At 39.2% G+C, this 72,089-nt stretch overlaps 1 protein-coding gene across 2 annotated transcripts; it reads right to left on the reverse strand.

Annotated features, from left to right (window-relative positions):
* Positions 1–7,133: 7,133 nt before the first annotated feature.
* Positions 7,134–31,305, reverse strand: ERI1 (exoribonuclease 1). 2 transcript variants are annotated; one of them, XM_047772559.1, is made up of 7 exons: positions 31,020–31,305; positions 25,079–25,257; positions 21,539–21,749; positions 17,776–17,859; positions 16,141–16,250; positions 11,944–12,058; positions 7,134–7,910 (listed from the first exon to the last, which is right to left on the reverse strand). In XM_047772559.1, exons 1-7 carry the CDS (start codon positions 31,125–31,127, stop codon positions 7,668–7,670), a joined length of 1,050 nt encoding a protein of 349 aa, XP_047628515.1. In that variant the 5' UTR covers positions 31,128–31,305; the 3' UTR covers positions 7,134–7,667. The 2 variants fall into 2 exon arrangements, with proteins under 2 accessions (XP_047628515.1, XP_047628516.1); XM_047772560.1 differs by lacking the exon at positions 25,079–25,257.
* Between the last annotated feature and the right edge of the window lie 40,784 nt (positions 31,306–72,089).

Raw genomic sequence — 72,089 nt, forward strand, 5'->3', positions numbered from 1 at the left:
TAAAAACTGACAAGAGTAAAGTATCAACTAATATTTTTGATTTTCTGGAATATTAAACATTTGTTTCTTAAGCAGTCCCTGGGGAATTATGGCACAAGATCAAGTGAAACAATATTTGCATTATAGAAATCTGAGGAGAGAAGGGAGTTCCCATTGTAGCTCAGTGGAAACAAATCCAACTGGCATCCATGAGGTTGTGGATTTGATTCCTGGCCTCGCTCAGTGGGTTAAGGATCTGGTGTTGCCATGAGCTGTGGTGTAGGTTGCAGACATGGCTCAGATCTGGCGTTGCTGTGGCTCTGGTGTAGGCCGGCAGCCATAGCTCTGATTAGACCCCTAGCCTGGGAACCTCCATGCGCCGCGGGTGTGGCCCTAAAAGGACAAAAGACAATAAATAAATAAATAAATAAATCTATTTGAACTCAAGCATAAAGATTAAGGTACAAAAGTATTAAAAATAAAATACTTTGTTAATGTATACGCAACATAAAAAGACATAAAATGAAACAACAACATAAAATGTGGGGGTAGGATAAGCAAATGTGCAGAACTTTTTTATGCAATTAAGTGCAGTTGTTACCAGCCTGTTTAAAAGACTATCATAACTATAAAATGTACAGTTGACCCTTGAACAATGGAGAAGTTAGGGTTGCTGACCCTCATGCAATTGAAATTCTGTGTATAACTTACAGTTGGTCCTCCATATACTTGGTTCCTCCATATCTACCATTCCATATCCACAGATTTAACCAAATGCATATCATATGAGGACTGTAATATTTACTACCGGAAAAAAAATCCACATATAAATGGACCCATGCAGTTCAAACCCACATTACTCAAGGGTCAACTTTATAATGATAGCCTCATGGTAATCACAAAGACAAAGCACAGAACAGACACACAAGTGATAAAAAGAAAAGAGTCAAAGCATACCACTACAAAAATATCATCAACTCCCAAAGACAAACACAAAGAGAGGAACAAAGGAATTACAAAATAATCACAGGCAATTAACAAAATGGAGATAATAAATTCTTACCCAACAATAATTAATCTAAATGTAATTTTTTTTTTTTTTTTTTTTAGGGCTGCACCCTCAGCATATGGAAATTCCCAGGCTAGGGGTCAAATTGGAGCTATGCCACAGCTCACAGCAACACCGGGCCCTTAATCCACTGAGCAAGGCCAGGGATCAAACCTGCATCCTCATGGATCCTAGTTGGGTTCGTTACCAATGAGCCACGACAGGAACTCCCTGTAAACTGTTTTTATAACTGAAAGACATAGAGTGGTTGAATAGGTATAAAAACAAGACCTAATTATATGCTCACTACAAGAAACTCACTTATGCTTTAAGGACCCTTACAAGCTAAAAGTAAAGGGAAGGAAAAAGATAGTCCATTAAAATGGAAAACAAAAGAGAGGAGTAGCTATAATTATATCAAAAAAAACAGACTTTAACTTAAAGCTTAACAAAAACAAAGCTCATTATATAATTAAGAGGTCTGAATTAATTTTAAAAGGATATAACAATTGTAAATATGTACATACCAATACTGGGGCACCTAAATATATTAAACAATTGTTAACAGATCTGAAAGCAAAAACAAAGCAATGCAGTAAGAGTAGAGGATTTCAAAATTCCACTGTCAACAATGGGATCAATGATTATTCAGACAGAAAATCAATTAAGAAAATAATGGACTTGAATGACACTTTAGGACAAGTGGACCCAGCATACATATACAGATCGTTCCATCTAACAGCTGCAGAATACAGGCATACCTCATTTTGTTGCACTTTGCTTTATGGTACCCCACAGATACTGCACCTTTTTTTTTTTTTTTTAATTGAAGGTTTGTAGCAATGCTGTGTTAAGCAAATCCATCAATGCCATTTTTCCAACAGCATTTGCTCACTTTGTGCCTCTGTGTTATATTTTGGTAATTCTTGCAACATTTCAAACATTTTCATTGTTATGTTTGTTACAGTGATCTGTGACCAGTAATCTTTGCTGTTACTGCAGTAATTGTTTTGAAGCACAGACGGTGTCCATATTAAACAGTAAACTTAATCCATAAATGTTGTGTGTGTTCCGACTGCTCTACAGATCACCTGTTCCCATGGCTTTCCCTATCCAGGCCTCCCTATTCCCTGAGACACAACAATATTGAAATTAGGCCAATTAAAAACTCTAATGGCTTCTAATTGTTCAAATGAAAGGAAGAATTGCACATCTCTCACTTTAAATCAAAAGCTAGAAATGATTAAGCTTAGTGAGAAAGGCATGTCAAAAGCCAAGATAGGCCAAAAGCTAGGCCTCTTGCACTGAACAACCAACTTGTGAAAGCAAAGGAAAAGTTCTTGAAGGAAATTAAAAATGAACACATGAATTGATAAGAAAGTGAAACAGCCTTATTGTTGATAAAGTTTTGTGGTCTGGATAGACCAAACTAGCCACAACATTCCCTTAAGTCAAAGTATAGCCCAAAGTAAGGTCCTCTTTTCAATTCTACGAAGGCTGAAAGAAATGAAGCTGCAGAAGAAAAGTGTGAAGCCAGCAAAGGCTGGTTCATGAGGTTTAAAGAAAGAAGCTGTCTTCATAATATAAAAGTGTAAGGTGAAGCTGCAAGTGATGATGTAGAAGCTGCAGCAAGTTATGCAGAGGATCTAACTAAGATACTTAATCAGGGTGGCTACACCAAACAACAGATTTTCGATGTAGATAAAACTACCTTCTATTGGAAAAAGATGCCATCTAGGGCTTTCACAGCTAGAGAGAAGTCAATGCCTAGCTGCAAAGCTTCAAAGCGCAGGCCGACTCTCTTCTTAGGGGATAATGCAGCTGGTGACTTAAAGCTGAAGCCAATATCTGCCACACTGAAACTCCCAGGGCCTTCAAGAATGATGACAATCTACTCTGTCTGTGCTCTATAGAACAACAAAACTTGGATGACAGCACATTTCTACAACATGGTTTACTGAATATTTTAAACTCACTGTTGAGACCTACTGCTCAGAAAAAGATTCCTTTCAGAACATTACTGCTCATCAACAAGTCACCATGTCACCCAAGACCTCTGATGGAGATATACAACAAGATCAATGTTGTTTTCATGCTTGCTAACACAACATCCATTCTGCAGCCTATGGATCAGGGAATATTCCTACTTTAAGGTCTCATCCTTTAAGGAGTTCGCCTCATGGCACAGTGGAAACAAATCCGACTAGGAACCACGAGGTTGCGGGTTCAATCCCTGGCTTTGCTCAGGGGGTTAAGGATCTGACGTTGCCGTGAGCTGTGGTGTAGGTCACAAATGTGGCTTGGATCTGGCGTTGCTATGGCTGTGACGTAGGCCGGCAGCTATAGCTCCGATGAGACCTCTAGTCTGGGAACCTCTATATGCCGTGGGTGTGGTCCTAAAAAGACAAAAGACAAAAAAAATAAAAATAAAAAAGAAATACATTTCCTAAGGCTATAGCTACAATCTGATGGATCTGGGCAAAGTCAATTGAAAACCCCCTGCAAAGGATTCACTTCTAGATGCAATTAAGAACATTCAAAATTCGGAGTTCCCGTTGTGGCTCAGTGGTTAACGAATCCAACTAGGAACTATGAGGTTGGGGGTTCAATCCCTGGCCTTGCTCAGCGGGTTAAGGATCTGGTGTTGCTGTGAACTGTGCTGTAGGTTGAAGACGCGGCTTGGATCCCGAGTTGCTGTGGCTCTGTTGTAGGCCGGCGGCTACAGCTCTGATTAGATCCCTAGCCTGGGAACCTCCATATGCTGCAGAAGTGGCCCTAGAGAAGGCAAAAAGACCAAAAAAAAAAAAAAAGAACATTAAAAATTCATGGGAACAGGTCAAAGTAGCAACATTCACAGAAATTTGTAAGAAGTTGATTCCAACTCCCAAAGATAACTTTGAAGGGTTCAAGACTTCAGTGGAGGAAGTAACTGCAGACGTAGTGGAAACAGCAAGAAAACTAGAATCAGAAATGGAGCCTAAAGATGTGAATGAATTGCTGAAACCTCATGATAAAAACCAATGGATGAGAAGCTGCTTTGTACAGATGAGCAAAGAAAGTGGTTTCTTGAGACAGAATCTACTCCTGGTGAAAATGCCATGAAGATTGTTAAATGACAATAAGGATTTAGAGTATTACAATTAGCTGATAAAGCAATGACAGGGTTTGAGAGGACTGATTCCAGTTCTGAAAGGTAGATAAAATGCTACCAAACAGGACTGCATGCTATGGCGAAATTATGAAAGCAGGAGTCAATCAATGTGGCAAACTTTTATTGCTGTCTTAAGAAACTGTCACAGCCACTTTAACCTTCACCAACTACCACCCTGATCAGTCAGCAGCCATCAACATCAAGGAAGGATCCTCCACTAGCAAAAAAAATTACAACTCACTGAAGGCTCAGATGACGTTAGAATTTTTTAGCTTTAATAAAAGTTTTTTTTTTAGGGCTGCACCCATAGCATATGGAGGTTCCCAGGCTAGGGGCTGAATCAGAGCTGCAGCTGCCAGCCTACACCACAGCCACAGCAAATCCCAGGAATCGAACCTGTGTCCTCATGGATACTAGTCAGATTCAGTTGCTAACCCACTAAGCAAGTCCCAGGAATCGAACCTGTGTCCTCATGGATACTAGCCAGATTCATTTCCACTGAGCCATGACGGGAACTCCAATGAAAGTATTTTTTAATTAAGGTATGCACATTTTTTAGACATAATGCTACTGCACCCTAAACTACAATATAATGTAAATACACCAAAAAATTCATGTGACTCACTTTATCATAATCACTTTCTTGTAGTGGTCTGGAACCAAACCTACAACATCTCTGAGGTATAACTGTACATATTCTTCTCAAGCACACAAGGAACATTCTTAGGATAGATATGTGAGGTCACAAAATAAATCACAACAAATTTAAGACAACCGAAACCACATCAATTATCTTTTCTAACTGCAATCATATAAAACTAGAAATCGATAAAAGAAGGAAAGGAAGAAAGTTCACAAATATGCGGAAATTACACAACACACTTCTGAGCTAACTAATGGGTCGAAGGAGAAGTAAAAAATGAACTCTCAAAAGAGTACTTTTATACCTTGAAACAAACAAAAATGGTACACACACACACACACAGAGGAATTTATTTAGCCATAAAAAAATGAAGGATATCCTACCATTTGTGACAATGTGGATGAACAGGGAGGTGTAAATGAAATAAGCCAGATGGAGAAAACAAATACTGTATGGTATCACTTACATGTGGAATCTAGAGAAAAAGAAAAAAAAAAAGCAATTTCACAGAAACAATAGAACATCTGTTGCCAAAGGGTGGGGACGGTAGAAGTGGGGCAATGTAGGTCAAAGGATACACATTTTCAGTTTTACAATGAATAATCTCTGAGAATGTAATGTACAGTATTGTGATTATTGTTAATTTGGTATTGTATACTTGAAAGCTGCCGAGAGTAGACCTCAAGCATTCTGACCATCAAACAAAAACAAACAAAAAAAAGCAGCAGCTAACTACATGAGGTGTTGTGTTAATTATCTTGACCTTGATACCATTCCACGATATCTATCAAATTATCACATTTAAACTTAAATATATACATATCTGCTAATTATTCCTCAGTAAAGTTTAAAAAAATTAGTATAGTAAAGCATCACAAGACATTTGGTTGAGCCAAGAGGATAATGAACGCTTATAATGTTGAAGGTCTTAAAAAGACATATAAAACGAGCTTGTTGGTACTTGGCAACAAGAAAAATAGGCAAAAAGATTAGCAGCTTAACTTAAAAACAAAGGAAGAGGGCAATGTAATATTCCCATTTGTAGAATTGTAATATTGCAATTTTTTGCTATTGTGAGTAGCTCTGGAAGTTGCAGCATGAATTTGAATTCTACGGTAAAAAAGCTATGTGGAAAAATCCCCCAAGGAGTGTGAGTGGATCCACACCTTGGTAATGATTTGCTGTTCTCTACTACTTGGCCCTGGCACAGTAACTCAGGATTTAAAGGACCTGCTTTAAAATGTCAAGTAATACTTTATGGTATATCGTACTACGCTATTAGAGAGTCACAAAAATCTTTAGCTTATATCCACTTCACCCCTAGAGTTTATTGTGTAAACCTGAAACATCTAGATTTCATGGTTTTACTATAATCTGTATCTAAGTTTGTCTAAGGGCATCGTATATTCTTGTACCGTCTGTTATCCACTTGTTATTCATTATGATGCTGATTCTACAACTGCTGCTTAAAAGCAGAAATTCACTCTTTCAAGCAAAAAGCCTATAGCACTGTGTGGAGAATTCTCATACCAAGAAAAATGCCTACTTTTATCCTATGCATCTGTGTTGGAAAACCCAATACAATTCATTTGATTATAATGCATAAACCATTAAAAAAAACTAGCATTACAAATTTGGGGGGAGGGGAAGTTAAGGAGAAAAATATAGCTTTATTGCTTTGCCAGGCAAAAGGGGACACAGCAGGTTAATGTCTTAAAGACTGTGCCCCACATCACAATTATTATTAGAAAGTAAATGATAAGAAACAATGCCAATGAAATTGTTCCAAGAAAGCTATAGGGGGAAATCTAGTTCCAAAGATATGCATTTTTAGCTTCTAGGTAAGGTGAATTTTACTTTCTAAATTCCATAAACAACTTTTGTTCTCAGAATTAGTTAAGAATTAACTATTCAACATTTTGTGGTCACTCACTATGTAAAATCAATTTATAATAATAAAATATAAGATATAGTTTAAAAAAAAATTGACTTTATTAGCCTCACTCTTAATGTTCAATACAAATACAAAAATTAAGTCTAACTCGAAACGTGGTCTCTTAGATTTAAGAATTAGGACAGATATATGACCTAAGAGGAAGGGGAACAACAATAAAATAAAAAACCCCACTAATCCAAAAACCCCCAATGATTTATTTATACATTATAAAGTTTAAGCTGTAGCCTTTATATTTCCTTAGATGGTATTTTCTTTTGACTTTCTATTAACCTCATGAGTACCTGCATCTCTAATCAGATCCTATAATCTATCACAGGTCTTTCAATTATGAAAAAAAAAACCCCACAGGCAGATATGTGTACCAAGTACTTTATGAAATTCACCACTCGCAGCTGACCTTCACAAAGAAACTCCAAAAACCAAAAAGACTATGATACTCTTAAAAACCAAAGGCTATATAAGGCCTATATCTTTCCCATCTTTTCTGTATTTTAAGAAATGATCTGATCTAATGCTGTTAATGTAGAAATACATTTTACATATTTTAACATCAATAAGAAATAACATTCAAGGGGAGAGCCAACATTTTAAAACCAAAAGGAACACATCTTGGACACCTTAAATTACAAATTCAGTTCTAAGCAGGAACTGCTACTGTGTAACAAATACTGCTCATATCAAAAGTGCTGATGACAAAAAATTCAATATGCCCTCCCCACAGAACTGTTCACATATATATGCATCTATCTATAACTGAAATAAGATTTTAAATGTTTAAGGTGCTTAAGTTTTGCACTGCAGGACTAATTCAATAAGTATTCATCTGCTACCTCTTTGTAGCAGCTCCAGTTAGAGTGAATGATCCAGGGGCAAAAGAGCAAAAGTGCTGTTATTTTCTGGAATGGGGCATTTGCGGAGCTGGGGTGCCCTCTATTGGTAGCGAAGAGGACACACTCATTAGCTGTCCTGCATGCATTTTCTCATTAACCCGGAGTTCACACCCATCCTGAAGCATTCGAACAGCTATTCGGGCAATGTTCTTAGAGTCATCAAGACCACTGTGAGGTCGCCCATCATAATCCATTCCGAGTTTTTCAAGCATTATTGTTAGCTTGGTTTGGCTTCTGGGAACCTGAAAAATAAACAAACAGCTTAGAAAATAATTCGATAGTATTCTGCATGTCACTGTGAAGTGGAAAAAGAAGAAGTTGCAAATTAATAGTAATAGCTAAATAAAGTTAGGCAAAGGGCAAATACTCTGGGTTAAATGAAGCAAATAAAGAGCAAACCTTCAGAGCTTTAAAAATACATTAGAATTTTACCAAAAAAAAAAAAAAAAAGGAGTTCCCGTCGTGGCACAGTGGTTAACAAATCCGACTAGGAACCATGAGGTTGCAGGTTCGATCCCTGGCCTTGCTCAGTGGGTTAAGGAACTGGCAATGTCATGAGCCGTGGTGTAGGTCGCAGACATGGCTTGGATCTGGCATTGCTGTGGCTGTGGCATAGGCTGGCAGCTACAGCTCCGATTAGACCCCTAGCCTGGGAACCTCCATATGCCGCGGGAAGTAGCCCTAGAAAAGACAAAAAAAAAAAAAAAAAGAATTTTAGATAAAAATACACTTAACACAGATAGAATCCTTAAGACATCTAAAAAGTCTACAATTTTGTAATTTAATGAATAATTTATGAAAAGAAATGATTGTTCTGAACATCTACCATTTTAACCCAAACTAATTCTTTTGAATGGCATTTTTCCATAATGTATTATTTTACTTGACTGACTCCTTAGATACAGTGAAAGAATATCTGGCTTTTCTAGATGACTAAAGGTAATAAAGGTCCAGAATGAAAGAGAACATATGCTATTTTAAACCTATTTAAATACTTGCTCCATTTTGATAAATAAAAAATCTCAGACACTCCCCAAATTCCAACATGTCCTCCACTTTTGAGAACCACTACTTTGTCTTCTGTATATCCCTACCAGGAAGAAAATTTGATAAGTTTGACATGGTGTGGTTGTATATAGCTGGCTTTGTCACCTATGCATCTTAGAGCCACTATAAAATGACAGTAATAGTTATACTGTTTACTCACTGGGCTACTGGGAGAATCACAGAGCAAATGACATAAAAGCACCAAGATAAACATCAACGATTATCCTAAACTGCAATACTGCCAATGCATCCTGAGCCTTCCACTAAATATCATCCAGAAAATGCACTTCTAAAAGTAACTTTTCTAACACACTGAGTAACTTGAAATGGACTATTCCTAGAAACACACAACCTATCCTACGAATAGAAGAAATCCAAATGACTAATAATCATAGGGAAAAGACCTCAACTTCATGCATTAATTAGACAAATGCAAATTAGAACCTCAATGAGATGGCAATACACATACATCTAACAAACATTTCAAAACATGGAGCAATTGTAAACTCATAGACACTTCTTGTGAGAGTATAAATTGGAACAACCACTTTGGAAACTACTTTTGCATTATCATGTAATGTCAATGTGGTACATATTCTGTAACTCAACAATTCAGCTCCTAAGTTTATTTATTTATTTTTGTCCTTTGTCTTTTCAGGGCCTCACCTGCAGCATACGGAGGTTCCCAGGCTAGAGGTCTAATCGGAGCTGTAGCTGCTGGCCTATGCCACAGCCACAGCAATACCAGATCCGAGCCTCATCCGCAACGTACACCACAGCTCATGGCAACACAGGATCCTTAACCCACTGAGCGAGGCCAGGGATAGAACCCGCAACCTCATGGTTCCTAGTTGGATTCGTTTCCACTGCCCTATGACGGGAGCTCCTTAGCTCCTAAGTTTATACTCTGGAGAAATGGGTGCACAATGAACCAGAAGATATGAACAAGAATGTTTATAGCACCACTGTTCACAAAAGCCCCAAAATGAAAACCATCAAATGGTCAGCCAAAGTAGAAGAAATACACTCTGGTACAGTCACAATATAATTCTATACAATAATAAAATAAACAAACTACAGTTGCTACATACACAAGGATGAACATCAAACATAATGTTTAGGAAAAAGCAAAATAAACAATATACCCACTGTGATACTAATATACCTTGTTCAAAAACAGGCAAAACTGAACTATATGCTATAAGGATCAACACAGAGATACTAAAGTTATAAGGAAAACCAGAAAATGATTCCCGTGAAAGTATGGATTACAGGAGTTCTGGGAGGAAGGAAGGGAGTTAAGCGGGTGGAATTTACAAGGGATTTTAGGAGCTCCTGCTGTGGTGCAACAGAATAGGTGGCATCTTGGGAATGCTGGGACACAGGTTCAGTCCCCATCCCGGACAGTGAGGTAAGGACATAGTGTTGCCCCAGCTGCAGCTTAGGTTGAGACCACAGCTTGATCTAATCCCTGGCCTTGGAGCTTCATATGCCAAGGGGCGGCCAAAAATGAAAAAAACAAACAGAACAACGACAGCAAAAAAACAAATACAAAAGTTTTACTTTAAAACAGTCTGTCAAAATCTACTTTTCTGTAGGCATAGCTTTCAATTTTTTTAAATGCTAAAACCACAAAAAAACCTGTTTTTAAACAACAGCACCTTTTTCATGAACCTACGTTAGGATATGCCTCACCAAAATGAGGTTGTAAAGGTAAAAAGATGACACAAGAATAACACATAATAGTGAAGCAAAAGGAATCTAGGATGATTTCAGAAGAAGCCCAAACAGTTCAGATTAGAACAGAATTAAAGGCTCCAGAAAGACAGTCTCCAAGGAAAAGCGGGGGGAGGGCAGAAAAACTGACAGATCACCTGAGTGTTTTGAAAACTGAGAAGTGATTAACAGGTTGAGTGGAGAGAAACGGGGTAATAAAACAACTAAAGAAGTCAATTATTAAATCTGGGGAGAAGTTGTGAACACTCTCTACAGTTAAAACAAATGTAAATACTGGAGTTTCCCTTGTGGCTCAGCAAAAGCGAATGTGACTAGCATCCATGAGGATGCAGGTTTGATCCCTGGCCTTGCTCAGTGGATTAAGGATCTGGCATTGCCAGGAGCTGTGGTATAGGTCACAGACGGGGCTCAGATCCCATGTTGCTGTGGCTGTGGTGTAGGCCAGTAGCTACAGCTCCAATTCAACCCCTAGCCTGGGAACCTCCATATGCTAAGGGTGTGGCCCTAAAAAGACAAAAAAAAAAAGGAAATGGAAATACTGAAATAGTGATTTGATTATAAAGCTAATGTAACTCAGAAAGATGCAGGGAGGGGAAGGACATCCGGGAATGATGGCTTTTTAACAGAGCTACACCTTCACTTTCCATTACAGGAACTCAACAGACACCTGAGACTTTAAAATCAAGAAGCAGGAGTTCCCCTCGTGGCACAGCAGAAAGGAATCCAACCAGGAACCATGAGGTTGCAGGTTTGATTCCCTGGCCTTGCTCAGTGGGTTAAGGATCCGGCGTTGCCGTGAGCTGTGGTGTAGGTTGCAGACATGGCTCGGATCTGGCTTTGCTGTGGCTGTGGCATAGGCTGGCAGCTACAGCTCCGATTAGACCCCTAGCCTGGGAACCTCCATGTGCTGCAGGTGAGGCCCTGAAGAGACAAAAGACAAAAAAACAAACAAAAAACAAGAAGCAGCATAACCATATAATTTAGATAAAGGAAAGTTAATATGAGAAGACATAGCTTTAAAAAGTTGAAAGTGTCTGCCTCTGGAGAATAGGAAGCAGTACTGGTAAAGGCCATAGTGAAAAAACTGCCATTTGTTATAAGACATGCAGTACTATTTTTAAAAATTTAAACTATTCACAAGTATTAACTTTAATAAAATTAAAATTAAAAATCAGCATTTGTCTCACACACAATTCATGTACTGAATACCCCCACAGGTTCAAATCTGTTACTGAAGATTTTATATATATATATATATATATATATATATATATATATATATATATAGTTGCCCTATTTAAGTAACAGGTTGAGTGAGGAAAATAGTTTATTTTTCTAAACTCACAATAACATAACTAATTTGGAATCCAAACAATAACAATGAATTATATAACCTTTTTCTGTGTAAAGCACACAGTAAATTATAACTTTATGTACCCACAAAGTATGATAAACTTATCAAGAACACTATAATCAAAATAGAAATCTTACCTTGTAAAAGTTTCCATATGACTTCCGAATATTGATCCATTTTTTGGCAAAAGGTGGATATTTAAGCCTACTTAGCCGGCACTGAATGTTCAGGAACTTACTCATATCCCATGAACTTAAAAACAGGGGGAAAAAATGGATTAAATAAATGATATACTATTCTTTTTTTTTTTTTGGTCTTTTTTTTGTCTTTTTGCCATTTCTTGGGTTGCTCCTGTGGCATATGGAGGTTCCCAGGCTAGGGGTCAAATCAGAGCTATAGCTACAGCCACCGGCCCACGCCACAGCCACAGCAATGCGGGATCCGAGCTGCATCTGCAAACTACACCACAGCTCATGGCAACACCGGATCCTTAACCCAGAGCAAGGCCAGGTATCGAACCCGCAACCTCATGGTTCCTAATCAGATTCGTTAACCACTGAGCCACGACAGGCACTCCAATGATATACTATTCTTAAAAATGAGGATTTTAAGTCATTCTTAAAATGTGTGAATATTCACCCATCACCATAACATCAAGCTTATAAAATTAACCTCTTCCTCCAAAATAATAATTCAAAAATATTCACACATCACCATAACATCAAGCTTATAAAATTAACCTCTTCCTCCAAAATAATAATTCAAAAATAAAATTTTAGGAGTTCCCACTGTGGTGCAGCAGAAACAAATCTGACTAGGAACCATGAGCTTGCGGGTTCCATCCTTGGCCTTGCTCAGGAGATTAAGAATCTGGTGTTGCCGTGAGCTGTGGTATAGGTCACAGACATGACTCCGATCTGGCACGGCTATGGCTGTGTTGTAGGCCGGCAGTTGTATATCCGATTTGACCCCTAGCCTGGGAACCTCCATATGCTGTGGGTGCAGCCCTACAAAGCAAAAAACAAATAAATAAGTAAACTTTGAAAAACAGGAGTTCCCTCATGGCTCAGTGGGTTAAGAAACCAGCATTGTCAGTGTTGGGGCTCAGGTCACTGCTGTGGTGAGGGTTTGATCCCTGGCTGGGCAACTTCTGCATGCTGCAAGTGAGGCCAATAAATTAATTAATTAATTTTGAAAAACAAAGAAAAGTGGAAGTTGAATATATTAATTTTTTTCACAAACTAATTCTCATTGGGCTTATCTTGACCATTTTTAAGGTTCTGATTACCTGGGCACAATTTTTTCACAATTCTAAAATAACTGCTCAGCTTAATTTCAATGCCAGGTTTATCATAACATGAATTTCTCTGAGTATGTTTTGGGTATCAGGGTATGTTTTGATATAAAACAAAAGATACAAACAAATGAACACAATAGTTGAGAGAGAAAAGTAGCTGGTTATCAAGAAGTTGCAAATCAAAACTACCATGAGGTACCACCTCACACCAACCAGAATGGCCATTATTAACAAGTCCACAAATAACAAGTGCTGGAGAAAAGGGAACCCTCCTGTACTGTTGCTGGGAATGTAAACTGGTATAACCACTATGGAAAACAGTATGGAGGTACCTTAGAAATCTATACATAGAACTACCATATGACCCAGAAATCCCACTCTTGGGCATATATCTGGACAAAACTTTCCTTAAAAAAAACACATGCACCCACATGTTCATTGCAGCACTATTCACAATAGCCAACACATGGAAACAACCCAAATGTCCTTTGACAGATGACTGGATTAGGAAGATGTGGTATACATACACAATAGAATACTACTCAGCCATCAAAAAGAACAAAATAACACGATGTGCAGCAACATGGATGGAACTGGAGACTCTCATGCTGAGTGAAGTAAGTCAGAAAGAGAAACACCATATGATATCACTTACATCTGGAATCTAATATAAGGCACAAATGAACCTTTCCACAGAAAAGAAAATCATGGACATGGAGAACAGACTTGTGGTTGCCGAAGGGGAGGGAGTAGGATGGACTGGGAATTTGGGATTAACAGATGCAAATATTGCCTTTGGAATGAGGTCCTGCTGTACAGCACTGGTAACTATATCTATTCGCTTATGATGGAGCATGATAATGTGAGAAAAAAGAATGTATACATGTATGTATAACTGGGTCACCTTGCTGTACAGTAGAAAATTGACAGAACACTGTAAACCAGCTATAATGGAAAAAATAAAAATCATTATAAAATTTAAAAATAAGTTAGGCGTTCCTGTTGTGGCTCAGCAAGAACCCAACTAGTATCCATGAAGATGTGGGTTTGATTCCTGGCCCCACTCAGTGGATTAAGGATCCAGCATTGCCTGTGAATTGTGGTACAGACTGCAGAAGCGGCTAGGATCTGGCATTGCTATGGCTGTGGCTGGCAGCTGCAGCTCCATATCAATCCCTAGTCTGGGAACTTCCATTTGCTGCAGATGCAGACCTAAAAAGGAAAAAAAAAAAAAAAAACCCACAATGTTTTGCCATAGCATGTGTTTCTACAACACCAATAAACCTAGGTAGTTTAGGATAATCCTGACTATACAATGTAGAAACTGCACTAGTTCACACATGGTTTCTCCTAGTCGAATGGAGTCAGAATCACAGCAGTAGAAATTATAACCTTTAGCAGAAAAGAAAAAGCTCTCAGCTAAGATGCTGTACCAGCAACAGGAGTACTTGTAAGTATATGTTAAGAAAATTAAAAACAAAATGCCTATTCCCAAGCTTCTCTGGCATCTGTGCATTTGTAACATCCTTTGAGGCAACTTCCACAGACCCCAAGCTGCTTGCCTGGGCTGTGCAAACTATTTCTAGGAGTATCAGTTATTGTTTTGTTAGTGATCTGGCTGTAAAATTGCACAGGTTTTGAATGCTCTGCTCCAGAACATGAGGTTTTTACAGAAGTGCATACACTCTGTTACAACTCCACCAGGAACACTGCTCATTCATGTTGAAAATCAGTAACAGATTTCTTAAGAGACCCATCAACATTTTCCCAAAGTTCTATTTTGATGTGATGTTCTCCTATTGTACGTGAGGGCCTCTAAACCCTTCATGTACATGACACCTCATCTTTACTGTCCAATTATCCACAATTTGAAATGGCTGTTAATTGGGACTTTCTTCTTCAACCAACAGCATGCAGTATAAGAGCTGCTTCAGCACAATGCCTATAATCCTTGTTTAAAGCTCTCTCATCTCCCCACTTGGCTTTTCATTTAATGCTTTTGGAGCATGTTTTTAATCCCCTTGCAAACATAAGTCTTACACACATTAAGTTATCAGACTACTTAGTCAGATGCCAACATGAATGGTCCATATCACAGAGGTTGTAGGACTCAAGAAAAAGATCAATGTGAGTCAGAGTGTCTGGAGTAAAAGACACTATAAAGGGCTTTGAGTAATAATAAAGAAATAGGAGTTCACGTCATGGAGCAGCGGAAATGAATCTGACTAGGAACCATGAGATTGTAGGTTCAATACCTGGCCTCACTCAGTGGGTTAAGGATCCAGTGTTGCCGTGAGCTGTGGTGTAGGCCACAGACGCAGCTGGGATCTGGCATTGCTGTGGCTGTGGCACAGGCTGGCAGCTGTAGCTCCGATTTGACCCCTAGCCTGGGAACCTCCATATGCCTCGGTTGTGGCCCTAAAAAAAGAAAGCTAACAATAATAATAATGAAATAGTCAAGGAAAAGAATCTTCCAGAAGAAAGGAAAGCTGTATGAATACACAAAGAAAGGATAGGCTATGTGATTCATGAGTCATCCTGACTGGAATAAAAAAGAAAAATGGCAGGAAGATTAGATTACACAGGTAGGGTGGGATTAGATGAGAGAGCCTAGAAAACCAGACTGAAGAGTTTGGACTTTTTTAAGCAAGGAAGTGTTCTGATAAAAACAATGTTTTGGTAAAGTCATTTTAGTTTTACACATTAATATTTACTCTTCTTCTGGAGTTCCCATCGTGGTGCAGTGGAAACAAATCCAACTAGGAACCATGAGGTTTCAGGTTCGATCCCTGGCCTCGTTCAGTGGGTTAAGGATCCGGTGTTGCTGTGAGCTGTGGTGTAGGTTGTAGTTGCAGCACAGATCCCGCTGTGGTCAGCAGCTACAGCTCCAATTCAACCCCTAGCCTGGGAATCTCCATATGCTGCAGGTGAGGCCCTAAAAAGACCAAAAAATAAAATAAAAAATAAAAGTTAAATGAATACAGATATCTTTAATTTTTAAAAGTATATTAAAAAGATAAATTTCCTCAAGACTTACCCATCTGTTAATATAGAATACTTATACTTTGTTCCTAATTCCTTCAATTTCATCCATTCAATGACTTTTTTTAGTACCTGAGGGAAGGTATCAGCTTTGTCCACCTGATCCTGAGGATATAAAAGTAAAACACATAAAAATCAGGTTAGCTTCACATTGTCCTACAAAAAACTCAGACACAAACACTGGAGGGAAAGGAACAGTAAAAGTCTTATCGATGATGTTGTAAACTCTTGATGGTTTCCTATGCTAATCTAGAATTCCATTTTTAAGACAATTAAAAATTGTTTATAGCCAAGTATTAGGGACTGCTTTCTATTTTTGCTTTTTAGGGCTGCACCTGTGGCACATGGAAGTTCCCAGGCTAGGGGTCAAATCAGAGCTATAGGTGCCAGCCCACATCACAGCTGCATCCAAGCTGTGTCTGCAACCTACACCACAGCTCACAGCAACACTGGATCCCTGACCCACTGAGCAAGGACAGGGATTGAACCCCCATCCTCATGGATACTAGTCAGATTCGTTTCCGTTGTGCCGCAATGGGAACTCCCAGGACTGCTTTCAACTGAAAATACATACTCCTCCCAAAATTAAGATTAGGATCATCCACAGGGGTTCTCTTTTTTTAGTACTCAATTTAGTGGCTTACTGAGTCTCCAGAGGGGAGAAAAGGGAAATCTCCTCTCAGCTGGGGGCCACAGCCCTCTAGAGTAGTCTCCCTATCTCAAAGCTGACAGCTTTCCAAAACAAATACTCTCCAAGACTTTCCGGACAGAGACACACAAGACCCTTCATGATCTAGCTTGTCTCTATCACTTTAGCTTTATTTGTGACTACTTTCTCAATAGCCTAAAATGCACCTGAAACCACACCAAACCACTTACAGTTCTGCCCTTCAGACCTGAAATGCCCAGTCATTCTCTTCTACCTATTTACCTATATGCTCAGCCAAGCTCACCAACCTGAGTTTGTCCAGGAGAGTCCTCCATTCCCTCTGTCACAGGGAGCTCCTTCTACAGATGCCCATAACACCCTGATGAAACACTATCAGTCTTCCTAGCTGTACTGTGACCACTGGTTTACTCTGTCTGTCCCCATCTTACAAATGTTAAGAGAGCTCAGGAGAAACTCCTTTGACCATCTTTGTCTCCCTCATACCTTGGAAAATATCATAGCAGGCACTCAAATATTTGTTGAGTGAGTGAACAAATGAAAAGAATGAACAAAGAACTAAATAAATGAACAAAGGATCTACCACATTAGAATACAATCAAAAATCAAAGACCTAAAAAAAAAGCTATATAAAACTAGGCTGTAAATAGATACATTTTAAAATTTTATCTCCAAGCTCAGCATGGATATAAAGCTCAGCTCACTAACTTCACTAATGTTCCAAACAAATGAGATGTTTACCTTCACCATTACAACTTCTTAAAAGGAAAGGCTGAAAAAATCTTACTAGCTTTAAAACTTGCTTTTCTGTTTTTTTAAATATTACAATACAAAAGATCTTTACCAAAGAAGGAAAGTATCACATTTAATTGTTTACAACAATAATTTTCTTAAACTATGAAATAAATCCCTAACTTCAAAACTCCTCTCAAACTCTAGAAAAAAGGAACATAGAATTATAACCTGAGTAATTCCAGTTAGATTGATGCAGAAATCAGAAAGTTGTGTGTTAATCTCTGGTCTCACATACTGCTGAAATGTATCTTCCTAAAAAGAAAGGACAGCAAATTAAAATATTTTCTATGACTTTAGATGCATGATACATAATACATGACAAAGTTAGCCACACTAGGTTATAATTTTACAGGTGCTCAAGGCATAGACCTTTTTAGAGTTTTAACAATTTAAGAATAATGCCCTATTCCCAGAGTACTCAAAATTTTTAAGTAAAAAATTATGTTTTAGTTTAACACTTTTTAAGGTAAAATGAGTGTCTAAAACCAAGTCCTCAAACCAAAGTTTAAATAAACATTTTCCAGAGGAGTAGAGTGTTGATGAGTTTTTATACTATTTTGAAACTGTAAAGTCTATTAACACAAGATACTAACAGCTTTTGAAATAATGAAGTATTTTAAAGAAATGCCAGTCTTCACGTTATAACAAACTAGCTCAAATTACTGCTCTCCCATTTACTCCTGAATAGTCTTTATTTTTAAGATTCCATCAAACTGAATTCTGAATAGTCAAAATTTAACTATATGATATGTGGCAGTTTAAAGGACATTAATAACACTATATATCTTAGCAATATTTAACCTCCTCAAGAAGCGTTCATGCTTCCCTTATTTTATTTTTTGCTTTTTAGGGCCACACCCATGGCATATGGTTCCCAGGCTGGGAGTCTAACCAAGAGCTATAGCAGCCAGCCTACACTACAGCCACAGCAATGCAGGATCAGAGCCACGGGTGCAACCTACACCACAGCTCACGGCAACGCCAGATCCTTAACCCACTGAATGAGGCCAGGGATCAAAACTGCAACCTCATGGTTCCTAGTCGGATTCATTTCCATTGCACTACAACAGGAACTCCTATGCTTGCCTTATTTTATGCTCCTAACAACTCCATGAGCTCATAAAGGACAGTACTGTTAATTATGAGGCTCAGGTCTGTCTCTAAGTGCTTTTTCCTGAGCCCAATGCTACCTCCCTAAACCAGATCACACTAAACCACTTACTAAAAATTCAAGACAATTTCAAAGCCTAAAGATTTATTGGCAGCAACTATTAATACTAGGTTAATATAGAGAAAAAGACAAAATAATATTCCTTATAGTAGAATATTAAAAAATTAAGAAAAATAAGTGATAATAAAATTCTTTTTACAAACTACTATGTTAAGCAGGTTAATTATCAACACCTACAAAAAACTGTAAAAGAGTAAACAAACAGCAAAGAACATCTGAACTTCAAAAGTTACTTACCAGACATATTGCATAAGGAAAAATTCTACTTAACCGAATCTCAGACAAATGAAGTGCATACCCTTTTAAATATCAGTATTTTGTTTCATAATTTTAAATGAAAATCTTTCAAAAATATATCACAACTTCCCTCACCATTACAAGCAGGTAATAAATACTAAATATGACATTAATAATAAAATTTTACTATGTAATACTTTTAACAGAATGGTGCTACAGAGAACTATGTATTCATTGACCAAATATTTAATAATCACCTAAATAAATTACATCATAAGTTAAAAGATTCTTATAAAACAGAGTAGAAAAGAAAACAGAGTAGAAAAGAGGGATCAGAAACACTGGGTGTGTGGGGGTGTCCAAGCTACACTACTGAACAGAGAACCACTTGGGCTTTATTTAGAAGGCAAGAATTAAGGAAGGCCTGGAAGGAAGGAAGTGAGGATAGAAGGGAGGAAGGGAATTAGCAGCAAGACCTCCAGAGGAAAGGAATTTGAGCTAAAGCCTTGGGAGGTAAGGGGGTGGAACACGCATGGCACTTCTGAGAAACAACAAGCAGGTCAGCAAGCAGGTGAAATCAGAGGTAATGAGAGGCCAGATCATGAAAGTAATATGACTTTTACTCTGAGTTAAATGGGGAGCCATAAAAGAGCTATGAGCAGAGGAGTGAAATGATCTGATTTCTATTTTATAAGCATCACTCTCTGGCCACTAGATTGAGAATGGGTTGTAGGGAACAAGGATAGAAACAAACTGGTTAAGTGGTGAACACAACAAAAGAATTCAGTGGGGCTCAGGCTGAGTCAATGCAGTGCGGTTCTGGATATATTTTGAAGACAGAGCAAACCAGAGTCGCTGCTGGCCTGGATGTGTAATGTGAGAAACAAAGGAGTCAAGGATAATTCCAAAGTTTCTGAACTGAGCAATTAAAGAGAGTCACCAGCCCTCAAGCTATGGAAGGCTGAAGATAAAACAGATTGAAGGTAAATTCAACTTGGGACACATTAAGATGTCTGTTTAGATGTCCAAGTAGAGATGTTAAATAACAGTCTGGATTTGGGTCAGAAAGCAAGTTGAAGATACGTATCCGGAAGACATCAGCATATAGTTTCTAAAAACTATGGAACAAGATGATAAGACAAAATCATTAAAGGAAAGGATCTACATAGAGAAGACGACCTGGGATTAAACCTATAGCATCCAATATTAGGAAGTTGGGAAAAGAGGAATCAGCAAAGGAAACTGTGAAGGGGAACCCAGCAAGGCTGAAGAAAACCCAGTGGAATGAGATGTACTGGCAGTCACTTGAAGAAAGTGCTTCAAGGAGAGAGTGGTCAATTCCACCAGGACTACATGAAGGTCAAAGATGACACTGAGGAGTGATCTTAATGTAGTGATGGAAATGGAATACATAACTTAAGCCTACAGTGGTGTGGGTTTAAGAGAGTATGGGAGAAAACAGAGAGAGACTTACATGTAACTTTTTCAAAAAAAATCTGCCATGGTGGAACAAAGGCCTCGGGTAGCTGGCAGGGAAGTGGGATCAAGTGAAGGCTTTTTATGGTGTGAAAAATAACAAGTCCGTATGCACTGGGAACAATATAGTGGAAAGCAATAAGTCATTCATGTCTAAATAAGGAAGAAGAATGGCTAAAGGAACGTCCTTGAGTGAGAGAGAGGAAGTAAGATCTAGTGAAAGATGATCATAGCTTGATGATCATAACTCTCCTCCTTTTAATTTATTGACCTGTTTGGATAAGGAAATTATATAAATAGGATGATTAAGAATATAACTAAAAAAGACTTCAGATAACACAAAAAATTCTATGCATTTTAATGCACAAAGCCTTTTTATACTCACTCCCAGTGTGTTGCAACTGGGGATACCACAAAAGTAACTTCTGGATACGGAGATGTTACAATACATCCTCATTCATATTTTATAAGGCAAATGATATTAAACACTTCACCGGAAAGATAATCAGTTCTAAGTTGAAACATAATTTCCGTATCTTATTTTCTTATTTTTAGAGATCAGCATTTAAATTAGTCTACCATAGTGGTTCTCAACCCTAACTGCATACCAACTGAGAAGCTTTAAAAAAAAAAAAAAAAAAAAAGATGACACCAGGGGTCCTACCACAGAACAACTAAATCAGAATCTCTGGGATGAGGGCCAGGTATCAGTAATTTTTTTTTAATCTGCAGGAGATTCTGATATTCAGCCAGATATGGATTCTACACAAACAGAAAAAATACTTTTATTTTAGCTACTGTAAAAGGAGAGCAACGGACTCTAAAATTATTTTATTATACCCTATCTATTAAGTATGCAGCAAGAGCAAACATCCCCTCTACAGAATTCTAATTCTAGCTAACACAGCAAATGGGACCCTTCACCGTATCACCCAACCCCAGAATAGCTACTGCTAAAATAAAACTTAAATGTAAAAATTGACTTACTATTTCTAAGGTATGTGTATTCAGTAAAACAACAGGAAATTCTATTATTTCATGTATGAACTCAGGTGGGTTACCCTCTTCACAAGTGGCTTCGAAGTCAATAATACAGATGTAGTCATAGTAACTGTCAGCACAACTGCCCTCTTTCAACATCAGCTTTTGCTTCTTATAATAGTTTTTCAGTCTCTTCTTTAGTACATCCTTTACACCTCTAAGGAAAATGAGAGTAAAATTAATTCTTAGGTGAATTTTATAGGCAAGAACCTGAATTCTTACTTGCTGGCACCGAACTGAACATTAACAGTCACAGCATAATTTAGCAAATGCTAGCTAAAATAAAAGTAAAGAAATCAAGACTCAAAGCTAAGTTAGCAAAGAACTAATTTAAAAAGAACATTTAAAACAGCATCAGGATTTTCCTTAACACATAACTTTTCATTTTTGCGGTAAGGTACATAAAATATATATTTGGTCTTTTAAACCATAAGCCTTGTTGACATACCACCTACACAGCCATCCTGCCTCATACACTAAGATGACAAACATGATACAAAAACTGAAATTAATACTGAATTAGTTTACTGACCAAATTTTTGACAAATTTCAGAGAATGAAAATCCAGGTAAAATTAAACATACTGTGCTATCTCTTCCCTTTCTTTTGGTTTTTGTTAAGTTAGACAACTAAAAAAAATCCATATGAATATGAAAGCATTATGAGTCTAATATATAAAGTTGAATGTCTGTTAGCTATATAAGGAGGAAGACTAATTTAGGAGACACCCTAGACTAAACCATGTCCAGAAAAACACTGTCATAGTTAGTAGATTCTTTTTTTTTTTTTTTTTGCTTTTTAGGGCTGCACCTGCGGCACACGGAGGTTCCCAGGATAGGGATAGAATCACAGCTACAGCTGCCAGCCTACGCCAGAGCCACAGCAACGCCAGACCCAAGCCACATCTGCAACCTACAGCACAGCTCACGGCAACACAGGATCCTTAACCAGCTGAGCAAGGCCAGAGATGGAATCCGCAATCTCATAGTTCCTGGTCAGATTCGTTTCCACTGTGCCACGATTCTTAATTGGAAACAGATTCCTTAATTTACCATGGGTAGAATATGATTTAGGAGATTTCAGTTTGACAGATATTTTTAAAGTATATGTTCCACAAATGGGAGGTGGGGCAAGGTTGTTCTAAGTGGATAACAATGGTGGGTAATGGCAGTCACATTCAACAAACAGCATTTCTTTAAAAAAAATCAAGTCACAACCATTATGTAGACTTCCTTTACTGTTACTTGGTTGAGTCCTATGAGGGCTTGCAAATATAAAATGCTAGTAAATATAAGAGGATCTAAACTGTAATTAAATGTGTAGTGACAAGGAAAGCATTTTGGTCACATCACTAATGTTTCTAAGCTTTAGTTTTCCTCCCTAAACTACCACTAAAAAGGAATCTTATCCATGAAAAATTCTGAAACATTAACCAAATATTTGTTTTAAGAAAAAAAAAGTTTTAATATGTTTATATTTGCTTGAAATTTTCCAAACTACCAAAACCTAGGAAGGAAACCCCCTACTTTAATATTAAGGTATTGAGCATGACCTCTGGGTCATGTGTGCAGCTTTGGATTACTCTGTCTTAATTTTTATTTCTTTTTTGAAGAAACTGTATTACTTAAGGTAGAACTGTATTTACTAAAAGGCTGTCTGCAAATCTATTGGCAACACAAACATACAACAGTTGCTCCAGAGAAACCTGCATCTTTAACAACTCCCTTGTCTCTCCAAATCCCAACAATCAACATTTTTGCCAATTCCAACTCAGAAAAACATTCATAACCTGGTTCTCTTGGGTTTTTCTTGGTAGGGCTCTCATTAGCTTCCTCGACTATGGCAACCATCCCTGCTATCACAGCCCACTTCTTCATTCTTTACCTTTGTTCTACATTAACAGTAAACACTAGAGCCAACTTCCTGCTGAAATACCTTCAGTGGCTCCCTCCTGCTTCAGAGGTAAAATGCTTACTTCAGCACAGAGTTACGTCAGCACTGAGCCACGACCTGACCTATCACTTCAGCATCATCTTTGATGTTCGCCCTCCCCACAGTACATCGCACACTTCAAACAAAACACAATAGCCACTTTCCAAAAATGTGGCACATTTTCATATTCTATAACTTTGGATGTACAAAGAAAAAGATTATGTAGCAGAAAACATACAAACAGAAATTAGGAGTTTTGATTTCTTTTTGCCCAAAATACCCTCCTTCCCTTTTCTGTTTTATATCAATTCAAATGTCATCCCTGAATCCCTGAGACAGACTCTCCTCTGTAGTCTCATGATGTACTTGGCCAGACCTCCAATAAAGCAAGGGTCATTCTGTATTAGGATTATCATTTTGCATATTTTCCCCCAAAGATTGAGCTTTCCAAAATAGGAAATAGATCTGTTTTACCTTTATAACAGTATTACTTAGTAAAGTACTCAAAATTTGGTAATTTTAGATATAAACAAACATCTAGATCTCTAGCTCCCATATAAGTCAGAAGTGAGCAACCAATCTTCACACCAAGGAAGGACAAAAGTTTTGCTCAGAAAATCTTTAGTAGGCTGTATTTTCATAATAGAAAAAGTCAGGGGGAAAGAAGGTAAAAATTAGAGTAGAAAATCAGGAAGGGAAAAAAATACACGTGTGATCTTTTGAAAACAGAATAGAGCAGGGAAGCTCTATTTTAAAGCAAAGAGGAGGAATACTGTTTATAAGAGAATAAGGATTCTGGCAGACCCAAAACCAGTAAGTTTTCCTCCAACAGTGTAGTCATTTCTTCTCTTGATGCCTGGCAATTCTCTTGTATATCAAAAATCTACATGATTTTCCTGGATTCCAAAGGTCATTTCTGTTCCATGCCTCAAGCCAAAATAAAGTGACTTGTTTTACAAAAAATTACTAAAACTTAACTATGTATACATCTCACTGAAGGAGCGCGCGCACACACGAGTTGAAGCTGCGTTATTTTTTCATTCAATATACAGTTAAATCCTTACTATCATTCTGCATATTGTGAGAGGCTAAAACAGAAGAAAAAATATTTCCTGACAGGTGAAAGCTTTTTTTTTTAATTACCTGGTTTCACAGAAACCCTCTTATAAAAATAATACAAATGATCAAATGAAAAGGGAAAATATTCAATCTCATTAATAAGGTATAATTATCCATCAACCAAGTGACCAAATGAAAAAAAAATCTAAACATACTTGCTATAAAAAGATAGATACTCATATATTTCTGGTAGATTATCAAAATATTCAAAGGCTTTAACTCAGCAATCCTATTATCTAAAATATCAACAGAAATAATCAGAATCACACATAAAGATTCATATATAAGAATGTAAACTAAAGCTGTTATTTGAATTGTTAATGGTTATCTCTTTACAGTAGGATTACATGTGATTTTTAATTTTTCAGTGTTTTCAAGATTTTCTAGGATAAGCATGAACTACTTTTATAATTTTAAAAAATTACTTTTAATTACCTGGTTTCAAGCTTAAATTCTGAAAGTTTAGCTCTGAGCTCTTCCTTACTCATTCTATTAATGCAACCATTTGTAATAGCAATCTCTTTGTAAACTGGGTCACTGAAATCACTTGCAATGGAGGTAATGAATTTAGATCCTTTTGTTTCTTGGCCATCAAGTCTACATCGTTGCTTTTTCTACAAAAAAACAAACACACACATACATATATACTTATACATATGTAGTTTATAGCTAGCACAAGCATCTTAAAGAGTCAAACTCCTGAAGCCTTTTGATGCTACATGTTCAATAAAAAGTTCATAGAAAGAAGATATGTGTTCCCAATACAATTTACCCTGTTTTCTTCTGACTCATGAGGTTCCTCACAGGACATGAAGCTAAGTAAAAAGAGCACTGGTGTTGGAGTCAGAGCAACCTCAGTACAGAGCCCCAGCTGACCATTTACTATCAGCATAACCTTGGGTAGTTACTTACTAGCCTCTGATCTTCAGTTTCTTTATAAAATAAGATAAAACTGTCTCAAATGGCATTTGGTATTGGTAATGATAAACAGTATCTGGGTGAGATCATAAGGATTAAATGAGATCAAGTATATCAGGCTCCTGATACCATACCCACCACAGCTATTAACAAATGGTGATTTTACTTATCATTACAGATTGTAGGTCAGACTTTTTCACAAACAATATTCTAAACTTTACAAATGAACTTTTTTTTTTTTGTCTTTTTAGGCCCACGCCCACGGCATATAGAAGTTCCCAGGCTAGGGGTCGTATCAGAGCTGTAGCTGCCAGCTTATACCACAGCTCACAGCAACACTGGATCCTCAACCCACAATGAGCAAGGTCAGCAACTGAACCCTTGTCCTCATGGATACTAGTTGGGTTCATTACCACTGCACCACCACGGGAACTCCAAATGAACCAATTTTTAAATAAACTTATACAACCAAGTTTTAAATAAACTTAATGCCTTCCTGAGAATTCTTTAACTTGACTTTATTTTACAAAGTTAACAGAAATTGGCCATTATAAAAACAAAATGGACCAGAAATCTAATTCAAAAGTTGCTAGTACCCAAGGCAAAGGAAATATATTCAGTTTCAAAACACACAATTTCACAAAAGTTATATGCATGTATCAGCTATGCAAGAGAACTATAGTTACCATAGTATAATGTCTTCCTCCTTTCTTAAATCAAAGTCCATGTTAAGAAAAATATATAATTCGATTCTAATCGTGCCACAGGTAGTCCCAAATAACTAATATGTTAAATTCCAAAGATTCATTTATGTTATTTTCCACATGCAATGTTACAAATATTAGGTATGTTCCAGAATTTTCAAAAATACTTTGGAATTTACTATCAATTCATACTAAAGCTTGTTAACTTAGTCATAATTTACCACACTGTCCCCTTGTGAACTTTAATTGCAGATTAGGGAGAGATGACCATGGACAGGCCATAGTCCCTGACTTAGAACTGATCCTGATGGTTCAGGGACTTTCTCACTCTAAGCCTCAATGTGATGCAACACACATTTAGAAGATACTATGCTAGAACACTGTCTCCTTCCTCCACCGCTACCTTCACCCACATACTTCTACCCTTTTATTCTCAGTGCCCAGCTTCCTCAGTTTTATGGTGAATGGTCTTTCTTGTGAAGGGTCTCTGTATGCTTCCTTTCCCTCCAAGCCCTTCCCCTGGGTCTTTGCATAGTTATCTCATTTGCCTTCTAATTACTTTAAGAGGACTTCAAGTCCCTTCTCTCTAAAAAAAACCACTCTTCTATGCTACTTCACTCTTCAATTTGAGATACTGCCAATAACATCATCGTGTAAATCAGTTTACTTTTTTTTTTTTTTTTTTTTTTTGCTTTTCAGGGCCACACCCGCGGCATATGGAGGTTCCCAGGCCAAGGGTCTAATCAGAGCTGTACCCACTGGTCTATGCCACAGCAATGTGGGATCCGAGCCACATCTGCAACCTATACCACAGCTCACAGCAACACCAGATCCTTAATCCACTGAGCCAGGCCAGGGATCGAACCCTCAACCTCATGGTTCCTACTCGGATTCATTTCCACTGAGTCATGACGGGAAATCCTAAAATAATTTTTGAAAGTTTATTTTTAATGAGAGAAGTATGACTGAATGCACTTCATTATATTTTAAAGTCTAAAATTTTAAGATGTAGTGACTTAAGGCCTGGGCCAATGTTTCTAGTTGGTTTTAATAACTGTAATACTTGTTAAAAACCTGTTTAATAATGATGGTCATTTAATAATAAAGGATACAGTCTCTCTTTTTCAGGCTCAATTAAGCAAAATATTTTGTTGTAATTCATCTAAGTAAATTTTCATTATCCCTAATGCCATTTGTTTTTGTAAATTCATAGGTGTTGCATTTTTGTCTTTGTAACCAAGTAAATTCAAATTTCATCAGAACTCCTCTTTTAGGATTTTAATCAAACTTAATTCTGCTTCCAAGTTTTTAAGTGTGTAGATGTAAAGGCTTTTTAAAAAAAAATGATAATGCACAGGATTTCTGGCATAAAATAATGGAAATGTTTTCAAAACATCTATTTTCAAAATGTTCTTGGTGCAAAAGTGGATATAGAGGGAACATACCTTAACATAATCAAAGCCATTTATGACAACCCCACAGCAAATATAATACTCAATTGGAGAAAAGCTGAAAGCCTTTCCCCTAAAATCTGGAGCAAGACAAGGATGTCCACTCTCAGCACTGTTATTCAACATAGTACTGGAAGTCCTAGCCACAGCAATCAGATAAACAAAAGAAATAAAAGGCATTCAAATAGGAAGAGAAGAGGTAAAACTGTCATTGTATGCAGATGACATGATACTATATATAGAAAACCCTAAGGACTCAACCCCAAAACTACCTGAACTGATCAACAAATTCAGCAAAGTAGCAGAATATAAGATTAATATTCAGAAATCAGTCGCATTTCTATATACTAACAATGAAATAGGAGAAAAGGAATACAAAAATACAATACCTTTTAAAATTGCACCCCAAAAAATCAAATACCTGGGAATACACCTGACCAAAGAGGTAAAGGACTTTTACGCTGAGAACTATAAAACATTAATCAAGGAAATAAAAGAAGATGTAAAGAAATGGAAAGATATTCCATGCTCCTGAGTTGGAAAAATTAATATTGTAAAAATGGGCATACTACCCAAAGCAATCTACAGATTCAATGCAATCCCTATCAAATTACCCATGACATTTTTCACAGAACTAGAACATACAATCCAAACATTTATATGGAACCACAAAAGACCCAGAACTGCCAAAGCAATTCTGAAGAACAAAAACCAAGCAGGAGACATAACTCCTCCCAGACTTCAGGCAATATTACAAAGCCACAGTCATCAATACAGTGTGGTACTGGTACCAAAACAGACATACAGACCAATGAAACAGAACAGAGAACCCAGAAATAAACCCAGACACCTATGATCAATTAGTCTTTGACAAAAGAGGCAAGAACATAAAATGGGGAAAAGACAGTCTTTTCAGCAAGCATTGCTGGGAAACCTGGAGAGCTGCATGCAAAGCAAAGAAACTAGAAAACGCCTTCATACCATGCACAAAAATAAACTCAAAATGGCTTAAAGACTTGAAGACAAGACACTATCAAACTCCTAGAAGAGAACATAGGCAAAACATTCTCTGACATCAACCTTATGAATATTTTCTTAGGTCAGTCTCCCAAAGTAACAGAAATAAGAGCAAAAATAAACAAATGAGACCTAATCAAACTGACAAGGTTTTGCACAGCAAAGGAAACCAAAAAGGAAACAAAAAGTTTCTCCCAACTTACAGAATGGGAGAAAATAGTTTCAAATGATGCAGCTGACAAGGGCTTAATTCTAGAATATATAAGCAACTTATACAACTCATCAGCAAAAAAGCCAACAACCCAATTGAAAAATGGGCAAAGACCTGATACACATTTTTCCAAGGAAGATACACAGATGGCCAACAAACACATAAAAAATGCTCAACATCCCTGATTATTAGAGAAATGCAAATCAAAACTACCACGAGATACAACCTCACACCAGTAAGAATGGCCATCATTCATAAGTCCACAAATAACAAATGCTGGAGGGGGTGTGGAGAAAAGGGAACCCTCCTGCACTGTTGGTGGGAATGTAAGCTGGTACAACCACTATGGAGATTAGTATGGAGATACCTTAGAAATCTATAAATAGAACTACCATATGATCCAGCAATCCCACTCTTGGGCATATATCCAGACAAAACTTTCCTTAAAAAAGACACATGTAGGAGTTCCCATCGTGGCGCAGTGGTTAACGAATCTGACTAGGAACCATGAGGTTGCAGGTTCGATCCCTGGCCTTGCTCAGTGGGTTAAGGATCCCACGTTGCCATGAGCTGTGGTATAGGTCACAGATTCTGCTCAGATCCCACATTGCTGTGGCTCTGGTGTAGGCCGGCAGCTACAGCTCCAATTAGACCCCTAGCCTGGGAACCTCCATATGCCGTGGGAGTGGCCCTAGTAAAGGCAAAAAGACCAAAAAATAAAAATAAAAAATAAAAAGACACATGCACCCACATGTTCATTGCAGCACTATTTACAATGTGCAGCAACATGCATGGAACTAGAGACTCTCATACTGAGTGAAGTAAGTCAGAAAGAGAAAGACAAATACCATATGATATCACTTATATCTGGAATCTAATATAAGGCACAAATGAACCTTTCCACAGACAAGAAAATCATGGACATGGAGAATAGACTTGTGGTTGCCGAGCGGGGGGTGGGTTGGGGGGGGTGGGGAACTTGGGGTTAAGAGATACAAACTACTGCCTTTGGAATAGATTAGCAATGAGATCCTACTGTGTAGCACTGGGAACTACATCTAGTCACTTAGGACTTGAGCATGATAATGTGCAAAAACAGAATGTGTACATGTATGTGTAACTGGGTCACCATGCTATACAGTAGAAAAAAAATTGTATTGGGGAAATAACTATTAAAAATAATAATAATAAAAATCTTCTTGGTGCAGAAAAGGTTTCTTTTGATAAGCACCTACTTACTAAGTTATTATTAAAACATATTTTCTTTCATCTTGAAACAAATTGTGTTTAAAAAAAAAAACTTTAAGGACCAAGCGATTAATCCCTTTTTCATCACAGAAAATGACGATTCAGGAAGGGCGGAACCCAGTCAGATTCATGTTACTAAAAGATCATTCTAGCTGCCATGTGAAAAGAGCAAGAGCTGGGAAACCTCTTATAAGTACCCGCACTATGAGGTGCTCAGCATCTCTGTATTATTAATGGTATTATTTACAATCTGCAGCGCTAGTCAACAATAGCTAATTATCTGTCAAAGAAAATAAAGTTTTAAGACTGTTTTTGCAACTCTGCCACTATAACGAAGATTGACCAGTGAGCTATCAAAAGCATTAAGAGTATCATATAAAGTCCACAGGAGAAAGAAGTAAATGGGCACAAATCAGAGACAAAGCTCCAGCTAACAGACACAATACCTTCTGCCAAGGCTGGGAGGTGGGCTTAAAGTCTTAAGAAGTGACATACCTAGAACAGTTGGCGAGATTTTTAAAAGCACACACTAATTACGAACTAGGGCTACAAAGAATGAAAACAGGAACCGTGCCCTCCCCCCCAATGTTTACAGAAGAATTCCCACTAAAATAACTTCTAAAACCACAGTTCACGTACTTCTCGTCTACTGTTTACTCACTTCCAGAGGGTGACTAGGACCAGAGAGCGCTCAATGACAACCACCCCGAGTAAAGCTCCCAGAGTTGGGGACCGGGAAGGCGGCCGGGGCTGGGGTCCTAGGGTGCGCAGGCTGCAGTTCCTGCGGGAAAACCCTCCAAGACTGGGGCGCGCGGGCGGACTCTCACCTCGGGATTCCGATGCTGCGGCTGCTCCCCGCACTCCGACCCCAGCGACCCGCGCCGCGCGGGAGCCAGGGCCTCGCCGCCGGGCTGGTGGCTCTGCTCATCCTCCATGCTGCGTGTCACCTAAGAAGAGAGCTGCTGGTGTCCGCCACTCGCTAACTCTCACTCGGCCAAGCCCGAGAGCCTCGCCTTTCTCCGTTGAAAAATTACCGGGCTCGCGTTCCCGCGGCGGCGGCCACACAAACTCCCGCGGACACCTCCCACTTCCGGGAGCGTAAGGCGTCCAGACGCTGCGCAGGCGCGGTGAGCCGGCTGGCGGAACGCGAGCGCTGAAGCTGACAGGAGCGGGGGGGGGAGGGGCGAGAGGAAGGCGCGCGCGGGAGGAACTGGGAGTGTGCGCTCCCGGTGCCGAGTTAATGCTAGGCCAGAGTTCGGACCCTAGACCCTAGAGGTTGCCACTGGAGGAAATGACCCGTCACCGTCTACTAAGAAGAAAATGATGGGCGCCCTGGAGAGAGATGAATTTTAAACGTAGCAAATAACATTTATAAAACAGTCTTCATTTTCCGTAAGGCATTTAAGACATCCACTCTGGACAAGAAGAAATGGGTCTGGACTTATTAAGAAACTGAGCAAAGTATGTGAAACAGCTGTTTTCAAGAATCAGCAGTTAGAGACCTTTGTACCTGAGAGAAAAGAAACAAACAAGATGGGCCTTGTATCACCCTGGGCCTTGTATCACCCTGGCCACCTGCTGGGAGGTAGTTTCCAGTTCGGAAGTACAAGGAGAACTCAGAGCCTAGGGTCTCGGGTAAAGACAGAGGGCTGGCTGAGTGGAGAAGGCAGGGATTGAATTTGGGAATTTGAAGAGAGCAAGTTGGTTGGGATTTAAGAGGCAGAGTTCATGGAGAAAGCTTCAGAAATCTGCATAGGGGCACCCTTGCATCTTTAGCTGAATACAAATCAGTGAATATTTCATGTGAAACTCCACAAGGCCAGGAAAGAACAATTGTTGGGGAGCAGTTAAGCCAAACAATTCTCAGAGCTCACACAGGACTTAGGAATCATTTGAATTCTCTGGAGCAGAAGTGGAGAGACTTTGAATTCATGGAATGTGCTATAGAGACCCCCAACGAGTCATGCCGTAGTAGTGAGGTAAACTTAGCCCTAGACTGGCCTCTAAAGGAAAACCATTGTAGCTCCTTCAACAGCTTAAAGACAAGCCCTGGTAGAAGCAAACTGCTCAGTAAGTAACTTAAGTGCTTGCCAAAGCAAAGTCTAATACTCTCTATGATAAAATCCAAGATTCAACAATATTAAATTCAACATATCAGGCATCCAGTCCAAAATTAATAGACATACCAAGTAGGAAAATATACAGTAAATAAAAATATATCCAGGAGTTCTTGTTGTGGCCCAGCGGAAAGGAATCCGACTAGAACCACGAGGTTGCAGGTTCGACCCCTGCCCTCACTCAGTGGGTTAAGGATCTGGTGTTGCTATAAACTGTGGTGTAGGCTGGCCGCTGTAGCTCGGATTGGACCCCTAGCCTGGGAACCTCCATATGCCATGGGCATGGCCCTAAAAAGACAAAAGTAAAGAAGATTCAGTAGTAGGGATTGACTGATCATTTATCTATACTTCAAATGATGGGCTTATACATTAGTACTGTTGCCAGTATCTGTGAGAATGCTAAGACGCAGTAACCATTCAGTCATTGAACAAATATTTATTGAGCACCTTCTATGTGCCAGGAATTAGCATTGAACAAAACGAATAAAACTCTTGGCCCTACTGAGTGAGTTTATATTCAAGAAGTGGAATAAAGACAACAAACAGAAGAAATAAGTACAACGTGTACAGTATGGAGGAAAAATATGCAGGTAAGGGGAATGGAGGGATGCTCCTTGGTAAGATGGAGGTAACAGTTATAAATAGAGTGGTCCTGGGAGAACTCTCTGATGATGTGCTCTTTGAGCAAAGACCTGAGGGAGGTAAGGGTACAAAGTATGAGGCTATCTGGGGGAAGAGAATTTCAGGCAGAACAAGCAACAAGTGAAAAGGCCCTGAGCTGAGAATGTGCCTGAGATGCTCAATACCACTATGTCCCATACTTTCCTTTGATTGTATGGTATTAGCATGTGAGAGACCCACATTTTGTAAATGTTGGCTCTGCTGATGCTCTCCCTGTACAGTGAGGGAGAAGCCCAATGATGCTAGTGCCTTCTGCCTAAGAAAATAAGTGCCCTTGTTGGACAGCTCAAGAACAAAGCCTCCTTAAGTGTTTCAGGTATGGCACATGCCTAAAACAGAGATTCTTGAATCAGTTATTCTTTTAATAACCCCAGTGAAAAACAAACCTACCTTTCATTTAGCATTAATGTCCCTGGATTAATCCACCGTCCACTATAGATCTGTGTATTGAAATACCAGGTATTGTAAATTTTTCTAGGCTGAACTAAACATGTGTAGAGTAGAATGTCATTTGTTTCTAGGTCATTCACCCATGCTGCCTGGTGCCAATGTATATTTAGTTCTATATGTTTATGTTTGTATCTGAGCACCCTGCTCTGTTCCATTGTCCTTGTTGTCCTTGCCTCACTGTTTTTATTGCTTAGCTCTGCAATGTGTGTGTGTGTGTGTGGTTTTCTCTCTCTCTCTCTCTCTCTCTCTCTTTTTTTTTTCTTTTTTGTCTCCTTTGTCTTTTTTTTTTCTTTTAGTGCCAAACCCACAGCATATGGAAGTTCTCAAGCTAAGGGCTGAATCAGAGCTGTAGCTGCCAGCCTACGTTACAGCCATAGCAACGCTGGATCCCAAGCTATGTCTGTGACCTACACCACAGCTCACTTCAACGCCGGATCCTTAACCTACTGAGCGAGGCCAGGGATCAAACCCTCAACCTCATGGTTACTACTCAGGCTCATTAACCGTTGAGCCTGCAATATGTTTTAATATCTTCTAAAACAAGTTTCTCCTCCTTACTCTTCTTTTTCAAGATTGGCTTAGCTATTTATGGATTTTTGGTCTTTCACGTATATTTGAGGATAAACTTATTTGTCCTTAAAATCCCAAAAAAATTATCATTGAAATTGAATTCACTAGATTAATTTGAAGAAAACAGACACATTAAGTCATCCTGTTGAAAAATATAACTGTTTATTCAGATCATGTTTTATAAAATTTTACAATTTTCTCCATAGAGGTCTTTTCCATTCTTGGTTAAGTGAATTTCCTAGATACATTATGGTTTTCGTTGCTGTTATAAATGGTATATTATTTTATACTGTATTTAAATTTTAGTTTGGTTATTTATGGTGAGAATAATAATTAATTGATTTTTTATAAAGCCTAAGCTCCCTTATAAATTTTAAGTTTTTTTTATTCTGCTGTTTTTTTCTAAGATGGACAATCATATTTCTATAAATGTTTTAACTTTACTTTTCCTACCTTTATACCCCTTTATCTTTTTCTTTTCTTACTGCATTGCCCATAGGCCTTGGTGATTTATAAATAGTAATGGTACCAGTGCTGAACTCAGGGGAATTGCATATAAAAATCTCTATTTAATATAAGGTTTTTTGCAGGTTCCAAGGTCTTTTCCTTTAGTATTGTAAAAGTATTACTTTATTTTCTTCTTGTATCTGATGTTGCTTTGAAAGTCTGATATCAGCATGATTTTTGATATTTTTTAAATTATCTGTTCCCTTTCTTTGAGAACTCTGCATATTTTATTCTTGTCATTGATGTTCTTAAATTTCGCTATAATGGATCTAGGTAGAAATTTTTTTTTTTTTTTGGTCTGGTTTTCTTTGATTTCTCTTAATCTGAAATCCTTTTTTTTTTGTTTGTTTGTCTGTTTGTCTTTTTAGTGCCACACCCACGGCGTATGGAGGTTCCCAGGCTAGGGATCTAATTGGAGCTGTTGCCACCAGCCTACACCAGAGCCACAGCAACACCAGATCTGAGCCTCGTCTGCAAACTACACCACAGCTCACAGCAACAACGGATCCTTAACCCACTGAGCGAGGCCAGGGATTGAACCCACAACCTCATAGTTCCTAGTTCGATTCGTTTCCCCTGTGCCACAATGGGAACTCCCCATTTTTCTTTAATTTAGGAAAATTTGCCATTTTCTCCAATTTTTCCCTACTCTCTATTTTAACATCATAAAATTTAGATGTTGGCATTATGCTTCTGCCTTCCATATTCTACATATCACTTATCTTTCCTTTTACGGTTTTCATATTTTTTTTTTTTTTGGTCTTTTGTCTTTGTTGTTGTTGTTGTTGTTGTTGTTGTTGCTATTTCTTGGGCCACTCCCGCGGGCATATGGAGGTTCCCAGGCTAGGGGTTGAATCGGAGCTGTAGCCACCGGCCTACGCCAGAGCCACAGCAACGCGGGATCCGAGCCTCGTCTGCAACCTACACCACAGCTCACGGCAACGCCAGATCGTTAACCCACTGAGCAAGGGCAGGGACCGAACCCGCAACCTCATGGTTCCTAGTCGGATTCGTTAACCACTGCGCCACGACGGGAACTCTGGTTTTCATATTTTTTACTTTTTTTTCTGCAGCCACCTGAGGAAGTTCCTGAATCTGATTTTACAAATCTCTAACTTACTCTTTAGCTATATTCTCTGTGCCATTTTTCCTATTTATTGCACTTTCTGTCCAAATATTTTATCTGGTCAAAAATTAACTCAGGGACCTTTAGTTAATTTGCTTCAGCAGTTTAGTCACATGAGAAGGCAGTCATAACAGGCAAAAACAGGATTTAAAAAACAAAAGAGAGAGGGAAAAGGCCACAGCCTGGAAATAGTGATTGGTGTGCACATATTTGGGGTATACTGGTTAGCCAGCAGCTTGAATAAGCCGATAGGCGTATCAAAGAAAACAATTTCTGTAGTTTCTGGATTTTTGGAAAACCTTAAGAATTTAATGAGGCAGCCTTATATTTACATTTTTTAATGATTTTTGTTCAGATTGCTAATATCTTCGTTAATATTTACTTCAGCTTATTCATCATGCATCTTTGAAATTCTTGGTTCATCTATTCTAATTATTCTGATGCAGTTGGTGTGTGTTATTCAATTTGTTGTTTGCATTTTGTAGTCGCTTTGCTCCCACCCAGGTGCCGGGTTATTTTGGCCTGTGAGGTCATGTGCCCTGGGAGTGTCTGGTAATGTGGATTGAGGAGGAGGCATGTGTGACCCTTGAGATGAATTTAAGAAGGAAGTCAGTGAGCCCTGTCACCATCACCACAGAATTAATCACTCTCATTTGTTGTGACTCCATCTGGCAGCTCTGTTTAAAAAAGGTTACAGTTTTGATCTCTAAGGAAGAAGTCACTTTGAGGGACCAACCCCCCAGGGCATAATCCATCTACCCTGGAATTTAGAAGGGGAAGAGCAAAGAAGTTAGCGTCAAAGGGTGGTCAACTATACTTATTTTCATCAACCCCTCTCCCTAGCCAAGTTCCCTAATGCTCTACCCTGATATAAGTAATGGGCAAGCTACAGATGTTGCTGCTGGTTTCTGCCTTCTTTCAAGCCTTCTCAAGGCTGCTTCCAGTGCCCACCACCCCAGGCAGAGCCCCCATCCCCCTCAGATAAAACATCTACCTCCCACACTTCACAACTACCTTCAGACTGCCAAGGAGTTTCCTGTTTTGTTGGTGATGTTATTATTAATTTCTCAAATCCATGTTTTTCCTTAATTCTAGAATTTTTCCAGGGGTCATGGGAGAGAAAATTTAATAAGTTATGAAGCTACATTTTTTGTCTAATATTAAGATAAATGGTATATTATTTTACCAGAGCTGCCATAATTAAGTACCCCAAACTGCGGGGCTTAAACAACAGGAATTTATTTTCTCACAATTCTGAAAGCTAGAAGTCCTAGATCAAGGTGTCTACAAAACTGGTCTCTTTGGAAGCCTTTCTCCTTGGCTTGTGCATGGCCATCTTCTCCCCGTCTTTTCACATTTTCTTCCTTCTGTAACTGTCCATATTTCTTTGTTCTTACAAGGGCATCAATCATATTGGCCCACTCTAATGACCTCGTTTTAACTTATTTATCTCTTTAAAGACCCCTGTCTCCAAACACTTTTGAAGTACTGGGGGTTGGGACTTCAGCATATGAATTTAGGGAAAAAACATCTCAGACCATAATGTAGTTTGTTTGTTTTTGTTTTTGTTTTTTTTCTTGTCTTGTCTTTTTGTCTTTTTAGGGCCGCACCTGCGGCATATGGAGGTTCCCAGGCTAGGGGTCTAATCGGAGCTATGGCTGCCAGCCTATGCCATAGCCACAGCAACACCAGATCCAAGCCACATCTACGACCTTCACCACAGCTCATGTCAACACCGGATCCTTAACCCACCAAGCGAGGGATCGAACCCGAAACCTCATGGTTCCTAGTCGGATTTGTTTCCACAGCGCCATGACAGGAACTCCTGTCTCATAGTTTTAAAATTTATTTTTGGAATTAGTAGCAAAATAGCACTCATACATTGACATTAGTGGCTATAACTAAGCCTTTTTGTCTTCACTTTTTAAAGTTTTATTGAAGTATAGTTGATTAACAAGGTTGTGATAATTTCTGCTGTACAACAAAGTGATTCTGTTATGCATGTACACACATTCATTCTCTTTAGATTCTTTTCCCACATAGATTATCACAGAATATTGGGTAGAGTTCTCTGTGTTATACAGTAGGTCCCCACTGGACAATCATTCCTTATACCTCAGTGTGCATATGCCAATCCCAAAAGCCTGTTTTATTAAAACAATTTTTTATTGAGGTGTAGTTGATGTACATAAGTTACAGATGTACAATCCAGTGAGTCACAGTTTTTAAAGGTTATATGCCATTTATATTTATATAATGTTGGCTTTATTCCCTGTGCAGTGTATCTTTGTAGCTTTTTTTTTTTTTTTTTTTGTCTTTTTAGGGCCACACCCCAGGCATACGGAGGTTCCCAGACTAAGGGTTGAATGGAGCTGTAGCGGCTCACCACAGCCACCACAACTCGGAATCAGAACCACCTCTGCAACCTTCACCACAGCCCATGGCAATACCGGATCCTTAACCCACTGAGCGAGACCAGGGATTGAACTTGCATCCTCATGGATACTTGTCGGGTTTGTTAACCACTGAGTCACAACGGGAACTCCGTATGGCTTATTTTATATATAATAGTTTGTACCCCTTAATCCCCTACCCCTGTATTGCCCCTCCCCCTTCCTTCCCCCCACTGATAACCACTAGTTTGTTCTCTATATCTACAAGTCTGTTTCTTTTTTATTATATTCACTGGTTTATTGTATTTTTTTAGATTCCATATATAAGTAGTATTATACAGTATTCATTTTTCTCTTCTTGACTTATTTCACCTATCTTAATATCCTCCAAGTCCATCCATGTTCTTGCAAATGGCAAGATTTTATTCTTTTTAAAGAAAGAATGTATGGAGATATATTTATATATACATAAAACATATATATCACATTTTCTACTCTATGGATATATATGTGTGTGTATATATATCACATTTTGATATGTCATGTATATATGTGTGTGTGTATATATATATATCACATTTTCTTTATTCATTTATCTGTTAGTGGATATTTACATTGCTTCCACATCTTGGCCATTGTAAATAATGCTGCTATGAATATTGGGGTGGATATATCTTTTGGAATTTGTGTTTTTGTCTCTTTTGGATATATACCCTGTAGTACAATGGCTGGATCATATGGTAGTTCTATTTTTAGTTTTTTGAGGAACCTCCATACTGTTTTCCACAGTGGCTGCACCAATTTACATTCCCACCAACAGTGTACAAGAGTTCTCTTTTCTCCACATCCTCTTTTTTATTTGTATTCTTTTTGATAATAACCACTCTGACGGGCATGAAATTATATCTCGTGGTTTTGATTTACATTTCCCTGATGATTAGTAATGTTGAACATTCTTTCATGCGCCTGTTGGCCATCTGCATGTCCTCTTTGGAGAAATGTCTATTCAGATCTTTTGCCCATTTTTTTCATTGCATTGTTTTTTTGATGTTGAGTTACATGAGCTGTTTATATATTTTCTGTTGTAACCCCCTATCAGGCATATCATTGCAAACATCTTCTCCCATTCAGTAGGTTCTTAAAAGCTATGGCACAGCGAAGGAAACCATAGCTTATTTGTCTCATTTTGACTTCCTCTCTTACCAGCTAAGGTTCTACTCCATTATCATAACTAAATCTCTTGGCAATATCCTAAATTTCTTTCCCCAACTAAACCCTCATGACGATAAGTCTGTCTGCCTTCTTCCTCCTTTTCCAGAGTTCTGAGAGATGCCTGGGGGAATCACAGAACAGGCCGATCAGTGCCATGATAAATAAATAGTCACCAACTTCCCTAGCAACCCTATCATGCTTCTTGCCTCATCTTGCTTTCCCTCTGCACAACAACTGCAAACCTCTGCTCTCACCTCCAACTTCCCATCTACTTCCCCACTTACTCTCACCAGACAACCAACAGACCTCACCTTCTGCTTCACAAAGACAATAAAAACTTTCTGAAGAAAACTGTTTTAGCTCTCTACCACCAAATCTTCACCTACCCATGGCTGATTCTGTTCTGTTTAATATTTTGTTCATCATACATTTTTTGCATTAATTTTGATCTATTTAGAGATTGTACTAGTATAGTATTTGCCTTAATTACTAAAGTGCTTTTTTTGGTGCCTCAAGTTTTGTGCCTCAAGTTTTGTGCCTCATTTGCTTCGCCCTAGTCTCAGCCCTGCTCCATCCCTCCCTCCTTCCTTCCTTCGTTCTCTGTAGACTATCACCATATTCTCTGATTTTTGCAACCCCCACCTTCTCAGGAACTTTGGCTTTTGTGCTGTCCACTCTCTTCTGTATTTTCAATCTTTTTCTCGCAAATGGAGCTTTCCTTTCTGTATGTAAATGGGCTCAACTCAAAAATTTTCCAACTTAAAAAGCCAAACCAATGTGTACATGTATAACTGAGTCACTTTGTTGTACAGCAGAAATTATCACAACATTGTAAATCAACTATACGTCAATAAAACTTTAAAAAATGGAAGAAATAAAAATCAGACACCCCCTTCAACCTCAAAACACCTGCAGCTGCTGCTCTCTTACTCTCTTTTCCCCTTCAGAGCTAAACCTCTAGAAAGTAGTGACTCTATTCCCACGCATCTATTCCCCACAGAGCCTAGTCTTATTTGGATTCCACCCCTACAGTCCAAGGCCCTTTCTTCTCTGTTGAGGTCATCAATTATTTCCATGTTGTTAAGCCCAGCAGCTCTTATCAGAGCTCATCCTGCATGACCCTGCAACCACATCCAACATTATTGGCCATAATTTATTTACTGAAATACTTTCTTACTTCGGTCTCCATGACAACAAACCTTCCTGGTTTTCTCACTCCTTCTGGATATTCCTTCTCAGTCTCTCTGGTCAGTTCCTTTTTTTTTTTTTTTTTTTTTTTTTGCTTACATGGCATGCAGAAGTTCCCAGGCCAGGGATCTAACCGATCTACATCAGTGACAATATGAGATCCTTAACCTGCTGACCCATTAGGGAACTCTAGGTCAGTCCCCTCTCATATTCAATCATTTAATGTGGGAATTTTGGGGGCTGAATTTTAAAACTTCTCTTATATTCTTTTCTCAGTGTAGACTTTCTTAGCTGTTCCTATCTATTCCTAGATGTTCTGATCCATTCATTTAGCTTTGTTTACCATCGGCTTGCTAATAACTCCAAAAGCTTATATTTCCATCCAAGATCTTAATTTTGAGCACCAGATTCACATGACTAATTGCCTACTCATGATACCTCAGAGTAAAGGCCACACATCCAAAGTGAACTCATCATCTTCCCACCAAAACCAACCACTACTCTGTCATTTCTTTTCCCACTAAATGCTTCTAAAAACCATATAGTTGATTATGCCAGAAATAATGAGATTCACTTTTGATTTTTCATCTTCTTCACCTTCCTTATTCAAGAGGCTACAAGGTTCAGAATGATCTGGGTTGTGCTGACCGCTGCAAGTTTAGCAGGAAATACCTTCTATCTCCTTCCATAGTTTTTCAGTACCTCAACATCCCCTGGTTATTTTTTACTGATAGCTTTTCTAGCCTGTTATCTCCTGCTGTGGCACAGCAGATTAAGGATCCAGCATTGTCTCTGGAGGGGCATGAGTTCAATCCCTGGCCAGATGCAATGAGTTAAGGATCCAGCATTGCTGCAGCTGTGGCATAGGTCACAGCGGCCGCTCGGATCCAATCCCTAGCCTGTTTTTCTAGCCTAATTGCTCTCATTCTTTAGAGAATGTTTCCCTTAAACCCCTAGATTTGGTTGGATTCTGCTCTTTATGAACTCTTCTTCCTTCATTGGCATTTTTTTTTTTTGAATAAAAGATTTGACTGTGTAAGGAAAAGACCTTAAATAGCAGTGGCTTAAATGACATAGAAGTTTTCCTGGGAAGTTAAAGCTTGGTTCTGTAATGCAAAGTTGTCCAGGGCCCAGGGTCCTTCTGTCTTGTTGCTCCACCATTCCTTGTATGCTGTCCTCATCCCCATGTTCTAGAAACTGGGGATTCTGTGTGCATTCTAGCACACAGTGGAAAGAGGGAAGAATTGAAAGGGAGAATGTACATTTCCTCTTAAGGTCATACCCAGAAGTCACACTCATTATTTATTCTTATATCCCATCTGTTGAAGCATAATCATGTAACAACACACTAGCTATGGAAGAAGCTGAGGAAAATGTTGTTTTAGTTTTAGGGGTAGTTAACTATGAAGAGTTAAAAGTCTATTATTGTTGAAAAAGTGGAAGTCAAATATTCAGACAACTAACAGTTTCTGCCACAATCCTGGTGAAACACACATATTCATGCACACCCTTCTACCTGCACAGAAAGCACGATCATCCCCCCTCCCCCCCCCCCCCCCCCCCCGCCCAGTGGAGATCACCCCCAGATCCTGTTCAGCTGGTGCATCCAGCTCAATGCCTATGATCTCTGGGTGATGTGCCTTCCTCTCCAGGCTCAGATGGGGCTCTTCTTGGTCCAGCCACTTACAAACCAAAGGACAATTAACTGCTCTGACCATAGCCAGTACAAAATAGTGGGAGCAGGATAACTGGGATTTAAAAAATGTTTATTTGGTGAGAGAAAGAGGAGGAAGAAGAGAAGAGAAAGAGGAGGAAGAAGAGGAGGGGAAAACATAGTCACAGAAATGACCAATTTCTGCTGAGCAGGAACTGGAAAGGCTCCATGAGTTTAACTGGTTGAACACTGTTTCTGCTCTCAGAAGGATGGGGAAGGGAGGGAGTGTCTTCTGTGGTTCTCATCTGGTGATATCCATTTCTCTTATATTCTCTTGGCATGAACTTCTTTGCTATGTGAAACATTTGGAAACAAATAATTTTATTCAGTTTAGATATAGATGTATGCCATTTATATGATTTGTGAGTTAAATAATGCCTTGTTCTAATAGTTTGTCTCCTTGTGTGGTATTATGCAGTTTGCTTTAAACACTTGTGAGAACTGATACAAATCATGTCCTGTCTCATCCTGAACACAAACCAACAAGGTCCCATGCTCTGCCCACAGCATCCCCATGTATAGCCTTACTGACAAGCACTGACCAGTGTGACAAATCAGTGTCAAGGGAGTATGTACAAATTTTGATGCTCTCATTAAATACATCATCCAAGAAAGTTTATTTTGCACATTCTATATGCCTTTGTTTAAAGAAAAATGATTAAAGCCATGCATTAAGGAGTTATTTTGAATTTGAGCAGAAGAAACTCAATTTGGGTTTTTTGGTATATAAAATAAAATGGATTTTTTGTTATAAAGAACTTCAGATGTTTATTTACAATTTAAATTATGTCATTCATTTGAAGGTTTTTGTAATTAAGCTGGGTCTGATTAAGAGATAAGAAAAACAAAGTAAATGTTAGAAATTAGTTGTATTTTTAAAACATATGTAGGAGTTCCCTGGTAGTTCAGTGGGTTAAGGATCCTGTGTTGCCACTACTATGGCTCCTGGTTACAGCTGTTGCACAGGTTCTGTCCTTGACCGGAGAACTTCAGCATGCCTGAGGCATGGCCAAAAACTTTTTAAAAAACGCATATAATTTATATTTGTATTTTTGTTCAGCTTCGTAATGTTTCTGTATCAGAAACATCATCAAATGATTATATAATCAAATGAATCTATAATTAAAATTATAGCTTTTCTCTGATTTCCAAAAGTCATTAATATTAAAGTAGAAAAATTTTAAGGACAGAGAGATGCATTCCTCTTTAAAGAGAGAGGAATGCCCTCTCTTTAAAGGCCACTCACCAGCTGTGCAAGAAGTTAGTTTCTTGAAGTGCCACTAGAGGGCGATCAATTCAAAAAAGTAATCTATTTGATGTATAAATAGACGTCTATGTTGTGGAAGTGCTAACAGATTTTCAGTTTTAATATGAGAACACAGCAAAAAAAAAATTAAAAACTTTTATTTGGTAGAAAATATATCCAAATAAGTGTTCAGTTTTTAAGAAGGTTCATAACTACCCTTTTGTAAACCTAATTATACATTCCTGAATATAGCAAACACTTAGGTGCTGTAGATAGAACTTTGTCCTAAAATTTTAGAATTAATATTTTCTCCAGGAAAAGAAGCATATATAACAAATGGATTACAACCCAGTTTTTTTGTGTACAACACTAAAAAAATCTTCAAATGCTATGAGGTACAGGATTAATTCGGCTAAAGGCAAATAAATCAGAAGAATGCTTCACAGAAGAACAGAACCTTGCAGAATAAGTAGACTCTTGAACTTTTAGATTAAGGTGGTGAATCGAACATGTGCATTTACTTTTCCTTCCTCTTGAGAAAACAAACACAAAAAAGGAAGTGTTTTTAGGACCTAAACCCACACACATTGGATAGGAGATGAGACAACGGCAACAAAATTCTGGATGCTGAAAAACTTATGGGTAAGTGGTAAGTCGTTTAACAGACCTGAGAAAACAAAACTCCAAGCTGTCAATAGGAAAAATGAGAAACCAGCAATAATCACACAGCAAAATCTTCAAAGGGCATGATCGTAGGTCCTTTTTTTTTCTATTTTATTATTATTTTAATGATTTTTATTTTTTCCATTATATTTGGTTTACAGTGTTCTGTCAATTTTCTACTGTACAGCAAAGCGACCCAGTCACACACACATATATATACATTCTTTTTCTCACATTATCCTCCATCATGTTCCATCACAAGTGACTAGATATAGTTCCCTGTGCTATACAGCAGGATCTCATTGCTTATCCACTCCAAATGCAATACTTAGCATCTATTAACCCCAAGCTCCCAGTCCATCCCACTCCCTCCCCCTCCACTTTGGCAACAACAAGTTTGTTCTCCAAGTCCATACATTTCTTTTCTGTGGAAATATTCATTTGTGCCATATATTAGATTCTGGATATAAGTGATATCATATGGTATTTGTCTTTCTCTTTCTGGCTTACTTAGTATGAGAGTCTCTTGTTCCATCCATGTTGCTGCAAATAGCATTATTTTGTTCTTTTATGGCTGAGTAGTATACCACATTTTCTTTTTGTTAATGATTTTTATTTTTTCCTTCATAGCTGGTTTATAGTGTTCTGTCAATTTTCAATTATACAACAAGGTGACCCAGTCACACACACACACACATTCTTTTTATCACATTATCATGCTCCATCATAAGCGACTAGATATAGTTCTCAGTGCTATATAGCAGGATCTGATTGATTATCCATTCCAAAGGCAATAGTTTGCATCTACTAACCCCAAGCTCCCAGTCCATCCCACTCCCTCCCCACTCCCTTGGCAACCACAAGTCTGTTCTCCAAGTCCATGCATTTCTTTTCTGTGGAAAGGATCATTTGTGCCGTATATTAGATTCCAGATATGTGATATCATATGATATTTGTCTTTCTCTTTCTGACTTACTTAGTATGAGAGTTTCTAAGTCCATCCACATTACTGCAAATGGCATTATTTTGTTCTTTTATGGCTGGGTAGTATTCCATTGTGTGTATATATACCACATCTTCTTAATCCATTCATCTGTTGTTGGGCATTTGTGTTGTTTCCATGTCTTGGCTATTACGAATAGTGCTGCATAAAAAATGGATTAGTTATATGGGTGCATGTACCTTTTTCAAGGAAAGTTTTGTCCAGATATGTGCCCAAGAATGCAATTGCTGGGTCATATGGTTGTTCTATATTTAATTTTCTGGGGTACCTCCATTCTGTTTTCCATAGTGGTTGTACCAATTTACATTCCTACCAACAGTGTAGGAGGGTACCCTTTTCTCCACACCCTCTCCAGCAATTGTTATTTGTTGACTTGTTAATGATGGCCATTCTGACCATGGTACCTCACTGTAGTTTTGATTTGTATTTCTCTAATAATTAGTGATGTTGAGCATTTTTTCATGTGCCTGTTGGCCGTCTGTATATCTTCTTTGCAGAAATGTCTATTCAGCTTCCAGAGTGGTAACTATGCACCATCAAGGGGGCACCAGTCAGGGTCAGAGCAGTGCACCTAAAGAGACCTGTCATCACCGCGACCCTGGATGCTATTGCACACTCTCCTTAACAAGTGAACTGAAAGTCCAGTGAACCTGGCCAAATTTTCATCTGTATCTGCTTTGGCTTGATGTAGAACTGATGAGATTGCTTCTCTCTCCTCCAAGTCCTACTGCCATGTTAATTTAAGATACTCATTTCACTCTACAGAAATGTTCTGCTTTGAATTCTTGAGAGCTTGAAGTAGAACACAATGGAGGAAATACAGTGCAACTCTCCTATCTTATATAAGTTTAAATCTATGCAGAATCTATCACTTGTTATTTTTATTGAGTAGAAAGTAAGCTTCTCAGGATAATCCATAGGATACTTAACTGTTAAAAACTTAGCAGTGTAGTGGAGAAACCACCTACAGGTGGTGGGGCAGAGGGGTGAGGGCAGATAGGGGAGCAATGTCAAATTCCCAAAGGCTGTGGCAGTAGTGTATGCAGCAGCACCCACCATCTCATGCCAGCATCAGTGGTGGGCAAGTTGTGCATAGGGGGAGGAATCTTGTGTCAGCGACAGCAGCAGTGGTGTCCTCGTTGGACTGGCTTGTGGTTCTGCTGGCAGCCCAGCCTCCTTTGACTCCATCACTAAGGCTGCTCCTCCAGCATCCTCACTTGAGTGGGAGCTCCCCAATAGCCTTTGAATAATGTTCTTCCTTCCTAAGTTATTGGAGTTGAATTCTTTGACTTGCAAACAAGAGCCTTAGCAGACACAATTTGGGGGTTTAGGGGCACTCTGATCTAGCTCTCAGGAGAGAGTGCATTCCTTTTCCTTGGATTTGCCTCATCACATTGGGCTGCTCTGGAGGCTTCGGCTTGGTGTTGGCGGGGGAGTCCCTAGAGGCTGCTCATCCCGCTCTTAGGGTGCAACTCCTTGGATTTGCTTTTAGCCTCTGCCAGTCCACTCTTTCACATCATTTAGCCCAGCTCACCCCTCTAAAAAGTTAGAGCAAATGCTTCTCTCTCTCTTCTCTCTCTCTCTCTTCCTGGTGGTAGAAAAGAACTGAAGTAAGAAATCAACACTCTCACCCTGTTCTTTCAGTTTCATTACCACAGATTGTCTTATCCCCTTACACCAACCTGGTCGACTATGCATTAGACATGAAGTTGCTAGTCCATTTTGCAGAGCTTTTAGGGCGAGAAAAGTGCTGGCTATATAAACCTGGGATTTGTATTTATAGAGTGTAAATGGATAGAAATTAAGATACAAGATATTCTGAGGGAAAGTAAATAAAGCCTAGTATGTGCTTTTGTGGAGGAGAATTAACAAGTACAGGTTCAAGGCTGGGAATGCCAAAGGGACTGGGAACAGATTCAGTTATTAACATTGAAAATCTATTCAATCCCCTCCCCTATATTCAAAGAAAAATCCCACCAAGAATACGAAGTGATTTTTTACTCCTTCATGGAGGAAAATATGCTGTGTATGAATCTTCAATCCAATATTTTTATTGTATTAAGTAATAATAAAATGATGATGATGAAATAGCAGGTATTTATTGAATACTTCCTATCAAGCACAGTGCTAAGTGATTTTCACGTATTGTCTTACTTAAGCCTCACACCTGTGTAAGGCAGGGGCCATAGCTAACCTCCTTTGACATATGACATTGAGTCTTAGATAAATTAACTACCCCAAGGTCATACTGCTAAATTAATATTACAGAATGAATACAGCATCATGGCCCATACCTCCTTTGTGGAAGCATTCATATGTATTTAATTACTTTGTAAAAGCTCTGGACTTACAAAAGGGACAGATGTTCACTCTTTTGTTTCCAGTTGCCAAATTACTGTTCTCTACCTTGATTGCACATTAGAATCACCTGATGAGCTTGTAAAATTGATGCCAGGGTCCTACCTCTACCAATGAACTCAGGATGCCATGGCTAGATATCAATTTAGACCAAGTTAAGCTAACTGCGTGGATTGAGATGGGAAAAGATTTGTCGGCTAAAAAAAAAAAAAAAAAAGCTGCATACAACCTGGAGTTCTCGTTGTGGCTCAGTGGCTTAAGAACCTGGCTAGTATCCACAAAGATGTGGGTTCCATCCCTGGCCCTGCTCAGTGGGTTAAGGATCCAGCGTTGCCTTGAGCTATGGTGTATAGGTCGCAGATGCGGCTTGGATCTGGCATTGCTGTGGCTTTAGCATAGGCTGGTAGCTGCAGCTCCAATTCACCCTCTATCCTGGGGACATCCATATGCTGCACATGTGGCCCTAAAAGAAAAAAAAACACATAAAACCTAAAAGTTGTAAGTTATGTTTTATTCAGTGAACTTACTGAGGACTATAGCCTCTCAGCTCTGAGACACTGTTCCAAAGAGGTAAGGGAGGAGCCAGGACATATATATATAGAGAGAGAGAGAGAGAAAGAGAGGGAGAGAGAGAGTTATTGCTTGGAAAAAAGCCAAGTAGCTGAATATCAAAATATTACTGCTAGTCACACAGACATCTCCAATTAATGATTTTAGTGCTTTTCTATGTATGGGAAGATGCAAGAGTCTGGGGTGATTGAAAATATTTCTTTGATATGCATCATAGCTACCTAAAGCCAGTATCCAGTTTTTCCTCCACCCTGAATTCCCCTCAAGAGGGCACTGTGTGTGGAGGAGGGGAGGTTGCAATGGCTGATGGCTTGATGGAGTGTGTAATTCAATGTCTATCAGAATGGCAGACAACACTCTTTGTTTATTGAAACAGCAGGCACCATTTTTTTTTTTTTTTTGGTCCACAAATTGCATTGAAAATGTGATGGTAAGTTTATGGTTAGAAGAGTATGAATTGGAGGGAGAAGGGGATAGGACTACAGGCAGCTTTTAGCTTCAATGAATGGGAAGTTAAGTGGTAGAGGCATTAGATAATGAAACAAATATAGGGTCACTGGTTTTCTATTTCATAACAAGATGTGTTATAAGTATCCTGAAACCTGAATTTAAAGGGAGAAAACTATTGAAATATACAGGTTAATTCTCAAAACGAATCTTAATGGGGACAGATAGTTATAAAATATGGACATAAAACTAAATAATTAGCTAAGACTTACTGGGGAAAAATGAATACCAAAGGGATTGGCCTAGCCATCTGTATTTTTAAAAGTCTTCCCACACTATCTCAGTGTGCAACCAGGGTTGAGAATTCTTGCTTTGCCTCCGTCCTCTTAATCCAGTCTCCCTGCTTCTCACAGTTCCATGTCACTATTTGGTAGATTGCATATAGAATATGCTTGTGATTTATGCTATTTCTGGACAAGCAAATGGCACTTAGCCCTGAAGAAGGGATGCCATGCTCAAGCTGGCTTGATATGGTTTCTACAGACAGGCAGTTCTTTGGAGATGGAGAAGAAGAGAATACTGCATCTCATGCCCCCATTTCATTCAGCTCATCGCTGGCCTCATTGCTACTGTGTTATTCCCCATGACTGAGCTCCTAAGGCATCACCTGGCTTTGGGACCAGCTGCATTTACAAAATGCTTAGAAAAGCTTTTGGAGACATAGCCCTTTTGTTTGTTTGTGAATAAACAAGTCATTTCAGCTCTTTCTCAAAGTGGCAAGGTCTAAGAATTTACTCCTTTCATTATGATCAATTTGATTTTAAGACAGTCTGGTTTCTAGCAATTTCTCCTTCCATTCTTTGCTTCACATCTCAAGTCAATGAATAAAATATATTAACATTATGATCCTCTTGGAGTCAGAGTTCTGTCTTTAGAACAGTGATAGGGTGGTTTGGAATTACCCCTAGGGGATGTTTTGGAAATCTGTGTGGGAGGGGGGATTAGTTGTCACAATATTGGGGTAGTGGTGTTGGCATGGAACTGTTCTATAAACTTTTGAGTATTCCATCTGATATTTGTGTAGGAAAATCAAATAAACTGAACACCCTATTTATTATTCTATGAGCCTAGAACCCAATTCATGTTACCTATAAGGACAAAATATCTTTTGCATGGTTTTGATATACACTGAATTTCATGAATGCAACTACAATGTATAAAGAGAAATATTACACTGTTTTGCTTGCTTTACTAAGAGTTGTTTGTCATTTTAGAAAATCTTATCACCAATTTGGGATAATTTGCTTGCCATTATGAGACACCTGAATCAGCTTTAATTTGTGGCTGTCACTTTCACATGTGACTCTTCGTGTCAAACTCTACATCCTGTCCCTGTACCATATTCTTAGTAATCATTTCCCTTTTATTTCACCTTTATATTTTAGTTAGAGCATTGTATTGATTTTTTTTAAATTATGGTGTAGGTAAATGATATTAACTCTGAATTGCATTTTAGGAAGTGTTACAAAATACTCATTATAAAAAATGAGCACCGTCACTCGTTATTAGAGAAATGAAAATCAAAACCACTATGAGGTTACATACACCAGCCAGAATGGCCATCATCAAAAAGTCTACAAACAATAAGTGCTGGAGAGGGTGTGGAGAAAAAGGAACCCTATTACACTGTTGGTGGGATTGTAAATTGGTGCAACCACTGTGGAAAACAGTATGGAGATGCCTCAGAAAACTCAAAATAGAACTACCATTTGATCCAGCAATCCCACTCCTGGGCATCTACCCAGAGAAAACCACGACTCGCAAAGAGTGCTGTTCATTGCAGCACTCTTTACAATAGCCAAGACATGGAAACAATCTAAATGTCCATCAACAGAGGAGTGGATCAAGAAGATGTGGTACATATACACAATGGAATATTACTCAGCCATTAAAATGAACAAAATACCGGCATTTTTAGCAACATGGATGGACCTAGAAATTATCATGCTAAGTGAAGTCAGCCATACAATGAGACACCAACATCAAATGCTTTCACCGACGTGTGGAATTTGAGAAAAGGACAGACTGAACTTCTTTGCAGAACGGATGCTGACTCACAGACATTGAAAAACTTATGGTCTCTGGAGGAGACAGTTTGGGGGTGGGGAGATGTGCTTGGGTTATGGGATGGAAATCTTGTGAAATTGGATTGTTATGATCATTATATAACTACAGATGTGGTAAATTCATTTGAGTAATAAAATAAAAAATAAAATGAGCACAGGGTCTAATAGGGTTGAGAACTCTTCTTTAGTTAGAGCACTGTATTAATTTTTTTTTTTAATTATGGTGTAGGTAAATGAAATTAACTCTGAATTGCGTAGTTAAGGAAGCATTACAAAATACTCATAAAAAATGAGCACAGGAGTTCCCGTCGTGGCGCAGTGGTTAACGAATCCGACTAGGAACCATGAGGTTGCGGGTTCGGTTCCTGCCCTTGCTCAGTGGGTTAACGATCCGGCGTTGCCCTGAGCTGTGGTGTAGGTTGTAGACGCGGCTCGGATCCTGTGTTGCTGTGGCTCTGGCGTAGGCCGGTTGCTACAGCTCCGATTCAACCCCTAGTCTGGGAACCTCCATATGCCGCGGGAGCGGCCCAAGAAATAGCAACAATAACAACAACAACAACAACAACAAAAAGACAAAAGACAAAAAAAAAATGAGCACAGGGTCTAATAGGGTTGAGAACTCTTCTTTTAGAAGGAAATGAAGCCTTGCTTTTCAGACTGGATCCAGAGAAATCTTGAACCTCAACTCTATATATAAGAATTTAAGATAAACTTCAAAATATAAAGTGTTGCTGGAGTTCCTGTTGTGGCACAGCAGAAACAAATCCAACTAGGAAACACGAGGTTGCGGGTTCGATCCCTCGCCTCACTCAATGGGTCAAGGATCTGGCATTGCCATGAGCTGTGGTGTAGGTCACTGACGTGGCTTGGATCTGGCGTTGTTGTGGCTCTGGTGTAGGCCAGCAGCTGCAGCTCCAATTAGACCCCTAGCCTGGGAACCGCCATATGCCACAGGTGCGGCACTGAAAAGACTAATTAATTAATTAATTAATAAAGCGTTGCAAGTGTTTTCCAAACTATCTTCTCAGAATTACAGAGTTGCAAAATAAATGGAACATTATTTAATTATATGCAACAATTATATATTATATGTGCATTATATCTTATGCATTATCTATCTCTATATATAGCCATCTCTCTATATATATATCATATCATATCTATCATCTATCTATAATATCAAGGACAGTGCATGCAATTGTATGAATATAAGCTAAGGTGTAACACTTTCCCCTCATGTAACTGTTTGAAATAAGCATTAACTCTTAATTCCAACATTTACTTCTAACCCAAAGGGAAGGGCACACTTTAAAATTTTTTTCAGCTGAGTTAGCACCATGCTAGACTCATCATGAAAACATCCTTGTCATGCCGGTCTTTCTTCACCTCCTGCTCACCAGGCCCTAAAAGGGAGATTCATATCCATGGAAGAAAGTGCCTGGCTTTCTTGGGAGTCTTTCTTTCCCCCCTCAGTAGAAGCCTGATCTTGTTTGTGACAGTTGCCATAGGAGTAGCCCTTGTTGCAAGGGTGACTCTATCACTAAAACAAATACATGCAAAGAGCTGAGAAGCAGATTTCAGCCTCCAATGCTTCAAACCCGGAGGAATGAAAACAATCTGTGAAATTTAAATAGAATAAATCCCAGTGCCCCCAAGGGAAGTGGGAGTTTATTTTTAGGCTGCAAGCACTGTCATCCAGGCTTTAGGAATGACAGACTGAACATTCAGAGCTAAGTACTGCCTGTTTGCAACCCTAAACTGGGCTGGGGAGGCAGAAAATAAACCAGCCCCATGCGGGGGCTTCATTCCCAGCCACCTCGGCTGCCTGCTCCTGCAACCTGTTAGCCTTGGCCACCATTCGAATAGGGGGGCTCAGAGCAGATCCACTTGTTTAGCATCTTTGCCATCCCTGGTGCCGGGGTTTGGGGCGGTGGTGACAGGCTGGGCTAGGCAGGCAGGTGGAGCCAGTGCTGTATGATGCAGTGGCTGGGCAGCATGGTAGCAACGATCACCAATCCATGCTGGAGCTGCCCCTGGTTCTTGGCACCCTGGTGGGAACCAGAGTGATCCTGGAGGTGCAGTGCACCCAAGGCGAGCTCTTGCCAAGACTGTACCAGTGGACGAATGCTCACCAGGTCCATGCCAGCTCCACAAGAGGCAGGACCTGGACCAGTCCCCAGACGGCTGAACAAACCAGATAGCGGAGGAAAGTATTCAGTGCCTTACTTATAAAACATTATCACAGCATCATAGTCCTGGCTTGGTTTTGAAATGCTAGTTTTCAATTATATTATTATTGACCTTTTATTATTACAAATAAATATTAAAATTCGGCATTGAGTTATTTAAAAATTCCTGTTACTGATGTGGCAGGTTAAAGATCCAGCATTGTCTCTGGGTGACATCAGTCTGATCCCCAGCTGGCACAGTGAGCTAAGGTCCTGCGTTGTTGCAACTGTGGCAAAGGTCATAGCTGGGGCTGGGGTTTGATCCCTAGCCCAGGAACTTCCATATGCTACCAGTGCCATTAAATAAATAAATAAATGTTAATAGATTTTTTTTAAAAGGGCAGCTTCAGGAATTCCCATGGTGGCTCAACAGAAATGAATCTGAGTAGTATCTATGAGGACACAGGTTTGATCCCTGGCCTCACTCAGTGGGTTAAGGATCCAGCATTGCTGTGAGCTGTGGTGTAGGTCCCAGACATGGCTCGGATCTGGCGTTGCTGTGGTTGTGGTGTAGGCCAGTGGCTACAGTTCCAATTTGACCCCTAGCCTGGGAACCTTCATATGCTGTGGGTGAGGCCCTAAAAAAAAGACCAAAAAAAAAAAAAAAAAAGGCAGATTCAGTTTTACAGGAAAATTGAACAGAAAGTCTGGAGAATTCCCTGTGTCCCTTCTCCCCTCCCCACAGTTTCTCTATTGACATCTTACATTAGTGTAGTACCTTTGTTACCACTGATCAATCAATATGGCTACAGTATTATTAACTGAGTCCATAGTTTACATTAGGCTTCACTCTTTGTATTGCATTGTTCTATGAGTTTTGACAAATGAATGTCATAAATGGGTCATTAGAGTGTCATACAAGTAGTTCCACTGTTCTAAAACTCCCTTGTGCTCCACTTACTTATCCCTCCCTCCTTCATCCCTCTCCCAACCAATGGCAACCTGATCTTTTATGTCACCATAGTTTGAGTCTCCTATAGATGAATTACTAAACTTCATAAATGCCTTGGCCAAATGCTGATCACTGTTTGAATTATGCTTTGATACAATAATTAAACAAATACTTTGGTCACTGAACAGCTCATTTATAAGTACATGCAGGCTACTCAGTGGTATAGTAGGTACTCTCCAACCCTGAGATACTATGATACTTCTGAGTTTTCCAGGATGTCCACCCACTTGGTACAGATTGTCCAAAAGGGACAACTAGCCAACTTACTGTGCAACTACTCTGCTGTGAGGTCCAAGTCCCATAGTGATTCAATCTAACAAGCACAAGTAACCCAAAGATTTGTTGCTGTGACTTATTTTGAAATATCTTCAGGTTCAAGAACTCTGGCACCCTTGTATTCACACCAGGTCACATAAAGAAAAATAAAACAGAACATTGTAAATCAACTATACTAAAAAAATTAAAAAGAAAAAGAAGAAAATCAAACACCTCCCCTTAAACAGGTCGACACCTGTTACAGCCCAATGCATGTTAAATTTTTTGTGTCCATTGAAAGGACACAGACTAATAGGTAGAGAAAATTCATAATTTCATTTCATTTTACTTAATAGGCTTTTTTTTTTGGAGAAAAAATTGATTAAAAAAGTTTTGCTTTCGGATTTTTCCTTTGCTGTTTTTATCTGCAGTGTTGAGCTTAGTCATCTTACTATGGCAGTAAGCTATTGTTCATAAAATGTTCTGTTGTATTTTCTATGTAAATATTTGATTTGTTATTTACCATTCCATTAACTATCAGAAATGTGACACATACCATCCTAATTGAATCTGGATATCATCTCTGATGATCATATTTTAACCACTTAATTGTTTTATTGAGAATTTTAAAGGCCCATTTGTTTGCTTTAAAATTCTATACAATCAGGAGCTCCCTTTGTGGCTCAGCAGGTTAAGGACCAAGTGTTGTCTCTGTGAGGATGCAGTTTCAATCCCTGGCTTTGCTTAGTGGGTTAAGGTTCCAGCGTTGCCGTGGCTATGGCATAGGCCTACAGCTGCGGCTCCAATTCAACCCCTAGCCTAGGAATTTCCATATACTGTGAATGTAGCTATAAAAAGAAAAAAAATTCTATACAAGCATCTGATCATTTTTCTTTTAATTTGACTAATAAAAAGTCAGAGAGTTCCCATTGTGGTGCAATGGTTAACGAATCCGACTAAGAACCATGAGGTTGGGGGTTCGATCCCTGCCCTTGCTCAGTGGGTTAAGGATCTGGCATTGCCGTGAGCTGTGGTGTGGGTCGCAGATGCGGCTCAGATCCTGTGTTGCTGTGGCTCTGGCGTAGGCCGGTGGCTACAGCTCCGATTGGACCCCTAGCCTGGGAACCTCTATATGCCTTGGTAGCAGCCCAAGAAATGGCAAAAAGACAAAAAAAAAAAAAGTCAGGAAAGAGTTAGATATTTACAGAAAATATCTCAAGTAATAAGGAATAATTGGTGCTTTCATATTTGTGCACTTTCCATTTGGAGTGAAGATGATAAAACCCTAAGTAATTATAGTCAAATAGCCCTCCAGCTGTGTCATTCTCAGCACTTAAATCACATCTTGTCAAAATTCCATCAGTCAGATGAGCCAAATAGAAGTATTGTATTTATGATTTCTATATAACTATTAATAGAAAATGAACAAATAAATCTGAAATCTGAGAGGATTCTATCTGGAATAGAATCTGTTTTCATAAAAGGAAGTGAGAATTCAAAGACAGAAAGAATTGCCATCCAACCTCTAGATTGTGAGCAGAGAGGAGAGATTCACTTCTGTTTTGTTTGTTTGTTTGTTTTTGGGTTTTTTTGACTGGGTGGGATGACTCCCCCAGATGCTGCTGGGAACCATCTTTCCTTGTTCAGTTTAAGGAAGAGGGGCCTCATGATCATTCTTGGCAGAGCCATGTCCAGTGGTCAGTGGACAAGCAAGGCTAGAGGAAAGAGCATCCACGACCTGGCTGGGTACCTTAAGCCCAACTGATTTTCATTTCCTTAGCTGTAAATTAAGATATATACCAGATGAAAAAATATATATATACACTTCAGTAACTATATATCCATAAGGATGGTAGGTCTGTGGGTACAGAAGTCATGTTGGTATTAATGTATGAGCCGTTAGCTTGGCCCCTCACACTTACATAGCTGCGGGACCTCAGGCTCCACATTTGAAGTTCTAGTTTGTCAATGGATGAATGGATGAACCAAATGTGGCACATACATGCAGTGGAATATTATTCAGCCTTAAAAAGGATGGAAATTCTGATACATGCTGCAAGGTGGCAGAACCTTGCTTGAAGACATTATGCTAAGCAAAAGAAGGCAGACACAGAAGGACAAAGGTTGTATAATTCCAAAATGTGAGATACCTAGAGTAGTTAAATCCATAGAGACAGAAAGTAGGGTAGAGATTACCAGGGGCTGGGGAAAGGGAGGAATGGGGAGGTAGTGTTTAATGGGTAGAGTTCAATTTAGAATGATCTAAAAGTTCTGGAGATGAATGGTGGTGATGGTTGCTCCACAGTAAGAGTGTACCTAATGCCACCAAATATCACACTTAAAAATGATTTTAAAATGTTTGGAGTTCCCGTCATGGCTCAGTGGTTAACGAATCCGACTAGGAACCAGGAGTTTGCAGGTTCGATCCCTGGCCTTGCTCAGTGGGTTAAGGATCCAGCATTGCCCTGAGCTGTGGTGTTGGTTGCAGATGCGGCTCAGATCCCACTTTGCTGTGGCTCTGGCGTAGGCCAGCAGCTACAGCTCCAATTAGACTGCTAGTCTGGGAACCTCCATATGCCGCGGGAGCAGCCCTAGAATAGGCAAAAAGACAAAAAAAATGATTTTAAAATGTTCAATTTTATATTATGAATATTTTACTACAATAAAAAAATAGTTGGCATTTGAAAAAATTTTGAAAAGTTCTCCTACTTGTTCCTGGGACACCTCAGATTTGTCTTATATTTGTTCAGCAGAAAATCTGGTTTTGTTCCCCACTGTGGCTTTTTTCAGTAAGCCCTCTGCCCAGAAGCTTTTGAGCAAGGGACCACTTATTCAGTGTCATTGCTCCCAGTGTTTCTCTCTGTCTCTGTCTCTGTCTCTCTCTCACACACACACACACACAAGGCTGCTTCCATTTCTGCTGAATTCCCTGTGCTTTAAATCCTCTTGCACCCTCAGTGGAACAGGTTCCTTAGGGTCTCCCTGCTCCATAGCCAAGCTGTGTTCTACGGAGAAATGGAGAAAGCACCCCCCCCCACCCAGTGCTCTATGCTACAACCTAGACCCCCCAAAGCAAAATTCATGTGCCTCAAAGCTCCCCAATTCACTTCTTTTTCAAACTCATTTAACCAGCTTCTTTCTCTAACCCTTTAACCACAGGACTAAAAACTCATCCTAAGAATTCCTTGTTAGCGAAGTGGGTTAATGATCTGGTGTTGTCACTGCTGTGGCTTGGGTCAGGTTCAATCCCTGGCTCCAGAACTTGCACATGCTGTGGGTGCAGCCAAAAAGCAAGCAAACAAACAAACAAAAACTTGTCCTAGAACTGGAAAGAGGACCATGCCAGGCCAGCCCAGCCCCTCCATTGTTGTAACCTCTTCTCGCTTCTGCACAAAAACTCTGCCCATTTACTTACTTTACCTAAAACTAAGACACAAACATGACAAATTACTCAAATGGTAACCCAACGTGAGGGTAGAGATGGCTAAGTCCCCACCCAAAAGCCTTGCTTAGAGTCAGCCAGGATGACCTGGTCACAATTCTAAAACCTGGTGTTCTTCCAAGGGAGCTGTGGCTTCAAGTGTTCATAGTACTTTTCCATCTCTTGCACAAAGAATTGTTTGGTCTAGTGACTATTATTTATTAATATCCCTCCAGGTAGTCCAGAACAGTCTGTCAGGACATCATGAATATCCTGGCAGTCAGGGAGTTGGCATCAGGGAGGCAGGATGCGGAGGAGAGGAACATGGAAGGGAGGGCTTTGGGAACAGAGCAGCTGGAGGAGGTAGGCCTGCTTCTCCTACGTCCTCAGGGCTTCTTTATGGGGACCTGTGGTGGGTTGAATTGTGTTCCCTAAACAGATATGTTCAAGGCCCAACTTTGGTACATGTGAATGTGACTTTCTTTGGAGATAGGGTCTTTGCAGGTATAATCAAGTTAAGATGAGATCATACTGGATTATGGGAGCCCTAAATCTAATGACAGGTGTCTTTATAAGAGAAAGGAGAGGGAAATTTGGATATAGGGACTGATGTGCAGAGAAGGCGGCCATATGATGACAGGTAGAATTTGGAGTGAGGCAGCTGCAAGCCAAGGAAGGCCAAGGACTGTCAGCCACCCCCAGAAGCTAGGAGAGAGGGGTGGAGCAGATTTTCCTTCAGAGCCCCCACAAGGGAACAACTCTGCCCAGACCTTGATTTTCTGAACTGTGGAAGAACATTTCTGTTCTAAGCCCCTCTCCCCATTTTGTGGCAATTTGTTATCAGCAGCCCTAGGAAATTGATTCAAGACCTATGGGAGAGGATTTTCTCGGAACAAGTTTCTAGGAAAAGCTTTGCTTTGGTTTGCTGTTATCTTATGAGTAAAGTGAGTTTAGTAACTAACCAAGTTTTCTTTTTCGCTTGGGCCGCTAGAAAGTTCTGCATAGACTTCGTGACCCAGCTATAAGACATTAATGAATAAATTTATGTGCTTTCATCTCTTTTTCTTTGTACCATTTAAAAATCTTGATATATTTTTCTGTATTATTATAGTAATTTATTTTTGTTCCTACAAATTCTTTCCTTTTCTTTCGGACCGAGGAAAGGAAAAATAATAGTAACTGGATAAACCTATCTTTCTCTTCCTTACCCAGAGAAAAGAGCTGAAATATTATTAGCCTGGATTATTAGCTCTGAAAGAGCTAGATTACTCTTTGAACCTAAGTGACCTTCTCATTTCAGAGGTCAGAGATCAGCCTGCTCATTTCAGACATGAGAAAATGGGATACAGAGGGTATATGATTAGATACGAGTTGATGACACCATTTGTGTCCTTGATTATTGGAAACACTTTCACCAATTGGGTATCTAGAAAGGGAAGCAGCTATAGCTGGAGTTTCATACAGTGTTACAGACTAAAAATACCAACTGAAATTATTTATATTGTTAATCATTAATAATAAACATTATATTGTATTATAAACATTTTATCCTTTAGTAAAATCAAGCCGCCACTCATCTACATTTTTATTGTAAGATTCCCAAAGCAAAAACTCTGAGTTATTGTACTTTTTGTTAATTACAGTGTTAAATTTTTTTAGCAGAAGCCTTCTTCTTTCTTGAAATGGAGGGTTAGGTTATTTAGATCACCTTAAAAATTGAAAAGTTGAAAAGAATTGACATGTGGGAACTCTCTAGCTAGTTTTTTGGATAAAAGGCTGTTTTCAGAATAACATTTGGAAGGAGTGGTGGTGGGAGGGGGAACCAAAACTGCATACACAAGGGAATGGAAGACATCACCCAGCTGACCAAGGTTGTTAGTCCCCTTGGGGAAGGGAAGAGAGAATTCAAGTCCAGCAGAGAGGGCTGTTCTAGAAAACCTCTCTATAGTGCTTAACTCCAAAGTGCAACAACATTAATATGAGATAAGAGGAACTAAACATGCTCTTCTACCTCATAGCCACAAGAGACTGGAAAATTCCACGTGGAACTAAGCAGAATAGGAGAAGAAAGAAAAGAAAAAAAAAAATCCCATAGAAAATTGGCCACAGACAAGTCCTTGCATGCATTTGCATTCTGGGTACATACAATCTGAGGGAGCCAGACAACATCGCACCTTAAATTTGGTTTGATATGGTTCCTGAGTGATGGAGTTTCTAAGAATCTGACAGCAGCAAATGCAAAACCCCCAAGGAGGAAGCGTATTCATCTCAGGCTGCAGGAAAACCTCACAGGTTTCAAGGTCAATGGCAAATGTGCAGTTACAGGTAACCAGGCTCACAAGAAAGCAGGACAACAGAAGGGAGAATCAGCAAAAACCAGAGAAAAGCAGAAAAAGGCTGTACAGACTTCTGGTATCTGAATTCTCAGGCTTGGATTATAAAGCTGCTTTGCTTACTGGGTTTAAAAAAATAAATGACAATATTGAAAATACTTGCAGGAAACAGAAGACTATAAAAAATAACATAGATTGGTTAAGGAAGCAAAAGAATTTCCATTTATTTTAAACTCTGTATATATTTGTTATAAATTATATATATGTGGACATCTTTGGCAGCAGGTTGGATGCTAGAATACAGCAGAAGATTAGTGAACTAAAAATAGCTTGGAATATATTATCAAAAATTTAGATCAGGGAGTCAAAAACATGAACAGAGGAAAGAAGCCTGGAAGAGACAGAGAGAAGGTCTAACACATGTTTTCAAAAATAGACATTCTTTAACAATAAGAATTCTTAAAAGAAAATAAGACAACAATATCATCAAACCTAAATTTTAGAATAATTCCTTAATACTTTCAATATGTAATCCATCAAACATATATTTGATCAAAATCCCAGAAAGAGAGGAAAGAGATAACAGGGAAGATGCAATATTTAAAGCAATAATGACAAACTTTTCCAGCACTAATGAAATATACTACTCCCTGACTCACTGGTGAGTTAATACTAAGAAGGATAATTTTAAAATCCATACCTACTTGCAGCAGAGTAAAACTGCAGAAAGCTAAATATAAGGGAATGGGGTGGAGGGGAAATTAGCCAGAGAAAAAGTCAGATTACCTCTGAAGAAAGGACAGTTGGATTTGTTAATTTCCGAACCGTCATAGTGTAGCCAGAAACCAGTGATATGGTCTCTTCAATATGCTAATAGAAAATAACTGCCACTGAAAGATCTTGCATCCATCAAAAGTGACCTCTGGGATGCAAAGTCTTCATGTACATTTTGTCATCCTAGAGTCTTGTATTTTAATAAAATCCTGTAAGAGCATTGACCCACACAATTATAGACAAAAGCAAGTGACTTGAATCACTGCCCAATTAGTCTTCAGTCCTTGTACTCTCTCATTTCTACCTTCCTCCCCATCAAATTATCACCACTATCAATTATCTGATATTTCTCCACTGATACAATTTCCTCTATGATTTAAAAAATTAGCTTTGTTTATATTTATCATCAGCAGGGCATAGAATCAAGATAAAAGGATATTTTGGATGATATGGCCCCATTCATCCTTGTGCTTTTAAAAAACAGAACATAACTAGAGCTTGTGTCTATAACAGTGTTGTGAAAGATATGCTCTCAAATATACCAATTGCTAGAGCTTTTTGGAAAAACAATTTGGCAGCCTGTCTTTTTTTTTTTTTTTTTGCCACCCTGTGGCATGTGGAAGTTCTGGGGCTAGGGGTCCAACCCAGGCCACAGCAGCAACCTGATCTGCTGAAGTGACAATGCCAGATCCTTAACCCTCTGAGCTACCAGGGAACTCCTCACAGTATATCTTGAGAACCTTAAAGTATTCATTTCCTTTGGTCTGGTGATTCCACAAGGGGGGGAATCTATCTACAAGAAAATGAAATATGCAATACGCACCCAGTGCACATAACATCACAGTACAAAAAAAAAGTCATTATGCAAAAGATATGCATCAAAGTATATTTACAATAATGAAAAATTGGAAGTAAGTGGAAAAATTGGAAGTCCAACAATTTAGGGGACAGTTTAAAAATTATGATTCAGTCAAACAATGGAATTTTTCATAGCTTTTTTTTGTTGATTGTTGAAAATTTTTATTGCAGAGTTCCCTTTGTGGCTCAGTGGTTAATGAACCCAACTAGGATCCATGAAGATGTGGGTTCGATCCTTGGCCTTGCTCAGTGGGTTAAGGATCTGGCATTGCTGTGGCTGTGGTTTAGACCAGAGGGTATAGCTCCGATTTGATCCCTAGCCTGGGAATCTCCATAAAATAAGCAAAAAAAAAAAAAAAAGGCAAAAAAAATTTTTTTATTGCAGTATAGTTAATTTACAATGTTATGTTTCAAGTGCATAGCAAAGTGATTCAGTTATACACATACACATATACATTCATTTTCAGATTCTTTTCTATTGTAGGTTATTATAAGATATTGAATATAGTTCCCTATGTTATACAGTAGATCCCTACTGTCTACCTATTTTATATATAGCAGCATGTGTATATTAATCCTTAATTCTTAATTTATCTTTTTTATCTGTAGCTTTTTATAAATATCTATAACATTGTAATAGAAGAAAATACTTATAATCTAATATTTAAAGGAAAAAGTGAAATACATCAGTGAACAAGATAGATCAAGTTCCTACACTCAAGGATACTAGGAATAAATAACTGAAAAAAAGACACACTTGGATGTCCTTTCTAAGTACTGACCTCTCATGCCTTCCTCCATCCTACCTGGATATGAGCCTGCACCCATAGATGCTGGTATATCTGTCTCGTGGGTTATGTTCAGCTTTCAGGTTCAGCTTAGACATCATTTCCACCTGAAAACCTTTGTGAGCTTCATGCTGGGCTAAGTGGTCCTTTCCTGTACCTCGTAGAACCATGTATGTAACCTTATCACAGTACTTCCCACATTTTATTAACATTACATGTGTGTTTTGTCCCCCTTATGAGGTTGTAAGTGCTCTGAGGAAGGAAATCTTAATCAGTGTAAATGAAGGTAGAAAAGATGGGAAGCAGGATTAAGAGGTTAAAAAAAGTTTGTGTGTTATTGGTTTAATGTATATAGTCTGACAAGGCAAGTATAGCACAGGAAGCTGCCTTGGGTGAGACAGTAAAATGTTTTGATAAAGAAACATTGGAGCAAAAAGAAAAGATCCTGCTTATGGTCATATTTGGCTCTTCATCAACACTGGTTTGTTTATGAGTATGGGTAAGACATGCATGTGGTCTTTGCTATTAATACAGGGGACTGCTTGTTCTAAATAGTTCTTGGCAAAGGACTAAATAAAACCACTTTTTGTTCCTTTGACCCTTGTCATTTGTCTCCCAGGTCTCTTGGTCTCTGTGAAAGTCATGGGAACAAGGAATGTGGATACTCTGATCTGGTCATAGAGAAATATAACCCCCATGAAAGCAAGGATGAGATGCTCTTGTCCAAGTTTATATCTTTTCTTTTCTTGTCTTGTGCTATTTGTTAAACTCTTTAGCAGCTAGACTCCTTAATAAGTAATTAGGAAGCATTAAGTAATTAACCAAGCACAGCATAGATCCAGTAGTGATTATCCTCAATCCCTAAATGGAGAGCAAATTGCAGTGAAAAAAAAAAAAAAAAGAGTTATTTTAGGGAATGGAGAAAATAGGCAGAGGATTTAACAACAATCACTAGTTAAACCATTAACTAAATAAGATCCCTCTCCCTAGGCAGGGTAACCTCAAATGCCAGAAATGAATTGAATCAAATGAACATCAGTGCACAACCAAAAAGCCATAATGCAATCCTAAGATGGGGTGCAATCCTAAAATGGTATCAGTTATTCTGTTCTAAGTAGTAACAGAAACACCTAACATAAACATGTTTAATCAACAGGAAGGATTTATGGAACCATGAAAATGAAGGTTCAGAGGTAAGGAAGTAAACTAATCTGGAAAGATTAACACTGTAAATGATAACTTCAAAACTCTGGTGATTTCATACAATATAAATTTGTTTCTCCATGCAGTTCAGTCCAGTGTTCCTGGACAAGCAACAGTCCTGGGAATGTACCTCTATCTAAGGCTGCCTCCATTGTGGTTCTCCACTCAGCCAGCAGACTGGGCAAGAGAAAGGAAGTTCACTAGAAAGGGGGCAGGCTTGAAAGGTCAGACGTCGATGTGGCCCACATTCCACTGGCTAGAATGTGGGATGTGGCCCACATTCCATGTGGCCAGACTTAACTGCAAAGAAGGCAGGGAAATGTAGTGAACAGTGTGCTCAAGAGTGAAAAAGAGATACTGGCAAATATTAACTAATTTTGGCTAGCTCAGTGGCAGCTAAATGCTTTCTAGCTTATTTCCAACAAGAATAGAGTACCTCGGATTTCCCATCGTGGTACAGTGGGAACAAATCTGACTAGGAACCATGAGGTTGCGGATTCAATCCCTGGCCTTGCTCAGTGGGTTAAGGATCCCTCGTCGCCCTGAGCTGTGGTGTAGGTCGCAGACGCAGCTTGGATCCGGCATTGCCATGGCTGTGGCGTAGGCTGGCAGTTACAACTCTGATTATACCCCTAGCCTGGGAACCTCATATGCCGCAGGTGCAGCCCTAAAAAGACAAAAGACAAAAGACAAAAAAAAAAAAAAAAGAGTAGGGTACCACAGTCCTGATATTCTAAGTAAGACACTGAGATTCACCTTGATTGGGCTGATGGAGTCACAGGCACATTCCTGAACAGATGAACTAACTAGGGCCCTGCAATAGTTGATGGCCTCAAGCCCACCAGAGCCTGCCTTTTGATCTGGGGGTAGGGTCAGCTTCCCCTGAAATGTCTGGACTGCATGAGAAAGAGGTAAATATTAGAAAGATAATGTAAGTACTCCTAGGGACTAGGAGCAGATGATGGTTGGTGAACTAACAATGTCCACTGAGGGCTCTAGAAAAATGGCATGTCAGAAAGAGATGCCAGGATAGCTAAGGATCTGGAGAAAACTAAGGGAAAGACACATGAAACCTGTGCTTACCAGCCACTCAAGCACTAGGGATGAAGCAAGTTCCTGGCAAACGTATAAAGCTGAGAATGCAACAAGGAACAACTCTGTCCTTAATACTGAGCACCTTCCTTTAGGTGACTTAGATTCTCCTCAACTTGGGGATGTCACTAAACCTATAGAGAAGAGAGGTCCCAGTTTAGGTTAGAAGGCTCCGAGGCTAGAAACCAGAGAAGCTGCTAGGCTTAATATTCCACTATCTTTCATGAATGATGTAGAGATTTTTTTGAGGAAATGAGCATACGCATTTTCTCATTATAAGCACCAAAACTCTATTCATTATTCTGGGATGATAGGTTTTTAACCTATTGTTTCTTCTGCTTTCAGCCTGCATATTATTTCTAAAGAACATCTCTAATCACGAATGAATTATGCCTTTTGGCCCAGCCGAAGTTGATATAGTTACCATCTATTCTATCACAGAAGAATATAAAGAGAATTTTATTTCTAGAGTCCCATTCTCCTTGATCTTGGAAATTTTTATTCATTTTAATATTCTTTGTTTTTCAGATTCACAATAGCTAAATGTACTCAGGACTCTCTGATTGCCACCGTCTTTCAAGTTGCACGTTTGGGACTCTGTTGTCATTGATCCAGGGAAAGAACGTTCAGGAAACTTTCCCCAAAAAGGTTTGAAGTGCTTTGAAATCTAGAGCATATTCTTGAAACACCTTCTTGTTTCCTGACCAAACCTGTTCTGTGAGGTTTCCTACCCTTCACTGAACATTGACAGTCCAGGAGAAGTGAGAGGCAGGAAGGATGTACAAAAGAGGGACAAGCATCCAGGAACAAAATACTGGTGCTTGGTTCACTATCTTTTAACCTTGTCAAACCTAGCTCAGAACAAGGAACCAATTCAACAAATGTTATATTAGGGCTTATATTCCAGACTCTGTTGATATGGAAAGCCTCCCTCAGTGAGAGGATCAACATATGGAAATAATTTTAGTATTATTCAATACATATATAATGAACATTAAGAAAACCACAGAAATTATTTTATTTTTGTCTCTTTGTCTTTTCTAGGGCCCCAATCATGGCATATGGAGGTTCCCAGGCTAGGGGTCAAATTGGAGCTGTAGCTGCCAGCCTGCACCAGAGCCACAGCAACTCGGGATTCAAGCTGCACCTGCGAGCTACACCACAGCTCATGGCAATTCTGGATTCTTAACCTACTGAGTGAGGCCAGGGATCGAACCTGCAACCTCATGGTTCCTAGTCGTATTCGTTAACCACTGAGCCACGACAGGCACTCCTACAGAATTATTTTAAAAGATGAGCTAGAATCATATGCATTGACAGAAAAGGGTACAAGACATAGTTGAGGGGGAAAAGTTTACTGACTGTGTCTATAGTGTGGTCCTTGTTTCGATTATTTTTAAAGTACAAATAAATAACCAGAGTTGGATTTACAGCAAGGCTAAAGCTCAGAAACTCTCACTTGCAGAGATCTCATTCAAGACTCTGAACTTAATTTTATATTTTTCATGAAGTGGGTCTCCAAAAAAGCATAGGTATGAGGTCAAAATCTGAATCATTACCCAATATGTATATACTCGCCCAATATTATGACCGTGGTTATCCTGGCAGTTAGAGTGGAGAGATTTTTTTTTTCTATCATCCCAAAGAATGCCTCCTGCATTCCTATAAGCCATCCTTCTCTTACTTATAGCTTCTGGCAACACTTCTTGTGATGTTTCTACACCTATATCTCTCAGTGAGATAATTTATGGGCTTTGTAAACAGAAATCCATCATTCAAATGATAGATCTTATCTCTACTCTTTGTTCCAGCCATCCCATAAGACACATCTTCCTCCAAGTTCTGCTTTTCCCTGTTTCCCCACTGACCAGTATCATGACCTTCCACTTCATCCCCTTTGCCCTGTATTCCCTTAATTTCATGTTATCTGTATTTCTCTCCCACTCTGTTCCTTCTCTGATAAAAAGCAAAGACCAAAAATTACATATATGTGTTTCTAGCACAGACTTTCCTAGCACAATAAATGTGCCTAAAATCTATTTAAAACTTAAGACAAAAATATTAAAATCCATAAGACAACAACAATACTTTTATTTTAACTAGATTAGGGTGCTTTTCTGCATATGTTTTCCTTAAGCGGTAGTATTTGGTGCCCAGAGAGGCTTAGGGCTATTTATTGCTGTCTAAAATTGGCTTTTTGGATCAGCTACACTTCCTTAAGCATCTGAAGATCCTTTATTTTTGCATTACAAATCAAAATGCTACATTCAGTCTGCAGTTCAGTACAATTAGACTGTAAACTCTTTGATCATCATGAAATCAGTGCAATAATTATCTGTGATTAAACCTCATTCATGTGAATTGAATATGAAAGAAGCATAATTTAACTATACTGTGTATTAGTTCAAATTAAGTTTAGCTACATATAATAGCCGCTTTCTCTTGCAAAGGGGTTTTACAAGTAATAGGCAGTTTGGGGTTTAGTGTGGCCAGGTGTCCCAAATTCTTTAACAACTCGATATCCTTCTGCCTGTCAGCTCTACAGTCTGTAAAGTGTGGGCCTAGTGTGTATGGTCCAAGAAGGTAATTGGTGCTCCCGCCATCTCATCCATGTTCCAGGCTGGTAACAGTCGAGGAAGAATAAACACATAATAGATTCTTTATAAAGCCTTCCCCTAGAACTACTGAAAGTACCTTCACATCTCTATGACAAATACCCCAACATATGAGCCAGTCAGCTGCACATGGCAATAGGAAATGTTATCTTTTAACTGGACTTCGATACACCAACCAAAAATTTGGGGTCTCTTACTAAAGGAAAAGGGGAGATTAGATTGGGTGAAGAAATTTGCATTCTCTGCCACTGTATTAACATAAATAATACCATGAAGATTTAAAGATGTTATTTTTCTTTTCATAATACTTTAAAGTCTGTTAAAAGAGCAGATAAAAACCTTAATTAAACAGAGAGTAAAACCTGGTTCAGTCAGTATAGTATATCATCAGAATTTCAGTAGATTCATAGGGTCAGCAACACGCAAATGGGTTACATTTGAGCAGAGGTTACTTACTTGGAGGGATGCAGAAGATTCAGGGAGAAACCAGTGCTTTACATCTGAACTGTGGTTGTGAAGATCTGGCAAGTGCATTTCAGAACTGCTTATCTGACAGTGGAATTCAGTGCTGGAGGACAAAAAACAGCAGAAGGTAAGGTTCCTGTCCCCAGAGGCATTTCAATTAAGGCTGGGAAATAAGTTCAGTAAATCCTTCAGCTTTTTGAGTATTCAGTATACAAGAGCTCTCAATACACTGATAGAAAACAATTCACAAGTTAGTGTGTGACTTTGTGTGTGTGGGCACCAATCAAATGGTATAGACCACCAATGCTATAAGTGATTGCATGTGTTACAGGCATAAGGCAGTAAGAGTATGACTAAAGGAAGAAAACATTTGAAAAAGAATGGGTAAGGAAATCTAGCTTGCAGATGGGGAATTAAAATTTATTGAGCAGGAGTTCCCATCATGGCACAGCAGAAACGAATCTGACTAGGAACCATGAGGTTGTGGGTTTCATCCCTGGCCCCGCTCAGTGGGTTAAGGATCCCTCGTCACCCTGAGCTGTGGTGTAGGTCACAGACGCAGCTTGGATCCCACATTGCTCTGGCTGTGTCTCCCTAACCTGGGAACCTCCATATGCTGCGGGTGTGGCCCTAAAAAAAAAAAAAGAAAAATTTATTGAGCCCTGCTATGTGTCAGGCACTTTACCAGGTGCTTTATGTAATCTATGGGATAATTATTGTTATTATCAATAATTATTTTTAATTATTGTTATTGTTGAGGAATCTGAGGCTCACATATATAATTTCTCGTGGTGGAACAGCGAGCCCAAAAGAGGGAGCAGAATTTGAGTGCAGGTCTATTCCAAAATCTCTGCTCTTCCCAGAGCAGGTAGAATTACAGAATTCTACCTGGGATGACAGTCAGGATGGAGGGGGGGGGGGGTGGTTATATAAATGCACTGTCGTCCAAGCCTCACCAGCTGGAGGATTCTGAAGTCACACTTGTATGACTAACTCACAAACTCAAAATCCCTATTCACTTTAGAATTCTAATTTTCACCCAATGAATCAGTCTGCACTGCTACTTGCGCCAGCCTCTTCTCCCTGGAAGAACTTGCCCTCACTGACCTTGACTGCTCCATGCAGACCCCAGTTCCCCTCCTCCCCCCTATGTGATGTCCTGACAGTTTAGCAATCTCTTTCACTATCAGAAGCCACAAATTTGGTGAGAAAGCGGGGTTGATGGGTACCTGTGTCTGACTCACTTGAATATTTATCAAGAGCTCTGTAGGAGGGAGGGCTGAGCCAGATCTCTGAACCTGGCTCTTACACAGACACAGGTGTAGTTTAGTGAAAGGAGGCAGACAAACTCAGTAATTGTTAATTGTGGTGAATCTGTTAAAAAATAAACAGAGCACCCGATAGGAAATAATGACAGGGAATGGGAGGGTGTTAGGTCTTCTAAGGAAACAGCTATTTCTTTTCACAAAGACAGCTTTTTTTTTTTTTTTAAACTTCTCAGAGCAATCATTCTTATTGGGGAAACTGAGCCAATATAAAATGGAGCATTGGTTATAATGCCTTTCCTGGAGCCATCATGCCCCTCTAAATCCTACACTCAATGCAGAATCCTACTGACCTCCTTCATCCCTACACATCAGTGGTTCTGAAACTTGGCTAAGTTATCAGAATTGCTGGGAGAGCTTTCAGCTACCTAGGCCCTGCCTTTAGAGACTAGAATTAGTTGATTTGGGATGTGTCTCAGGCATGAATCATAAAGTTCCCAGATGATTCTAGTATGTAGGCTGGAGTGCAAATCACTGGTCTAGAGCAGTGGTTCTCCAACTGGAGGGACTAGTCATCGCCCTGCTGGCTGGTTTCTATTGCATTGCCAAGGTCATGACCTGGGTGCCTCACAGTAACTCCTGATTTTGTGATCTATGATCCTCCTACTTAGAGCAATGCTTCTCAACCATTAATGGGCATATGAATCAGCTGGGGAGCTTGTCAAAATGCAGTTTTGAGTGGCTGCCAGTGGCTGGGGAGTTGGGGGAGGAGGAAATGGGGAGTTTTAATGGGTACAGAGCTGCAGTTTTGCAAGATGAAAAGAGTTCTGGAGATTGGTTGCATAATGTGAATATGCTTAACACTACTGAACCCTACATTTAAAAACAGTCAAGATGGTAAATTCTGTGTTATGCATATTTTAGCACAATTGTTTAAAAGTGCAGATTCAGTAGGTCTGGGGCAGGGCCTGAGCATCTGTATTTCTTATAAGTTCCCTAGTGTTGCCGATGGGACTGCACTGCAGAAGCAAGGGTTCAGGATGCAGCAGGACTACCTGGGGAACTTGATTTAATGTGGGCTCTTCATCCCCATCTCTGAGATCTTGATTCAACCTGTATGAGATGGCGTTCAGGTGTAGCTACTCTGAACACCCCACTTTAAGATATAATCTTCATGCCCTCACTTCCAAAGGTAAGTCAGATTATTTGCAGAGGCAAAAGTGATTCTGGCATTTTATTTCGCATCTGAATTAAAAGTTTCTGGTTATTTCACAGCTTTATATAGTGCAGTGGCCTTTCCTAGTTTAGTGAGCTAGGAATGGAAAGATTGTCAGCTGCAAGAGGGACTAGCCCCCAGAATTTAGGGTCTCTAATAGGCTGTGGGTTGATGATTATTCTGGAGCTCCTGGAATAGCATTTTCCTCAGCAGATCAAACCTCAGAGCCCCACAGTATGCCATACCTGACCAGGTATCCACGAAGCTTCCTGTCCTGTCACTTAACCACCCCCCACCCCAACCCATCTCCAGTTCAGAGCAAGACCCAATAACCAACCAACCCAAACCTGCTCCTGGCAAGTCTAGGGAGCCCCAGAGTCATGCACAACTACAATAGTTACTCACACAGTAGTATACTTATGTGTACTTGCTCTATGGCAGGACCTTAGCCCCATCATCTAGTTTAATCCTCTCAACAACCTGTGAAGTATTTAGTGTTATTATCACCATTTCATGCTTGAGAAAATAGAGGCTCTGCTAAGTTGGGTAACTTGCCCAGAGTCATAGAGCCAGTATGTGACAGAGCCAGGATTTGAAACTAGCTTTGTCTGGCAAGGATGCCTAGGCTCTTTGTATTGTGGAGATTGGCTTTCCACTGGCCAAGAATTTGGGCCAAAAGTGGATTGCAGCTCTGGAGTGTTAATTAGCATTAGAGCTGTGAACTCTGTGCCTGGAAAGAGCCCTCCATTCACTGCTTCTCTATGCAGTGATTATTTTGTACTGTACAAAAATATCAAATGACCATGTTGAACACCTGAAACTGATATAACATTGTAAGTTGATTATACTTCAATAAACAAACAAACGAAAAACAAAGTAGCTCACTGTCCCAAGCACATGGCTCTCCACAGCAGAATTTCTATTTAGAGTAGTTTGCCAAAGGATAAGTACGGTTTAGGTTTCCTAGCAAGTAATGAAGTTTTGAAAAGAGTAACTAACCTAAATAAGTTGTATAAGAGGAATTCATGGGGAAGTACGTTGGGGGTTGAGTGTGGAGAAACTTTCCTCTAGATAAGATCTTTGAAACTGAAAGGGACCCTAGGTCATCTGGTCTCATTTTTCTTTGTTTAAAGATGATTTTCCATAAAACAAATTGAAGTATGAACATGGTTTAATATAAATTTCCCCATAGCAGTTTACACAATTTTTTTTTTCAGGTAAGCCCTTTCCCTCACCCTGTTCTTAACAGGAATGTAGATGAGATGATTAGAACACAGGTCTAAATATGGACTGAGCACTTACTGAGCGCCTGTTTGCCAGATTCTGTGATGGAAATACAAAAAACAAAATAAAATGCATGGTTCCAGGAAACTCATGCTGTCCTGTATGTATATGTAAGTGTCTTGGATGCCAAGGCACCTCGGAGGAGGAAGCAATACAGTACATGGAAGAAACATTTTAGCTTAGTCTTGAAGGATGGCAGGTTTAAGTGTTTACTAGACCAATAAGCAGAGGCAAGACGCTTCGAGGCAAAGAACCATGGATGGGCACCTGAAAGCCCACAGGAGATCATTTTCCACAGAGCTAAGGAAGAGGTGTGTGAAGAAGCAGCAGAGTGTAGCATTAGACCTGTTGGTAGGGACAGCGAGGTTTTAGGAAGAAATGAAAATGTGGCTGGAGGAGCATTAGCAGACATGTGCAGAGTGGGTAGGCCTGAGGCTTCTGGGAAGGCTACAGAGCACTGCAGACCTGGAACCATCACAGGCCACCACCCAGAGTAAGGGAGGAAGGACTCATTTTCTCTTAGCTCTCATAGCAGCACTTTGTAGGACCTAATCTTCTAACCTGAGGTCTTAGCTTCAACAGTGATGCCAGAGAAATACCCCAAAAAGAGAAATACACAACTGTAGGAATTTGGATCAAAAAGAAATAATAATCTTAACAACAGTAGTAGAAATATTATAATTTTTTTGTTTTGTTTTGTTTTTTGTTTTTTGCTTTTTAGGGCCACACCCATGGCATATGGAGGTTCCCAGGCTAGGGGTCGAATCAAAGCTACAG

This window comes from Phacochoerus africanus, chromosome 3 (genome assembly GCF_016906955.1).
Source record: "Phacochoerus africanus isolate WHEZ1 chromosome 3, ROS_Pafr_v1, whole genome shotgun sequence".
Classification (NCBI taxonomy): domain Eukaryota; kingdom Metazoa; phylum Chordata; class Mammalia; order Artiodactyla; family Suidae; genus Phacochoerus; species Phacochoerus africanus.

What these genes read in the sequence shown, in the direction of transcription:
- ERI1 (XM_047772559.1), bottom strand. Translation starts at nt 31,127, where the DNA reads ATGGAGGATGAGCAGAGCCACCAGCCCGGCGGCGAGGCCCTGGCTCCC. An exon ending in GAATTTAAGCTTGAAACCAG is followed by an intron (nt 21,750 to 25,078) that starts GTAATTAAAAGT and finishes CATTTTCCTTAG; the next exon opens with AGGTGTAAAGGATGTACTAA. An exon ending in TATTCTATATTAACAGATGG is followed by an intron (nt 12,059 to 16,140) that starts GTAAGTCTTGAG and finishes CCTGTTTTTAAG; the next exon opens with TTCATGGGATATGAGTAAGT.